The sequence below is a fragment of the Chiloscyllium punctatum genome, chromosome 3 (assembly GCF_047496795.1).
Source record: "Chiloscyllium punctatum isolate Juve2018m chromosome 3, sChiPun1.3, whole genome shotgun sequence".
NCBI classification, from domain to species: domain Eukaryota; kingdom Metazoa; phylum Chordata; class Chondrichthyes; order Orectolobiformes; family Hemiscylliidae; genus Chiloscyllium; species Chiloscyllium punctatum.
In genome coordinates this window covers 71,766,753-71,838,841 of record NC_092741.1, presented here as the reverse complement: position 1 = coordinate 71,838,841, position 72,089 = coordinate 71,766,753, and the positions used below count along the sequence as shown (strand labels likewise).

The following is a 72,089-nucleotide window of genomic DNA, read 5'->3' as shown; positions in this document are numbered from 1 at the left end:
CGAATCCCCCACTAGCAACATCATAGAGGTAACCATTGACCAGAATCTGAACTGGATTAACCATATAATACTTCAGCTACAAGAACAAATCAGAGACTAGGAATTCTACGAAGAGTACCCCACCTCCTTCTCTCCATAATCCTGTTTACCATCTATAAAGCACAAGACAGGAATGTGATTAAATATTCCCATTTATCTGTATGAGTAAAGCTCCAACAATACTTAAGATGCTTGAAACTATCACAAACAAAGCAGCCCACCTGACTGACACTGTACTACCCTCTTCACCATTAATGCACAGTGGCAGCAGTGTGTACCAATGTACATAACTCACTGAGGCTCCTTCAACAGCATGTTTCAAACATACAGCTCCCACCACCTCAAACGACAAGGACAATGGATGCATTAGAACACCACCACTTGCTAGTTATCCTCCAAACCATGTCCTGACCTGGATCTATAGTGCCATTCCTTCACTTTCACTGGGTCAAAATCCTGGAAATCCCTTAACAGCATTTCAACAACTGTAATGGTTAAATAATGTAACTCACCATTACATTCTCCAGGCAATTAGAGATGGATATTAAAGTTTAAAATGTCCATATTCCATGAACAATAAAGGACAGTTAAAGTAGATTCTGTTTCACATTTTTAAAAAGTTCTTGCATTGTAAAAATTGAAAGGGCTGAGTTCAACTCCTCAGTTGGTGCCTTGTTTCCTCTGTAGTGGTGAAATAACAGATTTCTGGAGTTTTCTGTGAATCATTGCTGTTCTGTGTAGGTTTTCAATACTACTTTCTTAATTTGAGAGAGAGAGAGTGAGATAGAGAGAGGATTGCTTCCAGTATCCTTGCTGTTATCAGTCATTATTGCTTTTTCTGTTTTTATTATCTAAAACAAACTGCTGAAGTATAATTCATCCAAATATTCCAAGTCTGGCTTTATTGTCTTTTCTATTCTGGATTCTCCATCAATAGCTTTACACGCTGGAGATGAAAGATTATCATGCAAGTGTGTGTAAACAAGAGAATCAAATTTATTGATGACTCACAAGGTTTCAAGGCTTCTTGATTAAAATGATAATTGTGAGGAAACAGTCTTGTATCCTCCATGTGCATTGGCTTTCCATGTGGTGAGGTGAATGTAGCAGCCACTTAAAGTCAACAGTTTCCTTTTAAAAACTATCTTTAGTCTATGGAAGTCCCAGCTATTCAAGAAAAATAATGAAAGTTGAATATGAATGGTGTATTTTTGGCTAAGGTTGTAACAGAATGCATTAGGAAAGATTGACTCAATGATGGTTCAGGCTCTGATAATTAATTTGGTCCCAGTGCTCATTAAACATGCTGCATACCATTTTCAAGGCAGTTATTTCAATTAGCCACTTGTCCTAACATCAGGCAGTTGAACAGAAGTAAACAGATCATTCGTAAGGAATGTGATTGTCACATAAAACCAAGCTTAGCTATCACCATTGATCAGAAATTGATTCACTATCATCGCATTTGTAAAGGACTTTTGACTCTGATCAAGAGACCTCTGGAACAGTTCGTCAAAACTGACACTTTTGTCAATATTTATGCTAGAAAATTTGTAATAATTTCACCTAAATAAATTCCAGTGCAGAGCTAATCTAATCTAATATAGCCTTATGATAGTCACCAAAAGAAATTAGGGAATAGTTAGTCACCAGTTTCTTGCTAAGACTTCCTCTGACAAAACATAGAACACTCAGCGCAATACAGACCTTTTGGCACTCAGTGTTGCGCTAACCTGTGAAATTAATCTGATTCCCATCTAACTACACTGTTCCATTATTATCCATATGTCTATCCAATGCCTATTTAAATGCCCTTAACATCGACAAGTCTACAACTGCTGCAGGCAGGCTGTTCCATGCCCCTACTATCAATGAGTAAAGAAACTACCCTGATATCTGTCCTAAATGTATCACCCCTCAATTTAAAACTATGTCCCCTCATGTTAGCCTTCACCATCTGAGGAAAAAGGCTCTCACCTCCACCCTATCCATCTGTTAAGCCCCACTCTCTGCAACTGGATCCTTAGTTTCCTGACCCATAGGCCACAATCAGTGAAGTTTAGGGACAATATTTCATCCTCACTAACATTCAACTCTGGAGCACCCCAGGAGTGCATACTCAGCCCCCTACTGTACTCACTGTACACCCATGACTGCATCGCCAAATACCTGACTAATGCCACTTACAGGTTCACTGATGACACCACCATAGTCAGTCGAATCTCAGATGGCGACGAAACAGACTAAAGATGGGAGGTGGAAGATCTGGAAAATTAGTTCTCTATCTAGCTCTCAATGCCGGCAAAACTAAGGAACTCATTATTGACTTTCGATGGGATATTACTCATGCCCCCTACACATTAACAGCACAGAGGTGAAACGAGTGCAGAGTGTCAAGCTCCTGGGAGTGGTTATCAACAACAAGCTTTCTTGGACTCTTCATGTGGAAGCACTGGTTACAAAGGCCCAACAATGTCTCTTCTTCCTCAGGCAGCTGAGGAAATCTGGCATGACAGCGAATATTGTTGCCAACTTTTATAGGTGCGCCATTGAGAGCATTCTGTCTGGATGTATGGCAACTGTACCATTCAAGATCAGAGACAGTTACAGAGTGGTGAACTCGGTCCAGACAATCACAAAGGCCAATCTCCCATCTATAGAATCCATTTACCAGGCCCGCTGTCAAGGAAAGGCTGCCAGCTTTCTCAAAGATCCATCCCACCCTGGAAATGCTTTTCTACAACCTCTACCATTGGGGAGAAGGTACAGAAGCCTGAACACATGCATCAGCTGGCTTTGAAACAGTTTCTACTCTACTGTTGTTCGAATACTGAATGGACTCACAAACTCTTAGCATTCACCGGTACCTGTGTTTTTGTTTTGGCACTGTTTACCTATTATTTACTTATCTATGCTATTTAACTAGATGATCTGCCTGTATTGCTCGCAAGACAAAGCTTTTCACTGTGCCTCAGTACATGTGAACAATAAATTTAATTCAATTCAATTAAGTCACCTCTCAACCTTCTTCTCGCCAACAAAAACAGACTCAATTTCCTCAGCCTTTCCTCGTGAGACCTTCCTTCTATACCAGGCAACACCCCAGTAAATTTCCTCTGAGCCCTTCCCAAAGCTTTCACAGCCTTCCTGTAATGTGGTGACCAGAGTTCTATGCAATACTCCAGGTGCGGCCTTACCAGTGTCTTATACAGCTGAAGCTGAAACTCAATCCCCCTCATAAATGGCAACACACCCTATGCCTTCTTAACAATCCTATCAATGTGGGTGGCAACTTTCAGGGATTTATGTACCTGGACACCAAGATCTCTCTGCTCATCTGTACTGCAAAATATTTTACCCTTACCCCAGTACTCTGTGTTCCTGTTACTTCTTCAAAAAGTGAACTACCTCACACTTTTGTGCATTAAACTCCATTTGCTACTTCTCAGCTTCGCTCTGCATCTTATCTACGTCCCTCTGTAACCCACAACATCCTTTGGCACTATCCACAACTCTGCGTGCCTTAGTGTCACCCGCAAATTTACTAACCCATCCTTCTATGCCCACATCCAGATCATTTACAAAAATGACAAACAGTAGTGGCCCCAAGACAGATCCTTGAGGTATAACACTGGCATCTGAACTCCAGGATGAACATTTTCCATCAACCACCACCCTCTGTCTTCTTTCAGCTTGCCAATTTCTGATCCAAACCACTAAACCACCTTCAATCCTGAAACTCCATATTTTGTGCAATAGCCTACTGTGTGGAACCTTATCATATGCCTTACTGAAGTCCATACACACCACATCAACCGCATTACCTTCATCCACCTGTTTTGTCACCTTCTCAAAGAACTCAATAACTTTAGTTAGGCATGACCTACCCTTCACGAAAGCATGTTGACTATCTCTCATCAAATTATTCCTTTCCAGATGATTATAAATCCAATCTCTTATAACCTTTTCCAATACCTTACCCACAACCGAAGGCTCACTGACCTGTAAATACCAACAATGTCCTACTCCCCCTCTTAAACAAGGGAACAACATTTGCTATCGTCCAGTCTTCTGGCACTACTCCTGTTGACAATGATGAAATAAAGATCAGAGCCAAAGGCTCTGCAATCTCCCTGGCTTCCCAGAGAATCTGAGGATAAATTCCATCCAGCCCAGGTGTCTTATCTATTTTCAGTTCTTCCAAAATTGCTGAAACCTCCTCTTTGTTAACAACAATCCCATCTAATTAGTAGCCTGTATCTCCGTATTCTTACTAACATTGCCCTTTTCCAATGTGAATACTGATGAAAAGTATTCATAAAGACTTCCCCTAAGTCCTCAGATTCCACATACAACTTCCCACTACTACCTTAGATTGGCCTTAATCTTACTTTAGTCATTTTTTAATATTCCTGATATACATATGGAAGGCTTTTCCTTGATCCTATCTGCCAAAAATTCTCATGTCCCCTCCTGGCCCTTCTTAGCCCTCTCTTTAGACCTTTTCTGGCTAACTTATAACTCTCAAGCACCCGAACTGAGCCTTCACACTTCAACCTCGCATAAGCCTTCTTTTCTCTTGACAAGAGCTTCAACTTCTTTAGTAAACCATGGCTCCCTCTCTTGACAGCTATCACCCTGCCTGATAGGTATATATTTATGAAGGACCAGCAGTAACTGTTCCTTGATTAAGCTCCACATTTCAAGTGCGCCCAACCCCTGCAGTTTCCTTCCCCATTCTTTGCATCCTAAATCTTGCCTAATCGCATTATAATTACCTTTCCCCCAGTTATACCTCTTTCCCTGCAGTATATACCTACCCCGGCCAATTGCTAAATGTAATTGAATTATGGTCAGTATCACCAAAGTGCTCACTTACCTCCGAATCTAACAGCTGGCCATGTTCATTCCCCAGTACCAAATCCAATATGGCATCGCCCCTTGTTGGCCTGTCTACATACTGTGTCAGAAAACTCTCCTGCACACATTGAACAAAAACTGACCCATCTAAACTACTTAAACGATAGTATTCCCAGTCAATTTTGGGGAAGTTAAAGTCCCCCGTAACAACTACCCTGTTACTCTCGCTCCTATCGAGAATCATCTTTGCTATCCTTTCCTCTACATCCCTGGAACAATTCGGAGACCTAGAGAAAACTCCCAACAGGGTGACCTCTCCTTTCCTGTTTCTAACCTCAGCTGAAACTATCTCAGTGGATGAGTCCTCAAACATTATCTCAGCTGCTGTAATATTACCTTTAATTAACAACGTCAGACCACCCCATTTTACTATCTTCTCTGTTCTTATTGAAACATCTAAATCCCGCAATCTGAAACAACTATTTCTGTCCATGTTTCTGAAATGGCCACAACATCAAAATCTGAGGTGCCAACCCATGCTGCAAGTTCACTCACCTTCTTCCGGATGCTCTTGGCATTGAAGTACACACATTACAACTGCTGTCCTCTTATGACCTTGTAAACCTATCCCTGACCTCACTACTCTCAACCTCCTGTACAATGGATTGACAATTCAGGTTCCCATCCCCCTACTGCATTAGTTTAAATCCCCCGAAGAGCATTAGCAATTCCCCCACCCCGAGGATATAGGTATCCCTCTGGTTCAGGTGAAGACCATCCTGTTTGTAGAGTCCCACCTTCCCCAGAAAGAGCTCCAATTATTCTCCCTCCTGCACCATTCGTGCAGCCATGTGTTCAGCTCCACGCTCTCCCTGTTCCTCGTTTCACTAGCATGTGGTACAGGAAACAAACCAGAGATAACAACTCTGTTTGTTCTAGCTCTAAGCTTCCACCCCAGCTCCCTGAATTTCTGCCTTAGATCCCCACCTTTCTTCCTACCTATGTCACTGGTGCCTATGTGGACCACAACTTGGGGCTGCTCCCCCTCCCCCTCAAGGATCCCAAAAACATGATCAGAGACATCATGAACCCTGGCACCTGGGAGGCAACACATCAACCGTGAGTCTCTCTCGTCCCCACAGAACCTCCTATCTGTCCTCCTAACTATGGAGTCCCCAATGACTAAAGCTCTGCTCCTCTCCCCATTCCCGTCCCATCATCAGGGTCAGATTCTGCGCCAGAGACCTGGGCCCCTGGTAAGTCATCCCCCCCCAACAGTATCCAAAATGGTATACTTGTTGTTGAGGGGAACCACCACAGGAGATCCCTGTACTATTTGCTGGTTCCGTTTCCTACCCCTGACAGTAACCCATCTACCTTCTTCACGTGGCTGTAGAGTAACTACCTTCCTATAACTCCTGTCAATAACCCCCTCTGTCTCCTGAATGATCCAAAGTTCATCCAGCCTCAGCTCCAGTTCTCTCACATGGTTCTCAAGGAGCTGGAGTTATAGAGTCATAGAGTCATGGGGATGCACACCACGAAAACAGACCCTTCGGTGCAACCCGTCCATGCCGACCAGATGTCCCAACCCAATCTAGTCCCACCTACCAGCACCGGGCCCATATCCCTCCAAACCCTTCCTATTCATATACCCATTCAGATGCCTTTTAAATGTTGCAATTGTACCAGCCTCCACCACTTCCTCTGGCAGCTCATTCCATACACATACCACCCTCTGCATGAAAAAGATGCCCCTTAAATCTCTTTTATACCTTTCCCCTCTCATCCTAAACCTATTCCCTCTAGTTCTGGACTCAACCACCCCAGGGAAGAGACTTTGTCTTTTTATCCAATCCATGCCCCTCATGATTTTGTAAACCTCTATAAGGTCACCCCTCAACCTCCAATGCTCCAGGGAAAACAGCCTATTCAACTTCTCCCTATAGCTCAAATCCTCCAACCCTGGCAACATCCTTGTAAATCTTTTCTGAACCCTTTCAAGTCTCACAACATCTTTCCGATGAGAAGGAAACCAGAATTGCACACAGTATTCCAACAGTGGCCAACCAGTGTCCTGTACAGCTGCAATGTGATCTCCCAACTCCTGTACTCAATACCCTGACCAATAAAGGAAAGCATACCAAACGCCTTCTTCACTATCCTATCTACCTGCGACTCCACTTTCAAGGAGCTATGAACCTGCACTCCAAGGTCTCTTTGTTCAGCAACACTCCCTAGGACCTTACCATTAAGTGTATAAGTCCTGCTACAATTTGCTTTCCCAAAATGCAACACTTCGCATTAATCTAAATTAAACTTCATCTGCCACTTCTCAGCCCATTGGCCCATCTGGTCAAGATCCTGTTGTAATCTGAGGTCACCTTCCTTACTGTCCACTACACCTCCAATTTTGGTGTCATCTGCAAACTTACTAACTGTACCTCTTATGCTCACATCCAGATCATTTATATAAATGATGAAAAGTAGTGGACCCAGCACCGATCCTTGTGGTACTCCACTGGTCACAGGCCTCCATTCTGAAAAACAAGTCTCCACCACCACCCTCTGTCTTCTACCTTTGAGTCAGTTCTCTATCAAAATGGCTAGTTCTCCCTGTATTCTATGAGATCTAACCTTGCTAACCACTCTCCCATGGGGAACCTTGTCGAATGCCTTACTGAAGTCCATATAAATCACGTCCACCATTCTGCCCTCACCAAGCCTCTTTGTTACTTCTTCAAAAAATTCAATCAAGTACGTGAGCCATGATTTTCCATGTAAAAAGCCATTTTGACTGTTCCTAAGTAGTCCTTGCCTTTCCAAATACATGTGCATCCTGTCCCTCGGGACTCCCTCCAACAACTTGCCCACCACCGACGTCAGGCTCACTGGTCTATAGTGCTCCTTACCACCTTTCTTGAATAGTGGCACCACATTAGCCAATGTCCAGTCTTCTGGCATCTCACCTATGGCTATCAATGACACAAATATCTCAGTAAGAGGCCCAGCAATCACTTCCCTAACTTCCCACAGATCAGGTCCTGGGGATTTATCCACTTTTATGCATTTTGATATATCCAGCACTTTCTACAAATGAAGTCAGCAGGTACACTAGAGGTGACCCTTACCTCCCACATTCTACAGGAGGAACATTCAACTGCCCTAACCTCCAATCCCACTATTCTAAATTCCCAAATAGACCACTGAAAAAAATCAAACATGAAAGAAAACATTGTCACCTTACCAACTGATGCACAGAACTTTTTTTTTTGGTTAGAGGAGACTCTACTCGAGTAGTGTTTCAGGTAAAGCAGCCACCCAAATATGTAACCTTGTGACCTCTCTGACTGCCTCCAGGAACTAGCTCGAGCTAGAAGTAAGTAATCTATACCATATACTCATGTATCCCAACATGCTCCATTGCTCCCTGGTGACCTTGTGACCTCTCCATTTGCCTCCAGGGACTGAACAACACCCAAGCTAAAAGTAAATAATTTATCCCATATTCTCACATATCCCGACAGGCTCTGCTGCTCCCTGGTGACCTCGTGAACTTATCTGGAGGAGGATGGGGTGGGGAGGAAGAGGAAATGTAAACTGAAAAGCAGTGTCAGTTGTTGGATGAGAAAGGGAGAAGGGGGCAGGAAGAGCGAAGAGAAGTCTCAACAGGAAACCATATCCAACAATAATTTTCCTACATTCATATGAACTAAGGCAATGTATTAACAGACTCGACTTTGCTACAGTAGGTCTCATGTCAATAGATAGTACAAGAAGCAGGGACACATATTTAAGTTTTGGACAAGAGATGAAGAGGCAATGTGGGAAACTTTTTTTTAATGCAGCAAGTAGTAATGACCTGGAAACTCACTGCCTTTGAGAGTGGTGGAAGGAGAGGTGATGAATGATTTAAAAAAGAAATTGAATAGTAACTTAAGGGACATAAACTAGCTAGAGGGAGAGAGTAGATAATGGGTTTGATTAGATCACTTTCCAGAGACCCGACATGGACGTGATAGGTCAAACATTCTTCTGTAATGAGTTTACACAGTGCAATTGCACAGGGTTACAATTGCCTATGGCAGTCTAAGTCACAACACTGGATAGATTTTATGTTACTGGAAACCTTTTGCCTAGTATAAGTAGCATCTCACCATCCTCTGTGCACTTTTGCATAACAGAGATCTGTGGCTCAATCCACTCTGCGGGGTAATTTTATATTTTTTGTGTTTTGCCAAAGAAGATTAAAAGTAAGACTTTTGGAATTTTTTTTAATTTGATTTATTTATTATCCTGCGTATTTTGTTACAAAATAAGAGAAAAGTGTTGTAAAGTTTCACCACTCTTAAAACACAGAAAAATACATCAAAACATAAAATACAAAAACAGAAAACTAAAGAAATAAAGTTCAACTTTATTCAGCTAATGATTAACACGTAGGCTCCTGTTTTAGTGCCTACAGTCATGGTTAAATAATGGTGATCAACAATCCTCAAAACCTTAGGTCAAATCCAGATATTTTAACCTGTGAGATTTGCTGACACTAACCTAGCACTAAATAACTCCCTTAATATATTAATTTATTTCTTAAACAAGGCTGCGTAATCAAAATTTACAATGGATATATTGCGACTGTACAGGACATTGGTCAAGGCACTTTTGGAATACTGAATGCAATTCTGGTCTCTCTGCTATAGGAAGGATGTCGTGAAATTTGAAATGGTCCAGAAAAGATTTACAAGAATGTTGCTGGGGTTGGAGGGTTTGAGCTGTATGGAGAGACTGAATAGGCTGGGGCTATTTTCCCAGAGAGTCGAAGGCTAAACAATGACCCTATAGAGGTTTATAAAATCATGAGGGCATGGATAGGATGAATAAACGCGGTCTTTTCCCCGGGGAAAGTGAGTCCAAAACTAGATGGCATAGATTTAAGGTGAGAGAGGAAAGATTTAAAAGAGGCCTAAGGGACAACTTTTTCATACAGAGAGTGGTGCAGGTATGGAATGAGCTGCCAGAGGAAGTGGTGGAGGCTGGTACATTTACAACATTTAAAAGGCATCTGGATGGGTATATGAATAGGAAAGATTTAGGGGGAGATGGGCCAAATACTAGCAAATGGGACGAGGTTAATTTAGGATATCTGGTCGCCATGGACGAGTCAGACCGAAGGATGTGTTTTCTTGCTGTACAGCTCTATGACTGTATGACTGGGCATATATCGGAGTTGATTTTTGAAAGACTGAGTATGCAAGTCTCCTTGAGAGGAAACTGCTGAGATTGTAGTTGCACTGGACTGTCTTGTGCCTTTCCTCCTTCTATACTTTCCTTTTTCATACAAAAGTTAATTATTGGTCAAGAAAAAGAGATCTTCGTAAAATCTCTACACTGCAGTAAGAGGCAATTCAGTCAACTGAGTCTACATTAACCCCCAGAAGAGCATCCCATCCAGATCCAGGCCCTCCTATACTATCCCCAAAATGCTCCATTTACCATGACTAATCTATCTGGCCTGCATATGTCTGGACACTGCAAACAGTTTACAATGGCCAATCCATGTAACCTGCACTATTTGGGCTGTGGGAGGAAACCAGAGCACCCAAAGGAAACCCACGCAGACACAGGGAGAACATGCAAACTCCTCACAGGCTGGAATCAAACCCAGGTCCCTGGCACTGTGAAGTAGCAGTGCTGCTAGCCACTATGCCGGCCATTGTCACTGAAGCTTTTCATCATGACAAAGGCAAGAACCCCAGATTTCAAACAATCACAGCAACGTATACTACAGAGGAAATGTGTATTGATTTGTTGGTGGACGACTTTGAGTGGCCAAGTCTTTGTCATGATAAATCAATGGGGATCCATCAATTCTCTGAGCTCCCTAGTATTTTAAAGTGATGAAGACCAATACTTTTGTTACAGAGAATGGTTCCCTGCGTGTGAATGTATGTTGTTTATAGCAAGCAGAAATGAGCCATGCTGTGAGTTTGATTTATTAGTTTAAATTAGTTGCCAGTACAGCTGAAAGGACACTCAGAATTATTCACTGTGGGTTGCCAATTCCTGGAATCAAATCTAACAATTGATTTTTTTGGGGGGGTGGGGGGAGGCCTTGCAGACAACTAAAGGAACATGCTGCTTCATTTGATCAGCTAAACATTAGGATGCGTAGTCTGGATACCTGTCATAATATTGACAATAAAATTCAATGGCATATGGGACCATCTATTTTACTGACTTAGCCTTCGCCAAGGGTGTGCTTATGGGATGTTACTACATTGGAACAGTTAATAAGCATTTTATCATGTTGCTAAGTATGTCAATAGAATTACAGTTAAGCCAATTGTTTTTTTTTAATATTTATTTTGTCTGTATTTTAGCTAAAATGTGTTTTGCTTCACACCTGATAGTTTGACCAATTAAGTTGCATCCAAAACAAAATGCCTGGCACTTGTCTGTAAAATAAGGAAAGTTTAGGGTCTAGACCATCCCTTTGACATGTTTTGAAGGGATTTAATATGGTCTACAACTCTAGAAGATTTTAGACCAATATATTAAAATTGGTCTAAAATCAAAGTAAAATCAATTAAAGTTCTTAGTAATATCTTTGATTTTCATCTTTCATTTCCCTTTTACCTGTTTTGGACTTAATTCTTGCAAATAATGATATAAAATGGCACAAATTTAATAAATATAAAGAAAGAAAGCATTCCCAGTATAATTGTATCCTAATTAATATAACAATAATTGAATAATCCAAAAAGTAAACAATGATTATAATGTTAGCCATGTAGGTCCCAGCTGCAGGCACTATGCAGCTCAGAATACCAGCCCTCAGCTCCAAATGGGAAAGAATTGAACTAGAGAATCTGGATCCATCATTGGCCTCAATCTGCATCACCAATGACTGCAATTTCAGCAAAGGACATGACACGGGAAGTTGATAGCTACTGAATGGCACAGGCCTGACAGAGGAAAGTCCAACAGGGAGTAAATGTCTCCCTGCAGGTTCTCCTCCAGGGAGCTCAGGATCAGTATGAGATCTTGTTACCAATCAATAGAAGTAACTGAGACTCTCACCTGACCAAGGAACCTTGGGCAAAGGTAGCAGCAGAGGTAAAGAGTGATGGGGTCCAGAAGTACAATAGGTTCCAATGATGAAATTGGGTGAATGACCACCTTCATGCTGCCAGGGGGAGTTTCACTGAATGATGGTTATAATGTGATTGCCCATTGAGCTACACATGATCAAACATGATATGTAGGGGGATTGTTTGCCTGAGTAAATTATTTGCCCAGCAGTATCAACCTCATGAGAAACAGTTGCCTCCCAGTTAAAGACATCCATTACTTCAAGTCAGAGTCCACTGAGAGATGCTGAGAGACCATTTGATCATTGTCCAGACACTCACTCTTCTGCCTACAGGAGGAAAGAGCTCACAATACCAAGAAAGGACAAAGATGGACAGAGAAAGCTGGAAGCTTCTGAGGTGATGGTTTCTGACCTGGCTGGATAGCAGGACATCCAGGTCATCACTGATGGAGAGACTGGAGTGATGTAAATTCAGAGTGAGGTGCCTAGAACATAGGGAAATTTGATAAAGCATTGCTTGCATGATCTCTCCATTTCTCCAGTACTTCATAAAATTAGTTTCAACATCATCAACATTGCTTCCAGTTCTAGGAATCTGTGGATTATATCAATATCCACATTTTCTGCAAGGTCTGAGTTGCCATCCTTAACACAAAGGATTAAACTAAGTCTGCCTGTTTCACTCGCTAAGTTAAATTTTAAAGATCTTTTTAAAAGATTTGAAGAGAACAAAGGAACTGTAGTATCTTCGTGAACAGTCCTGTATTAACTAATTATTAATGAAGTGTTTATAATTGGAAATTTAATTATCAAAATATGAGGGCTAGTTAGCTCACTTGGCTGGATAGCTGGTTGTAATGCAGAGCAATGCCAACACCATGGAGCTCAATTTCTGCATTGGCTGAGTTTCCATGAAGAACTCAACTTCTGCCCTCTTCTGGGACACGGTGATCTTAGGTTAAACCACCACCAGTTGTTCCTATCTGGTAAGGGAGCAGACCAATGGGCCTATGGCAACTTTTACCTCTTATCCAAATAAATACTGAGATTATAGTAATGCAAAAGACAGAGAGAATGAAGAGTTCCTTGAGTATTGAGGAAACTTTTCTACATCTGTTTGATACTAACTCAGGAATAAAGAAGCTGCTAGATCTGGATCTTGAGAATAAGTTCAGTCAATTGGATCAAGCTGCAAAATATTTATGGGTACAATTAATGAGCTTAAAACTGGCACAGATTGTCTATCCACCGTTTCTTCGCGACAGTGAGTAGGACTATTCAAGAATGCATCCCAGAATACTGAAAGAAGTGGGAATGGCAATTACAGAGCGACAGACCATCATCTTTCAGTTTCCTTTCAGTTCAGATCATGGCAAAGATATCCTTCCTTAGTCAAGAAGAGCGAAACTGCACACCCAAGACCATGTGCAGCTACACCAAGACAACCTTGCTCCTGTATTCAAACTTTCTTGCAATGATGACAAATGCAGCATTTTCCCTCGAGTTGCTGGCTGAACCTGAGTGCTTTGTGTAGTGATTAGTGTACAAGGGTACTCTGGTCTCTTTGCATATCAGCATTTCCTGATCTATCACTATCCGAGTAATGTTCTGCCATACTGTTTTATTCACTAAAGTTGATGATATCATACATATCCATGTTATACTGCATCTGCTATACACTTGCCCGCTCATTCAACTTGCTTAAATCATCTTGAAGCTTCTTTATATCGTCCTAACCACTCTCATCACACCTAGTTTTGTATCATCAGCAAACTTGGAAATACTACATAGAACATAGAACAGTACAGCACAGAACAGGCCTTTCAGCCCATGATGTTGTTGCCCTGGGAAATAGTCTCTGGCTATCGACTTTAACTATGCCTCGCATTATCTTGTATACCTCAATTTGGTCCCTTCTCCTCCTCCTTTTCTCCAATGAAAAAAGTCCGAGTTCAGTCAACCTCTCTTCATAAGATAAGCCCTCCAGTCCAGGCAGCATCCTGGTAAACCTCCTCATAACCCTCTCCAAAGCATCCACATCTTTCCTATAATAGGGCGACCAGAACTGGACTCAGTATTCCAAGTGCAGTCTAACCAAAGTTTTATAGAGCTGCAACAAGATCTCACGACTCTTAAACTCAATCCCTCTGATAATGAAAGCCAAAACACCATATGCGTTCTTAACAGCCCTGTCCACTTGGGTGGCCATTTCAAGGGATCTATTAACCTGCACACCAAAATCCCTCTGTTCCTCCACACAGCCAAGAATCCTATCCTTAATCCTGTACTCAGCTTTCAAATTCGATCTTCCAAAATGCATCACCTCGCATTTATCCAGGTTGAACTCCAAGTACATGCATTTGGGAAAGAGCAGAAATGATTTACAATAATGGCTCAGGAGCAGAGAAAGATTAGAAAATGAGGAACCACTGTGCTTGGAGGAGTGAACATGCAGAGGAAATTTGGTGTAGGTATTCAAAATCATGAGGGAACTAGACAGAGTAGATAGTGGGTAACTGTTACCGTTGGTGGAAGGATTCAGAACCATAAGATAGAGAATTAACCTGATTAGATGCAAAAGTTGCAATGGCAACACAAGAAACTTTTACATACAGTGTTTAGGATCTGGATGTATTGCCCCAGGAATCTAATCAAGGAAAGGTCAATTAAGGCTTTAAAAGGAAGTAATTTTTTTTTAAAAAAGGGAAAAAAATATTGCAGGGCTATGGGGAAATGGCTGCAACTGAAATGGGGTGAATGGTTCATTTCTATGCTGCAACCATTCCGTGATTCTAATATGACCAGCGAACAAATTAATTAGCTTTTATCTCTGTCTCATTGCTGTTTTAACTTCATAGCTTTGTTTCAAATTACTGCACTTCAAAGAATGAATTAGTTGCATGTTTAATGTTTTAAGACTTGTTTAATAAGGTGCTTTATGAATGCAAATCTGTCTTTTTGCACTTTTTTGCTGCTAGCTGACAAATACTCTGTCACAGCACATCAGGTTTATTCCCCCTTATGCTTGGGCAGTTAACTCTGGAGACTTGCAAAGAAAAGTTCACAAACTCACCAAAAGTTGCACTGTCTCATTTTGTCAGTAAAATAACAAATCAGCATTTAAATGAAACACAATAAATAATTCCTTCACAGAAATAAAAGAAATTTGAAACTTTCTGAAAATTATAATGCAAGCTTTCTCGTTCATTATATTTTTTACATTTACAACCCATTCTCGAAATAAAATGCAGCCCATAATTTAAATAATTCACAGGAATGTGTTCATATAGCTATGCTAATTTGTTGGAACTACTTGCATCTCTGAAATATTTAGTATTATTTCACCAACATATTTTCCATAAGTTTTTCAGAGTGAAATATGTCTCTGGTGACCCTTAATATTAAGGAAGAGGGGAAAAAACATTCACAGAGGGCCTGGTATCTTTGTTTATGTCAAATCATAGAGTCATAGACATGTACAGCACGGACGCAGACCCTTCGGTCCAACTTGTCTATGCTGACCAGATATCCCAACCCAATCTAGTCCCACTTGCCAACACCTGGTCCGTATCCCTCCAAACCCTTCATTTTCATGTACCCATCCAGATGTCTTTTAAATGTTGCAATTGTACAATCCTCCCCAACTTCCTCTGGCAGCTCATTCTATACACGTACCACCCTCTGCGTGAAAAGGTTGGCCCTTACGTCTCTTTTATACCTTTCTCCTCTCACCCCAAACCTATGCCCTCTAGTTCAGGACTCCCCCATCCCAGAGAAAGGACCTTGTCTATTTATCCTACCCATGCCCCTCATGATTTTATAAACCTCCATAAGTCCACCCCTCAGCCTCTGCAGCTCCAGAGAAAACAGTCCCAACCTTTCCATATAGCTCAAATCCTCCAACCCTGGCAACATCCTTGTAAATTGTTTCTGAACCTTTTCAAGTTTCACAATGTCCTTCAGATAGGAAGGAGATCAGGATTGCACGCAATATTCCAAAAGTAGCCTAACCAATGTCCTGTACAGCTGCAACATGACCTCCCAATTCCTGTACTCAATACTTTGACCAATAAAGGAAAGCATACCCAACGCCTTCTTCATTATCCTATTTACCTGTGACTCCACTTTCAAGGAGCTATGAACCTGCACTCTAAGGTCTCTTTGTTCAACAACACTCCCTAGGACCTTACCATAAGTCCTGCCCTGATTTGCTTTCCCAAAATGCAGCACCTCACATTTATCTGAATTAAACTCCATCTGCCACTCCTCAGCCCATTGGCCCATCTGATCAAGGTCCCATTGTAATCTGAGATAACCTTCTTTGCTGTCCACTATTCCTCCAATTTTGGTGTCATGTGCAAACTTACTAACTCTACCTGTTATGGTTACATCCAAATCATTTATATAAATGGCAAAAAGTAGAGGACCCAACACCGATCCTTGTGGCACTCCACTGGTCACAGGCCTCCAGTCTGAAAAACAACCCTCCATCACCACCCTCTGTTTTCTACCGTCGAGCCAGTTCTGTATCAAAATGGCTAGTTCTTCCTGTATTCCATGAGATCTAACCTTGATAACCAGTCTCCCATGGGGAACCTTGTCGAATACCTCACTGAAGCCAATAAAGACCATGTCCACTGCTTTGCCTTCATCTTTTTGTTACTTCTTCAAAAAATTCAATCAAGCTCGTGAGACATGATTTCTCATGCACAAAGCCAAGTTGACTATCCCTAATCAGTCCTTGCCTTTGCAAATACATGCCCATCCTGTCACTCAGGATTCCCTCCAACAACTTACCAACCACCGATCTCAGACTCATTGGTCTATAGTTCCGTGGCTTGTCCTTACCACCTTTCTTAAATAGTGGCACCACGTTAGCCAACCTCCAGTCTTCTCGCAGCTCACCTGTGACTATCGATGATACAAGCAAGAGGCCCAGCAATCACTTCTCTGGCTTCCCACAGAGTTTGAGGGTATACTTGATCAGGTCCTGGGGATTGATCCACCTTTACCGTTTCAAGACATCCAGCACTTCCTCCTCTGTAATATGGACATTTTTCAAGATGTCATCATCTATTTCTCTACATTCTGTATCTTCCATGTCCTTCTCCATAGTAAACACTGATGCAAAGTTCTCGTTTAGTGTGGCTCCATACAAAGGCCATCTTGCTATCTTTGAGGGGCCCTAGTCTCTCCCTAGTTACCATTTTGTCCTTAATGTATTTGTAAAAACCCTTTGGATTCACTTTAACTCTATTTGCCAAAGCTTTTTTGCTTTCTTGATTTCCCTCTTAAGTATACTCCTACTGCCTTTGTATTTTCCAAGGATTCACTCGATCTATCCTGTCCATCCTCTGACATATGCTTGCTCCTTTTTCTTAACCAAACCCTCAATCTTCCTAGTCATCAAGCATTCCCTACACCTACCAGCGTTTCCTTTCACACAACAGGAATATACTGTCTCTGGACTCTCATTATCTCATTTCTGAATGGCTTCCCATTTTCCAGCTGTCCCTTTACCTGTGAAAATCTGCCCGCAGTCAGCTTTTGAAAGTTCTTGCCCAATATCGTCAAAATTAACCTTCCTCCAATTTAGAAATTCAACTTTTAGACCCGGTCTATCTCTTTCCATCACTATTTTAAAATTAATAGAATTATGGTCACCGGCCCCAAAGTGCATCCCCACTGACACCTCACTGTTACCTTCTCTCGTAGATACATCCACATACTAAATCAGAATATCGTCTTGCTCACACTTAACAAATTCCTCTCCATCTAAACCCTGAACACTATGGCAGTCCCAGTATATGTTTAGAAAGTTAAACTCCCCTACCATAGCCATCCTATTATTCTTACAGATAACTGAAATCTTACAAATTTGTTTCTAAATTTCCCGCTGACTATTAGGGGGTCTATAATACAATCCGAATAAGGTGATCGTCCCTTTCTTAGTTCTTACCCAAATCCCCTTCTTACCCAAATAAATTCCCTGGATGTATTTCCAAGAATATCCTCCCTCAGTCCAGCTGTAATGCTATCCCTTATCAAAATCACTACCCCCCACCCCTTGCCTCCTTTTCTGTCCTTCCTGTAGCATTTGTATCCTGGAACATTAAGCTGACAGTCCTGTTCATCCCTGAGCCACGTTTCTGTAATTGCTATGATATCCCAGTCCCATGTTCCTAACCTTGCCCTGAGTTCATCTGCCTTCCCTGTTAGGCCCCTTGCATTGAAATAAATGCAATCGCCAGTGCAAACCATGACGTCACTTCTGCTTCCACCGACCATGCAGCCTCCGCGATCGCCACCAAGACAACCACTTCCACGATCGCCAGGAAGACCGTCGCCAACAGATTCACGGCCTCCGCAGGGTCCACAGCCACCGGGAACAACACTGTTTCTGCTGTCGCCGCAGCCACTTCCGCCCCCGGAGTTGCCATCACCGCATCTACTTCCGCCGCCAGTGACGTCACTCACCTGCACAACGACCGCGCTGCATGTGTCTCCGCCCCCGGGCCGATCTCTGGCCCTGCGCCCAATCACCGCTCCCATGCCTAACCCTGCCCACATGCCTAACCCCGCCCCCACACCCAACTCCGCCCACATGCTCAACTCCGCCCCCCCCATGCCTAACTCCACCCACATGCCTAACTCCGTCCCCACACCTAACCCTGCCCCCACTCCCAGCTCCAGCCCCATACCAGGTCCTAGCTCCCAGCCCTGCCGTATTTTCACCATCCCTCCAGACCTCCCCCTCTCTGAGGATGAAAGATCAGGCCTCAGCAGAGGCCTCACCTTCATCCCCCTACACTCCCGGATTAATGAGTTAAACACGCGGCGAGACATTGAGCATTTCTTCCGCCACCTTCGCCTCTGCGCCTACTTCAACCAGGATTCTCACCCACCCTCTGACGACCCTTTCTCCTGCCTCCAACACACCCCATCCACCTGGACACCAAGTGCTGGCCTCTTACCCGCCCTCAATCTCTTCATAGGCAACTGCCGCCGCGACATTGACCGCCTCAACCTGTCCACCCCTCTCACTCACTCTAACCTCTAACCCTTGCAACGTGCAGCCCTCCACTCCAACCCCAACCTCACTATTAAACTGGCAGACAAGGGAGGCACGGTGGTAGTTTGGCGCACCGATCTTTACATTGCTAAGGCTAAACGCCAGCTCGCCGACACCTCCTCCTACTGCCCCCTTGACCATGACCCCACCTCCCACCACCAAACCTTCAACTCCCAGACCATCCAGAACCTCATCACCTCAGGGGAATCTCCCATCCACCGCCTTCAACCTCATAGTCCCACAACCCCGCACCGCCCGTTTCTACCTCCTGCCCAAAATCCACAAACCTGTCTGCCCCGGCCGACCCATTGTCTCAGCCTGCTCCTGCCCCACCGAACTCATCTCTGCATATCTCGACACGGTTCTGTCCTCCTTAGTCCAAGAACTCCCCACCTACGTTCGGGACACCACCCACGCCCCCCACCTCCTCCATGATTTTCGCTTCCCCAGTCCCCAACGCCTTATCTTCACCATGGACGTCAGTCCCTGTACACCTCCATCCCCCATCACGAAGGCCTCAAAGCCCTCCGCTTCTTCCTTTCCCGCCGCACCAACCAGTACCCTTCCACTGACACCCTCCTTCGACTGACTGACCTGGTCCTCACTCTGAACAACTTATTTTTCCAATCCTCCCACTTCCTCCAAACCAAAGGAGTAGCCATGGGCACATGCATGGGCTCCAGCTATGCCTGCCTCTTCGACGGATATGTGGAACAGTCCATCTTCCGCAGCTACACTGGCACCACCCCCAACCTTTTCCTCTGCTACATTTATGACTTTATCGGCGCTACCTCGTGCTCCCACAAGGAGGTTGAACAGTTCATCCACTTTACTAACACCTTCCACCCCAACCTCAAATTTACCTGGACTGTCTCAGACTCCTCTCTCCCCTTCCTAGATCTCTCCATTTCTATCTCGGGCGACCGACTCAACACAGACATTTACTATAAATCGACTGACTCCCACAGCTACCTAGATTACATCTCCTCCCACCCTGCCTCCTGTAAAAATGCCATCCCATATTCCCAATTCCTTCGCCTCCGCCGTATCTGCTCCCAGGAGCACCAATTCCAGTACCGAACAACCCAGATGGTCTCCTTCTTCAAAGACCACAATTTCCCTTCAGATATGGTTGATGATGCTCTCCACCGCATCTCCTCCACTTCCTGCACCTCCACCCTTGAACCCCGTCCCTTCAATCGCCACCAGGACAGAACCCCACTGGGCCTCACCTGCCACCCCACCAACCTCCAGATGCTTCGTCATTTCCGCCACCTCCAGACAGACCCCACCACCAAGGATATCTTTCCCTCCCCTGCCCTATCAGCATTCCGGAAAGACCACTCCCTCCGGGACTCCCTCGTCAGGTCTACACCCTCCACCAACCCAACCTCCACTCCCAGCACCTTCCCCTGCAACCGCAAGAAATGCAATACTTGCGCCCACACCTCCCCCCTCACTTCTCTCCAAGGCCCCAAGGGATCCTTCCATATCCGTCACAAATTCACCTGCACCTCCACACGCATCATTTACTGCATCCGCTGCACCCGATGTGGCCTCCTCTACATTGGGGAGACAGGCCGCCTACTTGCGGAATGTTTCAGAGAACACCTCTGGGACACCCGCACCAACCAACCCAACGGCCCCGTGGCAGAACACTTTAACTTCCCCTCCCACTCCGCTAAGGACATGTAGGTCCTTGGCCTCCTCCATCGCCAGACCATGGCAACACGATGGCTGGAGGAAGAGCACCTCATCTTCCGCCTAGGAACCCTCCAACCACAAGGGATGAATGCAGATTTCTCCAGCTTCCTCATTTCCTCTCCCCCCATCTTAACTCAGTCCCAAACCTCGGACTCAGCACCGCCTTCTTGACCTGCAATCTTCTTCCCGACCTCTCCGCCCCTACCCCCTCTCTGGCCTATCACCCTCACCTTAACCTCCTTCCACCTATCACATTCACAACGCCCCTCCCCCAAGTCCCTCCTCCCTACCTTTTATTTAAGCCTGCTTGGCACACCCTCCTCATTCCTGAAGAAGGGCTTATGCCCTAAACGTCGATTCTCCTGCTCCTTGGATGCTGCCTGACCTGCTGCGCTTTTCCAGCAACACATTTTTCAGCTTTGAAATAAATGCAGTTTAATATATTAGCCCTACCTTGTCTCTGCCTGCCCTGACTGTTTGACTCGCTGCTTTTCTCAACTGTACCAGTCTCAGATTGATATCTTTCCTCACCACCTCCGTTGGTTCCCCCCCCCCGCCTTACTAGTTTAAATCCTCCCAAGCAGCTCGAGCAAATTTCCCTGCCAGTATATTAGTCCCCTTCCAATTCAGGTGCTATCCGTCCTTCTTGTACAGGTCACTTCTACCCCAGAAGAGATTCCAATGATCCAAAAATGTGAATCCTTCTCCCATACACCAGCCCCTCAGCCATTCATTCATCTGCTCTATCTCCCTATTCCTGCCCTCACTAGCTTGTAGCACCAGGAGTAATCCAGATGTTAATACTCTCGAGGACCTCCTTTTTAAATTCCTAACTCTCTATATTCGCTCTTTAGAATCTTATCCTTTTCCCTTCCTATGTTACTGATTCCAATGTGTACAATGACCTCCTGCTGATCCCTCTCCCCCTTGAGAACATTCTGCACCCTCTCTGAGACATCCTTGATCCTGGCACCAGGGAGGTAATACACCATTTTGATTTTTCACTGCTAGCCACAGAAACATCTGTCTGGGCCTTGGACTAGAGAGTCCCCTAACACAACCAATCTCTTGGAACCCAGCATGCCCCTCATTGCATTAGAATCAGTCTCGATACCAGAAACTTGGCTGTTCATGCTACATTCCCCTGAGAATCCATCGCCTCCTACATTTTCCAAAGCAGCATACTTGTTTGAAATGGGGATAGCCACAGAAGATTCCTGCAGTACCTGCCTACCTCTCTTACCTTTCCTGGAGTTAACCCATACCTGTGACTGTATCTGTAACTTTTTTCCCTTCCTATAACTGCCATCCATCACACCCCCTTGCTCTCGTAAATTCCTCGATGCTTCTGTCTCTCCAACCAATCCATTCAATTTGATAGGATTCACAACGAACAACGTTTATTGCAGATATAATCCTCAGTAACACGTGATCTCTCCCTAAACTCCCACATCTAACAAGAAGAGCATATCACTCTACTAAGGGCCATTTTTGCTCCTTCCAGTCTACAGACCCAGAAAATGGCATTGTCTTATTCCTCTACAAAACACTGCTCCAGGCTAATTTAATACTTATAGCTTATATTTTTAAAATTAATCAAGAAACTTATCTCAATGAAACATATAATCAAGAAAGAACCTACTCTACTCACTATTGTAGATTTACAGCAAGGCTATACTTAAAACTATTCACTTATCTGTTTCTGTGCTCTGACCTCTCTCAAACAGGTTTCTCCAAGATCACTTGTGAATTTCGCTGTTTGTTAAGCTTTCCTTGATGCACTCCACTGTCCAGCGATACATGAATTCAAACGGCAAAGGCAGTAACTGCGCAGGTTAACCGCTATATCAGTTAGCAGTGTGGGTTTCTCTCTCTCTCTCTCTCTCTCCTGCACTGACTTGTCCATGTGCTGTCTATTGTCTGTCCCTGTCCTTTTTAAAAGTGCCTTATCTTTTTTTTCCATTCTTGATTAAATAATACCAGTATTGATATTATATAAAACATTACATCCATATTGATTTAAGACAATCATTTTGTGTGTACATTTCTTTCTGTTTGCCAATATTACCAACTGTTTATAAACAAAATATTGCAAATTTATTGAAATGTCTCAGCAAAATTTAACACTTCACGAAGTGCACTACAGTCAGCTGAGTGTGTGAATTAAAAGTGAGAAATATGCAATGCTAACAGAGTGGGGACACAGCAAGAGGTTTAATTATAGTTTCTCATGTAAGAAATATCATTGCAAACTCAAAAATAGTGTTAAAGGTAATGGGTTCATTGTAAGGTACACGCAGTTTTTCATTTCATTTGTATTTTAGTAGCAATGGGAGGTGGGAAAGAACCAAATCAAACACTTTAATTCTGATCCAGTGCTAATGAAAGGACATGCTTCTGAAACATTGAACAGAATCTTCCCAGCCCCTGAATAATGTGGGCCATGGCAAAAAAGTTGACAAAATCTTGTGAGACGTCCAGTGAGTACCTTCTTGTCATTGAGAACAGAAAGTCCCATTTTCCAAGTAAGTGTTGAATGGTGAGACAAAATTCTCAACAGTGAGTGGCGAGACCAATTTTGCATGGATTAACAGTCATTACCATCCTCATTATTACATATTCTCATTGCATTAATATGCAGTTTCACATTCTCCCACCCACCAGATATAAATTAGTTGCCGTAAAATCCCAAAATGAAATTTGGAATGGTTACCTCTTAACCCCAGCTTCTCTGGATCTCCATCTTGAACATCAGGTGCACACCATGGGCAGTGACTGCTGGCACCTCAGGAACACAGACATTGATATCTGACACACACCCACCTCACCACACTCTCATGGCACAGTATTCACTTACAGTATGGTTCTGCCTTCCATGCTGCACTTTGAATGTTAGAGCAACTCTCATTGCAATGCTGCTATGAGGACATTTTGTGCAGATGGATGGGTACCCATTTGATGTTTGGACCAGGCTGTATCTCAAGAAACTTAATTTACTCTCTCTTAGTGCTCGCTTACTTTGTACCAACTTAGATCTCGCAACATTCCAGCCTTGCCTTGCATTTTTGTGTTTTGTCCCCTCGAGTGGTCCTGAGGAAGAGGACAGCTCTCCTCTGCACCACTCCATCCACCTCCAGGTTTGCAAAGCAGAGTGTCAACTTCACCATATCTTACATGTCCAGGGTAAATATTATGAACCGTGCAACTGAACTCCAAACTGCCGACGTTTTACTGGGTGCACATTGATCTTTTAAATAAGGCCCAGTGCAAGGAATCCTGGGATATTCCAGCAGTGGAGAGTATTTCTGGGAATGATGAATGGGAAAATCAGTCTATCATCAGTCCCCATAATGTAATGAGGCAGGTTTGGGATGATAGTAGGCGAAAATATGCTAGGCCTTGCTCAGAGAAACCATCCATGAAACTCTGAAAATGACATTTGGCTGATTTCTGGTAAGAATCAGCCTAATTACTCTATTTTCTCTCTCCAGATGCTGTCAGAACTACCTACTATTTACAGTACTTTCTTTTATTTCATGTTTCCAGCAATAGCAGTTTTTTTTATTTTGTAGTTTCTCAAGCTGTACAGGAAAGAGAGTATACTGTGCTGGCAATGATAAAAGGTGATTTGTTTGGAGGGATATTCATTTGAGAGGTTAACATGTAAATGGGCCAAATATTCTGATCATACCATCTTAGAATCCCTACAGTGTGGAAGTAGGCCATTCGGCCCAATGAGTCTACAGCAATCCTCCAAAGAGCATCCCACCCAGACCCATCCCCCCAACCCAGTAAGCCTGCATTTCCTATAGGTAACACACCTAGTCTTCACATTTCTGGATACAACAGGCAATTTAGCATAGCCATCAACCTAACCTGCACATCTTTGGACCGTTGGAAAAAACTGGAGCACCTGGAGAAAACCCACACTGACAAGGGGAGAATATGCAAACTCCACACTGACAGTCACCCGAGGCTTAATTCGAACTGGGTGCTGGGCACTGTGAGGCAGCGACGCCAATCACTGAGCCACCGTGCTGATGTTGTCAAGTGTCCACAAGCTCAGGTTCAACTGAAGCATTCAAGAGAGCATTGAATGATTATTTGGATAGAAATGATGTGCAGGGAAACTGGAAAATGCAGTAAATTGGCACCAGGCAATAGAACCAGTGCAGGGACAAATGGGCTGAATGGCCTGCTTCTGCACTATAACAATTCTGTGATTTTGTGATATCAAATCATATTAAAACTGTGGAATACTATTGGTTACAGGCTTCCAGTCCAGAAAACAACCCTCCACCATCACTCTGTCTCCTTCCATTAAGCCAATTGTATAAATAAGAAGCAGCTTAACATATTGACAAATTTATTCTGGTGAATTTACTTCCTCGCACTTGGCCAGTCATCATTGTCAAGAAACCTAAGCTGTTCCTATGCAAAGGTGGCCATTGGGTCCATGGTGTATGCACCAGCTCTCAGCCTTTTGCCTCGGTGCCACACTCATTGTTGTCACTTCGTTTCCACTTAAATAATTATTATAACAGCCCATAAGGGGGTTTTACAATTGAAAACATAATCTTAAACTAAACCTCCAATGCTCTCTTGAGTGTGTCAATTGAATCTGCCTCTACTTTATTTCCAGACAGTGCATTTGTACACTGGCTACACTATTCTGGATATTGTTGTGTGTGCTGCTGATGTGGGTTTTTAAATCCTTGCATTTTTCACCAGCTCAACCATATGCATTGAAACTGTCTACATGCCTCTCACATGAGATTAATGCAAGTGAAGTATAACCCTTCTGAGGTGTTGGCCTTGAGATCCAAGTCCCTACATTGCCTGCATAAATAGTTTCTCTGTATGCCGATTTAAGGCTTTATTCTCGTTCATGCTTATTCTCTGAATTTTATTGACTAATTCCTTATAAAATGGCATTCTTGTTATTGTACTTAGAATCATAGAGTGATAAGAGTCATACAGCATGGAAACAGACCCTTCAGTCAAAACAGTCCATGCTGACCATAATCCCAAACTAAACTAGCCCCACCTGCCTGCGTTTGGCCCACATCCTTCCAAACATTTGTGATTCATGTACTAATCTAAACATGTTTTAAACATTGAACTGTAACCACATCTACCACTTTCTCTTGAAGTTCATTCCACAAACCGCCCGTCATGTCTTTTTGAAATCTTTCTCTTCTCGCCTTAAAAATATACTCTCCAGTCTTGAAATCCCCCACCCTAGGGAAAAGTCACTTGATCTATACTCCTCATTATTTTATAAAGCTCTATAAGCTCAATTCTCAACCTCCTATGCTCCAGTGAAAAATGTCTCAGAGTATCCAGGTTGTGCAGAAAGTTGGTGAGGCCTGTTCTGGAGTAATGTGTCCAGTTCTGGTCTCCATGTTATATGAAAGATATTATTAAACTGGGGAGGTTTCAGAAGAGATTTACCGGGATGTTGCCAGGAATGGAGGATTTATGTTATAATGAGATGCTGGACAGGCTGGGACTTTTTTCACTGGAGTGTAGGAGGTTGAGTGGTTGGACTAAAGGGTCTGTTCCTGTACCGTACAACTATGACTCTATACCACCAAACTTGGTGTCATCTGCAAACTTACCAATGATGCTTTCTATATTCTCATCTAAATCATTTATATAAATGAGAAACAAAAGTGGACCCAGTATCAATCCCTGTGGAACACTGTTGGTTACAGGCCTCCAGTCCAGAATACAACACCCCACCATCACTCTGTCTCCTGCCATTAAGCCAATTGTATAAATAGGAAGCAGCTTAAAATATTGGCAAATTTGTTCTGGTGAATTCCTTTCCTCGCACTTGGCCAGTCATCATTGTCACGAAATCTAAGCTGTGCCTATGCCAAAGGTGGCCATTGGGTCTATGGTGCCCACACCAGCCTTTTGCCTCGGTGCCACACTCATTGTTGCCACTTTGTTTCCACTTAAATAATCATCTAATGCCTCTTGAATACCTCTATTGACCTCAGTTACCTTTCTGAATAACTTGAAATTAACTCTAAATGCAGCAATTATGTCAAACAAACCCAATGTGAAAAAGGTCCCTAAAAACTGCACTTGAAATAAAAAAGATAAAGGCCCAAAGAAAATTACTAATACAAATTAAAATAAGATTTTATGATTAACAATGTACTCCTGCGCCTGTGGTACCCATCAATTGTGAATGGTTTTAAGTGTATCCGTGGATATTGCATGCTCACTCTCCAATCAATATCTTTGTAATATTCTGATTAAACCAAACAACTAAAATTATAATAAATAAACAAGTGACAACCACTTAAAGAGACACCAACACTGAGGCCCATGTAATGCATAACTTTCCTAGTAAAAAAGAAATAGGTATAAAGCATCTACACCATCACAAATCTTTCACAATCAAAGGTCACTGCCTATTTTTTCATTGAGCTGAGCTTATCTTGCTAATGACTTAATTTCTAGAGTTTGAATGCAAACACAGAATAAAAACATAGAAGATTGGTTGGCTAACAGGAAATGGAAAATACACATATATAGTTTATTTTTATGGTTACCAAGCTGTAATAAATGATATGTCACAAGGATCAATGCTTCATTCTATACATTTTATAAAGTGGTTTACATGAAGGGATTGAAGTTGGTTGCTAAATTTGCTGATAAAGCAGAGATGGTTGAAAAAGTGAACTGTGAACAGGGCATAGGCTTTGAAGGGATGTGGATTTTGTGAGTGGACAAAGATTTGGTAAATGCAGTATAATGTGGGAAATGTGAAATTGTCCATTTTGGCAGTAAAAATGAAAAGTAAGCATATTGTTTACGTGGGACTGAGATTACAGAGCTTTAAGATGTCGAGAGAGATTTGAATTTCCTATTGCATCAATTGTAAGGGATTGGTATGAAGATATAGCAAGCAATTAGAGGAATTAACTAAATGTAATAATTTATTGTGAAGGGAATTAAATACAAAAGTAGGGAAATTATAAAAAATATTTGAAAGACAACACCTGGAATACTATGTAGAGTACGGGACACCTTATTTAAGGAAATGTGTAAATGTGTTGGAAGCAGTTCAGAGACATTTTATGAGATTGATACCTGGAATGGTCAGGTTGTCTTATCAGTAAACATTGGGCAGACTAGACTTGTATGTGTTGCAGTTTAGAAGAGAAAGGGGTGACTTAGTTCAAATATATGAGCTCCTGAGGGGTTTTGACACTGAATGTCTTCTAAGCCCAGTGGATTCAATACATGGGTAAATTAGCTAGCACAAGATATCATAACATCAGGAAATCATAAGATATAGAAGTAGAATTAGGCCATTCAGCCCATCGAGTCTGACTTGCCATTTGATCGCGGCTGATATGTTTCTCAATCCTATTTTCCTGCTTTCTCCCCATAATCCTTGATCTCCTTACCAATCAAGAACCTATCTATCTCTGCCTTAAAGACACTCAATCACTTGTCCTCCACAGACGTCCGAGGCAAAGAGTGCAACAGCTTAGCCCCCCTCTGGCTGAAGAAACTCCTCTTCACCTAAACTCTAAAGGGTTGTCCCTTCATTCACTCGGGGCCAAGTCTCTCCTATGAGTGGAAACATTTTCTTCATGTCCACTCTCTCAGTATTCTGTAAGTTTTAATGTGATTTCCCCCTCCTCCTCCTAAACTCTGTTGACTGTAGAGCCAGAGTCCTCAATGACAAGCTCTTCATTCCTGGGCTCATTCTTGTGAATGACCGCTGGATCCACTTCAAGGCCATAACATCCTGCCTTAGATACAAAGCCCAAAACTGCTCTCAATATTCCAAACGTGGTCTGACCAGAAACAAATATATAGGTACAAATATGTTCAGAGATGGAATTTTTTGGCTTTTTTGGATAACTATGTTGGTCCGTGTAATCAAAATGGCTTGTGCACCAAGATTGTAATTCATATGAACATTTGATTTAGAATCAGGAGTAGACCATTCAGTCCATTGAGCTTGTTCTGCCATTCAATAAGGCTATAGTTGATATCTTTACTCCAAGATAATACCTTCCCTGATAATCTTGCTTATAAAGTATCTATCTACCTCTGCCTTAAAAAAAATCAAAAACTCTATTTCTACTGCCTTTTAAAGGAAGAGAGTTCCAAAGACTTATGACTCTCTGCATTTAAAAAACAACTCCTCATCTCTGACTTAACATTTTTAAATCTGTGACCCTCTAGTTTTAGATTCTTCCACAAGAGGAAACATCTTCTCCACATCCATGCATTTAGGGCTGAGCAGCAGGATGTCAGCAATGGTCCCTCTGGAAAATTATAGTTTGATGTCTAATGTGATCTATACTGTACTTAAAGAGATAGAAATGTTATGGTGTAGAAGAAATAATCAATTCGGCCCATTGTGAATGTACTAATTCTATTCCTTATTGCCATTGCCTTTTCCCCATATCCCTACACACAATGACTATCCAAATAATTATCCAAAGCCCTCTTAACTGCCTCAATTAAATTTTCCTCCACCACATGTTTAGGCAGTGCATTGCATACCTTAACTACTTACATAGAACATCACATAGAACATTACAGCGCAGTACAGGCCCTTCGGCCCTCGATGTTGCGCCAACCTGTGAAACTAGTCTGAAGACCATCTAACCTACACTATTCCATTCTCATTCATATGCCTATCCAATGACCATTTAAATGCCCTTAAAGTTGGCGAGTATACTACCATTGCAGGCAGTGCATTCCATGCCCCTACTACTCTGTGTGTACTCTTGTTACTGTGTGAAAGAAAGTTTTTCTTATATTTCTTGCTTCATTTACACATCACTTTAAATCTATGCCCTCTCTTTGATTTTTTTTTTCCTTTGATGAGCAGGAACATCTTCTCCCTGCCCACTCTGTCCAATCCACTCCTGGTTTTGAAAACCTCTATCAAATTAATCTCCGCTTTCTTCTCTCGAAGGAGAACAGTCATAATTTCTTCAATCCAACTGCATAACTGAAGTTAATCATTCCTGAAGCCATTCTGTTAAATCACATCTGCAATCTTCAATGGATTTGTATTTTTCCCACAATGTGGTGCCAGCTCAGATGTCTTGTGAAGCCAATGCTTGTACAAGTTCAATTTCACCTCTTTGCTCTCACATGCTCTGCCCCGATTAGTAAAGCCAAGAACACTGATTGCCATCCTGCCGCCTTCAATAACCTGTGCACACATATCTGCTTCTGCAATTTCTGACCAAAGTGCATTGCCTCACACTTCTCTGCATTGACCCTCATCTGCTCCCTATCCACCCATTCCACCAAACTTGTTCTTTTGGACTTCCATGTTCTCATGGTTCACCATTAACAATTCTTCCGATGTTAATATCATCTGCAAACTTTTAAATTGTCTCCTGTACACAAAGATCCAAAACATTAATATACATCAGGAAAAGCAGGATCCCACTATTATTCCCTGGGAAACTCCACTTCCACCCTTCCTCCAGCCTGAAAAATATTCATCGATTATTATCTCTACGGGTTTAGTGACTTTAGAGGGCTAATATGAAGAGGAATGGATGGCTTGCATAAGCTTACAGATCACTTCTATTATTGCAAAGGTCTGCTCCTCACACTTTGTACTCAGCCTCACATTCCTGATCTTTGATCACCTGGTGTGGAGAACAGTGGTAAGTCAGAGAACTTTCCCATGGGCCTACTCCTTGTGCCTGGCCAAGCTGGCCATTAACACGTCCAGGCAGCAGGCCATGGAGAGAATTATTATATCTAATGTCTGTTTGTGTTCCACTGGTATACAGCACAAAAGTGTCCAATGAGAATGCAGAATGTGACTATCATATTTTAAGCTTTCCGTGACCAGTGGCACTACAGTGGCTTGAGTGTATCAGAAGCCCCAGAATCAGATTTTAATTTCACCTTTTTAATGTCTTTTAATTTCAGCTACCATGCCTCTTTAAGGGGTTATCGCTTGTTATATTAGTAATAATATTTAAAACAAATTTTTCAGATGCTACAATCCATTTTAACTTTAAGTTTTTAAAGTACAACTATTTACTTACATGAAGCAGTGTTTGCAAAGGCATACAGACCAAAGTATCAAAATGCAATTCAGATATAATTAGACTAAAGTTCACCAGATTTATTTTGAATTACATGAATGTATACTCAGAATTGACACTGATAGATTTTCAAACATCAGCTCTGGAAGCAAACAAGGAAAATTATAATATTCCTAATAGATTCATAAATTAACTTATTTGCATGTACAGCATTAATTATATTGTGATTTTGCCTTTAGTTTTATATTTGTAATTACATTTTAAATCTCTACTAATTGATCTCACAGAGTTAATACAAATTATTCAAATTAGACCATTTGCATTTGACACTTGATTTATTAACATAACCAGAGATAAAATACATTCAGGAGCTTTTTCGTACTTAACAAGGACATTTTTCTGCAAATGATATTCGTTGATGAAATTTGCATGAATCATTTAGTTTTTACATGTGGACATTAACATGCAAATTGTTTAAACAGATGTTCAAGAAAGATTTAAAATCAATTCTGGGTTTTTATTCACACTATGAAAATGTGTGCATGATTTGTTTGACTCTTGCTACACAAACACCAAATAAAAATCATCTCCTACTTTACTGCATTCTACTGAGTTCAAATATAGCTCCATATATTTCTCCCTCTGCTTTACTAATATATTGAAGTAGATTACCTGATTTTGATAACTTATCTCTGCCATGAAATTTAAAGTTCAATCATTAATGTTTGATTGGTAATATTTTTGTTGAGCATGAAATTGTTTCTTTTGTCATTGAAACTTATTCATACAAAACTGCAGATATTCATTGACAATAGAATATAACTTAATTATACATTAGAGAGAAACAATATAAACCAAGCAATACTGATTTGGAAGATGAGAAAACACTTGTTCTGTTCAACTGAATAACTGTTCTCCTTCTGGGAGCAAAAAATCTTCCCTTCTGAATTGAACCATTGGGAATGGAAGATGAAGGTGACATCTTCCCAATAGAAACAAGGAAGGTCTGGTCCAAACTATTTGATGAGTTAGCAAGATGCTTTGAATATTTTGAGTATAACATCACTCCTGCTCCAAAAAAGAAATTGTTATGAAAAGACTTTAGGATCTTGTTACAACCTTGCTATTGTTTCAACAAGCTGTTCATCACCGAGCATAAATAGCAGCGTAAGAAATTAAGAAAGAAGGAGAAAACACATGGAATACTAGGCAGCAGCTGTGTGACTGTTAGAGACATGTGCAGAGGAGCAAGTAGCATGAGGTGGGAAAAATAAATTGAATAGTCTTTCAACAAAAAACAGTAAAATTAGAGCATATTATATATATTAGAAGATTTTTATTCATTCAGGAGATGTGGGCATCACTGGCTATGACATTTATTGCCCATCCCTAGTTGCACTTGAGAAGGTGGTGGTAAGCTGTCTTCTGGAATTGCTTCTATCTACCTGCTATTGATACCCCCAAAATGCCCTTGAGGAGGGAATTGCAGAATTTTGACACCATAACACTGAAAGAATAGTTATACATTTCCAAGTCAGAAATATAAGTGACTTCAAGGTGGTGGTGTTTCTATGTATCTGACAGCCTTGTCCTTCTAGATGGTAGTGCTTATTGTGTTAGAAGGTGGTTTGGTGAATTTCTGCAGTCCATTTTGTAAATGATACACTGTTGCTACTGGATGTCAATGTTAGAGGGTTTGCATGTATTAGATGTGGTGCCAAACAAGCAGTCTGCTTTGGCCTGGACAATGTAAAGGTTCTCGAGAATTCTGAGAGGTACTCTAATCCAGGCAAGTGGGGTGTTTTCCAAGACAGACCTGACTTATGCCTTGTGATGATAGGCTGGCTTTGAGGAGTCCGGAGGTGAGTTACTGGCTGCAGGATTCCTGATCTCTGACCTATTCTTGGAACCACAATATTAATATAGTTCAGTTTCTGGTCAATGGTTGTTTCCAAGCTGTAAATAGTTACAGATTCAGGAATGATAATAGTATTTAACATACAGGGATATGGTTAGATTCTCTCCTGTTGTATATCGCTGAATAAGAGGTATCGTAGTAGTTAGACTGAATAGCTAATAAAACATGTTATGTAGAACCTCAAGCCTCAACACAATTCTTGACCTTGCCTTCTTCTCATCCTGAAGAAGGGTTACAACCAAATCGCTGACTTCTCCACCTCCTGATGCTGTCTCCTAGCCTTCTGCCTGTCTACCCTCTTCTTGACCAGTCTGTCTTCAACACAAACTCATCGATGTGTGCGTTAAACAAGATAACAAAAGAGAAACCACCGATTCATCCTTTATGTAAAGTTATCAATAGAAATTAGAAGGAAAAAAGCTTGAGGGCTCAAAATGTCAGGGGTAAATGTAGAGAAATGTATCTGGTTGGGTTACTCTTCAGAGGGTGGTGTGGACATGTTGGGCCGAAAGGCCTGTTTCCACACTAGAGGTCATCTACTCTAATGGGATCAAAACTGAGGCACGGCGCCACCTTCAGCATACACAGGGGATTGACTGATTTACAGGGACAGACAGCATACGCGCTTCTGATCAGTGTTCCGCGCGCATGACGTTAACGCGGGGGAATGATCGAGTGTTTTCCGCTTGTGACGACAGTTCCGGCTGGAGTTTGAGCCTCGGTCGCGAGATTGTCCTGGTAACGAGAGAAGTGAGTGGCGCGAGCGGGAGGAGGTGAGGGCAGAGGGGGAGCAAGGATTCACTCTGTAACCCTCACTCCCCTCCCCACGCTTGACTCCCCCCCACCCCCGACATCCTCCGCCCCCTCCCACAACCACCTCGACTCCCCCGAACCTCGACACCCATCCCCTGGACCCCTTTGCCCCCACCCCCTCCCCTGGACCCCCTTGCCCCCCCCCTCCCCTGGACCCCTTTGCTCCCCCCCTCCCCTGGACCCCCTTGCCCCCCCCTCCCCTGGACCCCCTTGCCCCCCCCCTCCCCGGACCCCCTCGCCCCCCCCCCTCCCCTGGACCCCCTCGCCCCCCCCTCCCCTGGACCCCCTCGCCCCCCCCTCCCCTGGACCCCCTCGCCCCCCCCCCTCCCCTGGACCCCCTCGCTCCCCTGGACCCCCTCGCCCCCCCCTCTCCCGGACCCCCTCACACCCCCCCTCCTCTGGACCCCCTCGCCCCCCCCCCCCTCTCCCGGACCCCCTCGCCCCCCCCCTCCCCTGGACCCCCTCGCCCCCCCCCTCTCCCGGACCCCCTCGCCCCCCCCCTCCCCTGGACCCCCTCGCCCCCCCCACTCCCCTGGACCCCCTCGCCCCCCCCTCTCCCGGACCCCCTCGCCCCCCCCCTCCCCTGGACCCCCTCGCCCCCCCCCCCTCCCCTGGACCCCCTCGCCCCCCCCCCCTCCCCTGGACCCCCTCGCTCCCCTGGACCCCCTCGCCCCCCCCTCTCCCGGACCCCCTCACACCCCCCCTCCTCTGGACCCCCTCGCCCCCCCCCCTCTCCCGGACCCCCTCGCCCCCCACCTCCCCTGGACCCCCTCACACCCCCCTCCCCTGGACCCCCTCGCCCCCCCCCCTCCCCTGGACCCCCTCACCCCCCTCCCCTGGACCCCCTCGCCCCCCCCACCCCCCCCTCCGGACCCCCTCCCCACCCCCCCCCCTCTCCGGACCCCCGGACCCCCTCACCCCCCCCACCCTCACCTGGACCCCTTTCCTCCCCCCCCCCCCCCCCTCACCTGGACCCGTCGCCTCCCCTGGACTCCTTGCCCCCCCCTCCCCTGGACCCCTTGCCCCCCCCCCCCTCCCCTGGACCCCTTGCCCCCCCCCTCCCCTGGACCCCTTGCCCCCCCCCCTCCCCTGGACCCCTTGCCCCCCCCCCTCCCCTGGACCCCTTGCCCCCCCCCCTCCCCTGGACCCCTTGCCCCCCCCCTCCCCTGGACCCCTTGCCCCCCCTCCACCTCCCCCCTCCCCTGGACCCCTCACCCCCCCCCCCTCACCTGGACCCCTTGCCCCCCCTCCACCTCCCCTCTCCACCTCCCCCCTCCACCTCCCCCCCCCCCCTCCCCCCCCCCCCTCCACCTCCCCCCTCCCCCCTGCACCTCCCCCCTCCCGCCTCCACCTCCCCCCTCCCGCCTCCACCTCCCCCCTCCCGCCTCCACCTCCCCCCTCCCCCGGACCCCTCGCCCCCCCCCCTACCCCTCACCTGGACCACTTGCCTCCCCTGGACCCCTTGCACACCCCCCCCCCCCCCCCAATCCCTTGGACCCTCCCACCCCCTCTCTCCCACCGGACCTCCTGCCCCCTCTCTCCCCTGGACTCCTTTGCACCCCTCCCCTGGAACCCCACCCCTCAACCCCCCTCTGCACCCTTCCCCTGCACCCCTGCCCGCCGCCCCCCCCCCCCCCAAACTGCATCCCCCCTTCCTTGATTTCCGTGTAAAAAAATTTGCTTCGACTTTTTAAAAATCTCTCTCATCTTAAAAATGCGTCCCCCAGTCTTGAAATCTCCTATCCTACGGAAATAACAACTACCATTAACTCTGTCTGTACCTCTCATTATTTTATGAAGTTCTCTCTGATCACCTCTCATTCTCCTACACTCCATTGAAAATAGTCCCAGCCTATCCAGCCTTTCTTTATAATGCAAACCTTCCATACCTTGCAACATCCTGGTAAATCTCTTCTGAACCCTCTCCAAATTGATAGTATCCTTCCTATTACTGGGTGACCAGTACTGGTCACCGTTTCAAGAAGAAGCCTCATCAGTCTCTTGTACAACCTTAACATGACTTCCTAGCTCCTGTACTCAGAGGATTGAGGAATAAAGGCAAGCATCTAAGCTCCTTTTTAACCACCATGCCTATATGAGACGCAAGCTTCAAAGAATTATGTACCTACACATCTGGGTCCCTCTGTTCTATAACACTACCCAAGGCCCTACCTTTAATTGTATAAGCACTAACCTTGTTTGTTTGTACCCAAATGCATTACCCCACATTTATCCAAATTGAGCTCCATCTGCCGTTTTACAGCCCATTGACCCATTTGATCAAGATTCCTTCGCAATTTTAGAAAATCTTCTTAACTGTCCACTATGCCATCAATTTTGGTGTCTTCCGCAAACTTGCTTACCATGCCATCTATATTCTTATCCAAATCATTTATATAAATGACAAACAAATGAGGACCCAGAACCGATCCCTGTGGAACACTACTAGCCACGGCCTCCAGTCTGAAAAGCAACCCACCACTATTACTCTGTCTCCTGCTGTTAAGCCAATTATGTGTCCAATTGACAAGCTCACCCTGAATCCCATAGCTGGAATCCCATAAAATGACCTAACTTTACGAGTTAGTCTACCATGCGGAACCTTGTCAAAGGCTTTACTAAAACAAAACAAACAACATCTGCTGCTCTGTCACCATAATCTTTTTGGTAACTTCCTCAAAAACAGGTTTTTGAGACATGACTTTCCTCGCGCAGACCCATGTTGACTATCCTTAAACAATTTTTGCCTCTAAATGTCCATAAATCCTATCTTTTATATTGACCTACAACAATTTACCGACAACTGAAGTCAAGACTCTCAGGCCTATAGTTCCCCAGTTTCTCCTTGCAACCCTTCTTAAACAAAGATACAATATTAGCCACGCTCCAGTAATCAGGCACTTCGCCTGTAGTTATAGATGATGCAAATATTTCTGCAAGCAGTCTATAATTTCCTCTTTTACTTCCCACAATGATCTGGGATACATTAGATCGCATCCTGGAGATTTATGCACCTTTATGTTCTCTAAGACTTCCTCAACCTCCCATTACTCTTCTGTAATGTGAACTGTTTTTAAAACATCAAACTTTATTTCTCTGCATTCTCTGGACTCCATTTCTTTGTTCACAGTGAAAACAGGCATGAAATATTCATTTAGTATCTATCCCATCTCCTGGGTGTTCTTATGTATTGGAAATTTGCAGCATTCTTAGAAGGTCTGTTATTACTCAGCATTTCCTCTTGAGCAGTACCACAGAGCTACTTTGCTGTGACTTCTTAATTCATTTTAATCTTTGGGCTATGACCTATTTCTTTATCTTTACATTTGTTTATCAAAACTAAACTGGAAAGATTATCATTAACTTTGTTTTATTTTCAGCTTGCCTGCTTCACTCAATACCACGTAGAACGATATCTTTCTGTTTTCAAATTTTGTTTCAATCCTACTTACTCTTCCTGTAGTTGACTACTTTAAGTTGTTATTTTTACTGTCCTCTGTTTTTGGTACTCATAACTGGCTATATTTAAAAATGTAATAACACTTTATTTTCCTGTAGATTAGATGTGCAGTTATTGTCTAATTGAAAGATGTTTGTTCCTTAGGTAATGCTGGGAGTAGAAGTGAAAATAAGTCTGTTTTTCTTTATTCCAGGCCATAATTCCAAATACATTAAACAAATTTGCCAAAAAAGACAGCTATAATCTCCCTTCAAAAAGTGGAATATCAAGACATGTCCGACATAGAAGCTGCATCTAATGTAATGAAGGAATTTTGAAGATGTAACTGATAGCTACAATTACAGTTCAACTGAGAATTGTAAAAAAAAATCAATAATTAGGACGTCATCTAAGACAAAACAATGAGGAAAGTATTGTGCAGAATCTTTTGAAGTTCTATCTTTCTGAAAGCAGATAACTGCCATTGAATAGGGAGCATCAATAAATCTTTTTAGAGATGGAGAAATGGTAAGATGATTAGTAATATCGCCTTTGAACATCAAGAATCTGGTTCTCTTCTAATTGTCTCTGGGAACCATATGCCCATGTACAAAAACAAGGCCTAATAATGTTGGACTGAGATTTTCAGAGAGATGTTGCATTTGTGTTAGTTTATTAGTTCAAATTTCTTCCTTAAACTCTACTCGTCGATACAGTCAGTTTCTTTTAGAGTATGTCATCATGGCTAGATTTCGCAGAAGAATGTGGATCACATTGCTGCTTTTTCTTTTATTTGTTTTTGGTATCATGATGGGCTTGAAGACCCTAAAACCTGAAGGAGCTGGCTTTGGAGATGGCATAGGACTGGAATTATTGCCACAACTTCATCATCGAGCTGCTGTTGGTGAACGTAGAGCAGATCTTCCCAATATTGAAAAGTCGTCAGAAAGTAGAACTCTTCCTCCTCCTCCTCATCTCAAAACGAGTGAACATTTTGGTATGATGAAAAGAGCACCCGTATCCGATACAAGTCTTGACCATTTTCCTCCAGTGAATTATGATTTACACACATTTTATTATTCATGGTATGGAAATCAACAGTTTGATGGTAAATACATCCACTGGAATCACCCATTGGTTCCCCACTGGGACCCTAAAATAGCAAGCAGTTATCCTAAAGGAAGGCATATTCCTCCAGAAGACATTGGTGCTAGTTTCTATCCTGAGCTAGGAGCTTATAGTTCGAGGGATCCTGCAATTATCAACGCGCACATGATACAACTCCGAGATGCTGCAATAGGTAACGTTATTATTTCATTAAAATTAGCTTTGTTGTGTGTAATCTAATATTCCTTTCTCTTTCCCTCCTTTTGTGCCTCTCCTGTCACAATGAATATATTTGAATAAATTCATTTCTATATGTAAGCAGTAAAGATTAAGATCTGTTATTCTCAACAGTGCAACCATAAATAATTGTAGAGTATTGATCCAAAACATTCATAAAAACAGTCTGAGGGGCCAAACTGTGAGAATAAAATTGCTAGTTGTACAGGTGGGAAGATACTGCAAGTGTAAAAACTACCAAAGTTTGCTCTCTCACATAAAAATTGATCCACTTAATTTAACATCCCCAACACTGGAAGGTCTGATAGTTATCCAATTTTGATGAAAGGTTATCAACCTAAAATATTAATTCTGTTTCTCTCTAACCAGATGTTGCTTAGCCTGCTGAGTGTTTTAGCACTTTTCTGCTTTTTATTTCAGGTTTTATGTATTTTCAGTATTCTGCTTTTGCTTTTTATTATGCTCTGGTGAAGTGCCTTGGGCTGTTGCATTATAGTGTACCTGTAAATTTCAAGCAAAGAGTTTCCATTTAATCATAGGAGAGGCATGATTAATACTAACAAACAGATTTTGACAGTGCTGACAGATACCAAGTGGCCTTTCTTTACGTCTGCATCAGAATGGTGGTGCTGCAATAGCTATATAGGTGTAAGTTTTTAATGGGTCACTGGATAGTGACAGCAGATAGGAACCCCCCCATCTACTTTTTCCTTCTTATAGCCCAGGACCAACGAGAACTTGATAAGCACGCTCAGTACAGATCGGGAATTATTAAACCTGAGTCTGTTTGGTTTGAATGAATTTCTTTTTTAAACAAAGATTCTCCTTCCATTTTCCTGTTCCCTCTTCTTCTAACGTCCTTCTTAATCCATGAGTACTCAGCTGACAGTAGTATGCTAACTTTTGCCAGGCAAAGGTCATTTAATATACAGATTAATGATTAAACCTGGCATCTTTCTGTTTGTGTGGTTTGGCAACTTTTTGGACAAATTTAGTGCAACACCCAGGATCATTATTTAGCCTAATTACTTGTGGAAACATGAAAACATAATAATGTTTGACCAATTGATTTCGCTGAGCAGTGAATCCTAAACCACCTGTGAATGAATTTGTTTTCTTGAGTCGGTCAAGTTTGCCGCAGTTCATTTTCTGGCATTGTTTTGAACACCAATCTGCTGACTGTAATGTTAATTAAAATATTTTGTTCAGGAAAAGCTTAAATTACTTTGAATTAATCCATTAAACTAAAAGCAACATAAGATAAAACAAGTTTCAAGAAATGTGGTCCAGAGAAAACAGCCAATTACAAACCAGTGAGTCTCTCATCATTGGTAGAGAAGCTATTGGAGAAAGATCTGAAGGTGAGGCAGGGTTTCATCAGGGGAAGTCAGCATAGTTTTGTCAGAAGGTGGTCATGTTTAATAAATTTGATTGAAGTTTTGAAGGAGGTTACCAAATGTGTAGATGAGGGAAGTGCAGTGGATATAGTTTATCTGAATTTCTGCAAAACCTTTGATAAGATTCTACATGGAAAACTGATAGAGAAGGTAAAAGTACATGTGATCCAGGCTAACTTGGCAAGTTGGATCTACAATTGGCTTAGTGGTAGAAGCAGAGGGTGCTGGTAGAGGTTTGTTTGTATGACTGAAAGCCGGAGTCCAGTGATGTACCACAAGAATCTGTGCTGGCTCCTTTATTGTTCATGATATATGTACAAACAATATTAGAGAATGAGACTGAGGGGAAAAGGGATGATACGTTTTTGGGTGACGTGAAGGTTGGCAAGGTGATTGACAGAGGAAGAAAATCTTGGGTCACAAGAGGATATCGATGATTGGCCAGATGGGCAGATCATTGGCAAATAGAGTTTAATCCTGAGAGTGTGGGGGGGTTGCAGTAGGGAGGAAGTAACAAGATGAGGGGAGTACTCTATGAATGGCAGGACACTGAGAACTCAGAGGAATCTTGGGGACTTGTTCACAGATCTCTGAATAGGAAATAAGGAATCTCTGAAGCAGAACAAGTTAATCGGGTGGTTATGGTATACAAGATCAGTTGTGTAATAGGTTATAAAAGTAGAAGGTTATGTTGGAGCCATGCAAAACTTTGATTCAGCTGAAGAACTGTATGCAGTCTTAATTACTGTACTATAGGAAGGATATGTTTGCATTGGAAGGGCTCCAGAGGAAATTCACAGGATGTTGTCTGGGATGGAGCATTTTAACTATGAGGAGAAACTGGGAAAGTTGTTTTCTTTCGAACATAGAAGGCTGAAAGGGAACTTGATGAGGTACAGTTAGTCCCCGATTTGTAAATGCTCAGTTATGGGTGAGATCTCATAAATGAGGTATTAGTATTTATTTTAAAGATCCAACAAGTGAACATTTCCTCTGATGTACAAAAGGTTATTTTATATTGTCCTGTTTTGTGTTCCCACTTGCATATTAATTGACTTATGAGCATACTCAAGGACAGAACCTGTTCACCACCCAGGAACTGCCTGTATAAGATGTTTCCCTTTGTGCAAGGGTCAGTGACAAGGGGGTGTAATTTTAAGGCAGGAGGTTGAGGGGATTTAAGGAAAACGTTTTCACCCAGAAGGTTTTGGGAATCTGGAATCCTCAATCATGGAGGATAGTTCAGGCAGAAAACTCTCAAGCTTTAAAAAGTACATGGATGAGTACTCAATGTAAAAATGTCCAAGGCTATGGACCAAGTGCTGAAAAGTGGAAATAATGTAGATTTGGACTAGTTTTGTAATGTGCAAAAGGGACTCTTCTGTACTCTACAATTCTATGATAGAAAGTTTAAATTTGAATTGGGAACTTTTAATTTCATGTTTGCCATCAGCCTCAGTACGATGGATTGTTCCAGATGTGATGGATTCTTGAGTATCAAGATCTATGAAATTATTCAATGTTAGTGACAACCTTGAATGAAAAAATACCCAATTTTCTCATTTATGATCATACTGCAAAGTTCAAGATTGGTAATGTCAGCAAAACTAATCAAATTCTTGATTTGTTTCAAAGAAACCTAATTTGAAATAATTTTATTTCTATCTTCGAAGAAACAGATCCAGTGCAGAACGTTCAGAGCAAGATAACCAAGTTCTATAGTGAACTTGGAGGGCTGAACTTTTTTCTGTTCAAGAAAAAGTGGTTGAGCAAATAGATTTCAGACTTGGATATTTTAAATGATAAGACATAGTTAATGTAAAGATCCGGAATTGCTTGATTGTATTTAATGGAATAACTTAAATGTATATCTATTGAATCTAGTGGATTGAGCCGTATATGCTATCATTTATTATGTACTAACGTCACAGAATGTGTTTGGCAATGTTCCTATTGTAACTATTAGGACTGTGCTGTTAAAACATATCTATTCACTCTAATTGCAGGTGTGTTAGCCTTGTCCTGGTATCCACCTGGCTTGTCTGATGAGAATGGTGAACCCACAGAAGATCTAGTACCAGTCATATTGGAAGCTGCAGATAAATATCAATTAAAGGTACTTTTAAAATCTGTTTTTTCAAGTAAAATTTCTAATAGGAATAAACTACTTTTGCTGAACTTTCTGGATCCATAGTCATGCAAAGGTAACAAGCTGAAGTGTAGGTTCAGGATGATGTAACCTAGTGTTCAGCTGGTCAGTGCTAGCCCTGCAAAAGCTGTAGGCATGTACTTGCAGATAGAGGACTGGGTGAAGGTGTACCATTTATATTTGCATTAGTTGCATTTATCATCTCATACAAGATGTAAGCTGCAGTGCGAACAGCTACTGCCAACATTGTGTAAAGTTTTTTTGTTTAGTTGTTAATAAAGGGCTGCAGACATGAAAAATTACCATTGTAGCAAATTCAGTTGAAAACTATGCAAGCTATTCTTCCCTTGAGATGAATCCTGAATGGTATATCAATGCAAAATTTGTGTTTTCTAGAGCAGTAATCCCTATGGATTCCTTGACTGATCCTGTCATTGTGATTGGTAGTTGTTGTGTGCCTTGACCTATTCTGCTTCATATCATTGTATTTAAGAGGAAAGGAAGCTTTATCTTGAATCTCTGTACGGTGATATAGCACTGAAATCTCTGTATGTGCTTGTTGCTGCCCCTGGTGGCAATGTTCACAGTAAACACAGCCTTTATAAAGATATTTGTTGCTCGCAGCATCATAACAAACTTAAGTAGTTTCCAGGCAGTCAAACTTTTCTGCAATAAAATACATATTTCTAGTTTTCTGATAGAGTTAAAATGATTACATATCCAGCAAAAACTTGCACTTGTGATCAGTAAGCAGTTTAGAGGCATGTGGAAAATAGTTGCAGAAGGAAAAGGACTAGGAAAAATAGTTTCTTGGATACTGAAAGTGATTGAGTGTAAAAGAGAAACTTCTGTGCTTTTTCTCACTTGGATATTTAACAGTGGACCCAACAAGTGCAATTCCATGAAGTAATTCAATGGGCTGGGGTTATTGGGGGAGAATGGTTAGTTAATTTTTTTTGATGGTACGGTCGGTTCTGCTATAGCGCGTGTTTCTTCAGTGCAAATTGGTTTTAATGAGATTGAAGAATTTAGACCGTTATTTGTAGAATGCAAACTTTCCTTACCTGTACTGGCTGTAATGAAATTCCTGCCCCATTAGTATACATGGTGTGGCTAATACGCAATTTTCTTCTCAAGTGAAATTGCATTAGAATGGAACTATTGCATTATATCAAAACTGACTGTAGTTGAAAAGGTGAGGAGTCTTAAAGCATCATAGCAATTAACATGTTGTGACTTTAGTTGCTGTTTAAGGATATAGGGTTGTAGGTGAAGAGGTTGGTGGGGATTATGTGAAAATCAGATTGGAGGAATGCAAACAGGAGAATAGGAAAGATTGGGCCGCAGAACTGGGAATATTTTTGGTTAAAGGACATTGGGCTGGCAAGGGACATTGTATTGGTAATTATTTGGACAACTGCATTTTTGTTTGAAGTTGTCCTTTTGCTGCTGTTTGCCCATGGATCTGCACAATTGAATTTCAAATATATATTCACTTCATTTTTGAAAGTTACTATTGAAGCTGTGTCTATACTAAATTGTAATAACTAGTTGTGGTAAAATCAGGAAAGAATCTCATTCTGAATCCAGGTAGTCTAACTATGTCAGTTAAATGGGGTTAACTTGGTTCATATTTAAGAGATGGATTTAATTTCATTATCAATCTAGCCCAGCGGAACACATTGCTAAGAAAAAGCAGTTAATTTTCTTCTTTTTACATTGAAAGTACTTCAATTATTGTTAGCCATCCAGGTTTTTAATCCAGCACCTATTTTCTTATGAATGCAATTTTATAGTTCCTGTAAACAGGCTATATTTCTTCAGAGGTAAAAACAATGACTGCAGATGCTGGAAACCAGATTCTGGATTAGTGATGTGCTCTTCCAGCACCACTAATCCAGAATATATTTCTTCAGAGCTAAAGCCTTGTTGTGTTGCTATCTGTGTATCTGCAGAGAGCAAAATGCTTAGGCAAAATTCAGTACAAAACAACCATCAATTTTTCAATGATTGTTAGGTAATGCTTTTCATTTATTTTCATATATTTTTGATAAGATATGTTCTGTTTTAATTGTGTATAATCATGGTGAATGGAAACAACTGTATCCTACTATTAGTAATATTTCTGGTCAATAATAAATTATGTTCCCTTGGGTGGACTTGGGAAATCTCAGTTGCTATTGTATTTCCTTTATGTATTGTGTTAATTGGTGAAGTGTGAACATCACCGGTTGGGCCAGTATTTATTGCTAATCCCTAATTGCACTTCAGAATGTGGTGGTATGCTGCCTTCTCGGAACTATAGAATGCCAGGATTTTAATAGAATGAATGGTTGAAATACCAGCTGGAATGAATTGTTTATTATTTTCAAAACAGCAGCCTCTCTCTCTGTGTAAAAGGTACAAAGATACTACCAGCAATTTGTCAGGAATCGTCACCCTTGGAAGTCTGTATATTACTTTTATAAGACTAGGTTAAAAGTCACACAACACCAGGTTTAATTGGAAGCACTAGCTTTCGGAGCGCTGCTCCTTCAGTTGGTTGTGGAGTATAAGATCATAAGACACAGAATTTACAGCAAAACTTTGCAGTGTCATGTAGCTGAAATTATATTTTGAAAAAGACCTGGATTGTTTGTTAAACCTCTCATCTTTTCAAATGAATATGCTGGTTTCAATTCTTTCATATGTAAATTGTGGAACTTTTTTAAAGTTACATTCTCAAGTGAACTTTAACAATTCTGTCATGTCGGCCCAGATAATACATTGAAGGTGTGAGGTTCCCTGTATGAAACTGTCTGTGCCACAATGTTCAAGCTGATTCTAATCTAAACAACAGAGTTACAGAATCTTACATGGATTCATGTAGTTTTTGAGTAAGATAAAATATAATTCTGCAAGTACAGGTTCACCCCACAAACGTGTGTGTGTGTCTGTGTGTGTGTGTGTGCACACGCGCATGTGGGGAGTTATGAGTGTCTGTGAGAAGTGTGTACGTGAATGAGTGTAAAGGGGTATACACTGTGGGAGGTTGCGTGTGGGTGTGAAAGTGTATTTATGAGCGTAAGAGAGAGAGCTTATGTATGAGGGAGGGTCTGTATGTGTCTGTGTGTGTGTCTATAGGGGTGTATGTGTGGGAGTGTGTGTGTGTAGTGCACTGGGGGTCATCTGTAGTGTGACATGGACCCAAGGTCCCAGTTGAGGCTATCCCCATGGGTCGCAAACTTGGCTATCAGCCTCTGCCTGGCCACTTTGCATTGTTGTCTGTCCCGAAGTACTGTCCTTCAAGGCGGTACTTCGGGACAGACAACAATGCAAAGGGACCAGGCAGAGGCTGATAACCAAGTTCGGTACCCATGGGGATGGCCTCAACCTGGACCTTGGGTTCATGTCACACTGCAGGTGATCCCACTGCACTGCGCACACGCACACACAGATGCACACATGCAGACCCTCTCTCATACGCTCACACGCACCCTCTCCCAGGCTTATACCCCTTTTCACTCTCACTCTCTCTCACACACACACACACACACACACACACTCTCACAGGCACTCATAGCCCCCCCCCCAATGTAAGATTCTGAAAATCTGTATTTTAGATTAGAATCAGTCTGAACATTGTGGCATAGACAGTCTCACACAGGGCATCTCACACCTTAAATGCACTATCTGGGCTGACATGACACGAATTGTTAAAGTTCGCTTGAGAATGTAACTTTAAAAATGTTCTACGATTTACATAAGAAAGAATTGAAACCAACATGGTCATTCTAAAAGATGACAGACATAACAAACAATCCAGGTCGTTTTCAATATATAATTTCAGTTACATCACACTGTAAACCTGTGCTATAAATTCTGTGTCTTATGATCCTATACTCCACAACCACTTGGTGAAGGAGCAGCTTATTGAAAGCTCATGCTTCCAAATAAACTTGTTGGACTATAACCTGGTGTTGTGTGATTTTTAACTTTTGACACCCCAGCCCAACATCAGCATCTTCAAATAATTTTTTAAGACAAACACTGTCTGATATTCTTGGATTGCAAATTCTATCTATTTGAGAGTAACAACATGTGGATAATAGAACTGAATCTGCTTGCTTCATTCTACCATTCCAACCTTAGTTAAGCTTTGAAAACAGTTTATAAAGAAACTGCAACAGGTTCTTCAGTTATACATTTTTGGAACGACTCTTGAGAAATCTAGTTTGAAAATGAAAGAAGAAATGCACATGCAACATGAGGTATTTTTATTGTAATTATTTGAAGTTAAATGGCATACCAATGACTTTTGTTAGATATTAGTTCTCCAGTATTATTTTGATATTATGGTTTGTCATTTACACAAGTCATTTCTCAATCAGTTGACTTTGAGAATAAAGGCTGGTATCTGGTTCCATCTAGTGTGAGATGGCAAAATAACATGGTAGTAAAATGGGCAGCTTGAAGCAAGCTAAATTTCTATAACATTTAATCAAGATTCAGTTCCTGGAGGATATACTAATTGTCGTTTTGAACCTATTTGAAAGCATAAAAAATTAGATAATCAAACAACATTGCAGGTAATTTGTTTTTAAATAAAAAGGTTTATTTACTGTTAAGATGTATTTAATCTATAAAGATTTCCGAGTTGAATTTGAACTAGATTAGCATGACTTTGGTTCTTCAATGTTTTTTTAATACACAGTCAAATTTATTCACAAATTTTGTTCAATTATTGATATAACAAGTCCATTTTTGTTTTGTGCTTTGCTATTATCTATTCACTGAAATCATATTCTTCAAAGTGTAAATAACTTAGTGACCAGTTATGTGTGCTGGAGCCTCTGAAGGTCAAATGAAGCCAATGATCTCAGACCATTTATAGACATGCCATTCACTGTAAATGTTTAAGATTTTAAAAAGGTTTACCCGCAAAGTTGCCTGAAGTATGAACCAATTATTGCATTGCAGTCCATTAGCACATCTGAGAACCATGGCTGTAATCTCCACTTTCAAGAAAAATGTGCCAGACAAGTTCAGTGTTGTGGCAGTATTAGGAAGACAGTACAGCATTAATGAGCTGCACAAGAAATATTTTCAGAAGTGAAGAACACCTTTCTTACTCATGATACCAGCAAAGCCTTTTCATTTGAAGAAATTTATGTGGGAACTCGACGCCGTTGATTCATTTGGGGATAATTGTGCCTTTCATGCTTTTATTAGAGGTAGATTCTCATCCAAATTAAGGCCATTATTCCTTTGGGACCCAAACCTTTACCAACAAAGACAACAATGCTGTTCATATACTCTGCAGCATTTTGAACAGTGTTCAACTCTTGTCTTTTTGTGATATTTGTGGGTAGAAGATTGCTGCTGTTCCTCTTGATATAGCTTTCTCAAAAGTAAAATTTTCCTTGGACTGATAAATGTAATAAAAAGAAATCCCAACAAAATTCTGTTTTTAATTACATTTTGATTTCCAAGCTCCATTGTTAGAGTTTTCCACTCGTCTGAAGATTTCATTCATGAAATTATCTGCAGACTCTCTTGGATTATGAATTGTTCCTTTAAAATTCTTAAAAGAGCAAAATTTATTTGTTGTCAGTCTAAAGTAATCATCAAAAACTTGCAGAACTTCAAAACACCATCAGCTCTAAGTCCTATTGGATACAGTACTTTGTTTAGTTGTTTAGCTTGTAATTTAGTATTTCTATTTAAAGCACTTTTATATCTGTTTTCTCCAAGACGTCCAATGGATCTTTTCACTTACTAGCCAAGCGTGCCATAGGCCAGTTTCTCTCAATAAAACTCTCAAGTGCAGTGAGCAGGTCAAATCTCGGGTAATAAATTTGTACAGACCAATTGATGATTGAAACAGGGGACAGATTGAGATCAAAGGGATTCTGTTAATGATTCTAAATTTTTATTGTGGAACTTAATTGAAATATCTGAATATTGCAAATACATTTGGGGGAAGTTAGATTAATCTTATTGTGAAAAAAAGAAAGCTCAAGTTGATAGGGTTAAGTTTAGTGGAAAGGCAAGAGACTTATATGGAATATAATAGGTTGGGTTGGGATATCTGGTCGGCATGGACGTGTTGGACCAAAGTGTCTGTTTTCATGCTGTACATCTCTATGACTCTATAACAAGCATAGACTGATTGGCTTTATTCTGTGTCTTAGACACAGATCATGCTAATAACTTGGTGTTATTTGATTAGTCTTCTGAGAAGTCCAAAAGTATGAATTACTTGAACAATACAGATGGGAAATCTGGGGAGAAAAAAGTGATGGGGAAAGATTTCTGTTGGAATTCAGGGTGGGTAGAGGGAGATCATAGGGAAGGAGCAGATGATAGTTGTGCTTCAGGTAAGCAGAGATGCTGGTGTGACAGAACTGAAATTCATTCTTGTGTGGGGTTGGTACATATGGTGGTACAGAGAGGTAGGTACTCCAGCAAAGCAGCACTCCTGCAATTTCAGATAAGTCATTAATTCTAAGCACATCTAACTCTTTTCTGATTAAAGACATTGGTGTTCTCTCAATTGTATATGCCAATTTCATACCTCATGCAACATCTAATCATTATCACTTGGCTATTTGCTGGACTTTATTGTAAGCAAATTTGCTGCCATGTTTCCTACAATAGTTAAAAATCACACAACACCAGGCTATAGTCCAACAGGTTTAATTGGAAGCACACTAGCTTTCAGAGCAACGCTCCTTCATCAGGTGATTGTGGAGGGCTCGATCGTAACACAGAATTTATAGCAAAAATTTGCAGTGTGATGTAACTGAAATTATACATTGAAAAATTGATTGTTAAGCCTTTCATCTGTTAGAATACAGTGATAGTTTCACTTCTTTCATCTGTAAATCACAAAACCCTTTTCTTTAAAGTTGCATTCTCGGGTTAGCTGTTAACAATGGTGATAGCTAGACAATATGTTGAAGGTGTAGGCCCCCTGTGTTCTCTGTCTATGACCTGATGTTTAGATTGATTCTAATCTAAAAAGTGAGATAACAGAGGATGCCCGGAGGCATGGTACATTGGGGAAACCGAGCAAAGGCTACAGCAACGGATGAATGGGCACCGCACAACAATCAACAAACAGGAGGATTCCCTCCCAGTTGGGGAACACTTCAGTGGTCCAGGACACTCAGCCTTGGACCTTCGAGTGACCATCCTCCAAGGTGGACTTTGGGACAGGCAGCAGAGGAAAGTGGCCGAGCAGAGGCTGACAGCTAAGTTCGGTACCCATAGGGAGGGCCTCAACCGCGACCTTGGGTTCATGTCACATTACAGGTGACCACCATTGCACTACACACACACACACACACGCACACGCACACGCACTCACATACACACGGACACAGGTACACACAGACACCCACACACACCCTTATAGAGACACACACTCCCACACATGCACCCCCTCACGGACTTAAGACACTCTGCACTCACTACACACACACACACACACACACTTTCTCACACTCACAACCCCCACCCCAGACAGACAAAGGCCCACATGCACCACATGCACACATATATTTTGTGTGGTGAATTTGTACTTGCAGAGTTACATTGCACTTTGCTCAAAAATTGCATACATTCACGTAGAACTCTGAGCTCAGAAACTGCATGAATTTATGTAAAACTCGGTTACCTCACTTTTTAGATTAGAATCAATCTAAACATCAGGTCATAGATAGAGAACACAGGGGGCTAACACCTTCAACATATTGTTTAGCTATCACCATTGTTAATAGCTAACCCGGGAATGCAACGTTTTAAAAAAAAAGGGTTTTGTGATTTACAGATGAAAGAAGTGAAACTATCACTGTATTCTAACAGATGAAAGGCTTAACAGACAATCAATTTTTCAATGTATAATTTCAGTTACATCACACTGCAAATTTTTGCTATAAATTCTGTGTTACGATCGAGCCCTCCACAATCATCTGATGAAGGAGCGTCGCTCTGAAAGCTAGTGTGCTTCCAATTAAACCTGTTGGACTATAACCTGGTGTTGTGTGATTTTTAACTTTGTACACCCCAGTCCAACACCGGCATCTCCAAATCATTCCTACAATAGAGCAGCGACTACACTTTTGAAATGTACTGTTGGCTGTACAACTTTGGGATATTCAGTGACTGTCAGTGGAACAAAATGAATGCGTTTTATCTGACTGTTCTTCAGTTAACAAGCTTCGGGAAAAACATTGCATATTTTATTCATCATAACTTCACTGATAATAGATTTTGGATCAATATTTTTGTTTTTTCACCACTTTAGCTTCTTGACCTTAGTGTTGTAATTGAATTTTATCACTACTGTAACAGAAAGGCACTAGAAATCAGTCTTCCTTTATTGTTGATAAAGTAGTAAAAGAACTCCATTAAAACTTACCAAGCTTGCAATATGGGATTAAGTGATCCCTCAGTATATAATATCTAATGTACTTTGAGCTCCTTTATTTGGCCTTTGAAATGTCTTTGCATCCATTTTTGGGTTTTTTTTGCGTACTTACACATTTTAGTCATCAGCATTCATTGATCACTGTTCATGAGGCTGCCAAGAGTATTCATTGTTTTTCATAATGAAATAACATCAAAACCAAAAAGCTGCAAGACAAGTTGGAAACCATTCTAACCCAAGGGGAGTATTTAAAGTTTCACTTTAAAATTGAGCACTGCTGTATTGTGATGTAGTTGTGTAATTATTCTAAAATAAAAAGTGTCTAGACCTCTGATAATTGTAATCTTTTTATTTTCAAAGGTCACCTTCCACATTGAGCCATATGAAGGGAGAGAAAACACTTTATATAGTAATTTGAAGTACATCATTGACAAGTGAGTTTTTTCGGATCAGTATTCACAAACTGTTCATGTTGATCACAGCAATTTTTCACAGAGCTTGTCAAGCCCTGAAAGATTTATACAATGAATATGATTTTCAGAGCACAAAACAAGCCTGACAATATTGTAAGTCAAATAGGAAGGCAAGGTTTTCCATTTTAATTTATATAGAAGATACCTTAACATTGATTTATTATACAACACAATACAATAAAGTACAGGAACAAACCTTTAGGCCTACCAAGCTTGCATCAATTCTTGATCCTTATTTAGACCCACTACTTTTGCCCATACGCGATTTAAAACTCTATTGTTTGCCTTCCATTTACATTCTATCAAGTTATACTTTAAACATTGCTAGCATGCTTGCTTCCACTATCCAATGACAGTGTGATCCAGATACCCACCACCCTCTGTGTGAAAACTGTTCCCCTTATTTCTCCCCTACGGTTTACCTCTCTCACTTTGAATTCCAGTATTATGTGTTGGAGTGTGAGAAATATTGAGGCAAAAAGTAGTCAATTTCAAATACCAAACTATCCAATCCTCCATTCATCACAATGCTTTGGAACCATTCAGTCATTATCTCACATCCATGATTATTTTTTCTGTTTTGCCTGGCTCCCTTTGGAAACTACAGATCCAAGACATGTTGAAGGCTTGCATTATTGGAGTACAGTTGCTTAGCTATCCATCAGATCAGCTTGAACCACTGCCCCTCCATCTTCTGATCTGGCTGGAATGTATATGATACTACCTGGCTCCTCTCTCCTCCCTCCTGTACAATAGTTCAACATCATACAGAGTAAAGATATGTTATGACTCATTTTTCTCTATAAAGTGGCACCTTAAACCTGTCTGCCCTACCTTTTCCATATTCATCTCCCAACAAGATTTTGGAAAACATCCACAGACTTTGTCATAACAATTTCCTACTTCCCACCAAATCAAACCTCCCCTTCAGTCTCTCCTGTTGCCCTTTTAGAAGCCATCTTATTCATGTGACTCAGTCTCTGAGTCCATTCCCATTTATCTATTACTATTTACTAATTAGCAGACTCTTATGAAAGTACAAAGGAAAGGGAAACAGTGAAAAGATGATCTATTAAGCCTGCCATGATCTTTAAAACTGTACCACCCCATATATATTGCTTCTCCTACAGTTACAGTCACAGTCAGGATTCCCTCTATTTTTTACCCTTCTGTGCGAAACACCAAGGTTTATGCGCAGCAGCAATGTCCATTACCAGAACTCAGTGTTGCGATCTTTTGAGGGAAATGAATTAATATAAAAAAAAGTAGGTCGATTTAGGCAAAGTTGTAGAAAATTCCCCTCTTGATTCTTGCAAGCAATTTTGTATTGAGGTCTTGTCACTGATTTGAACTTAGGTTGAAGTACTAGTGTGCAAACAGCTAAACTTTTAGTTTCTGCAATGAAGACTAACCAAAGCACTTAATTTGGTTTTCTTGTAGTTCTAAAACTGTAAAATTGTGATCTGCAATATGGTATCCAAATTTTCATGGTCATCATTTGATTTGACATATTCTGTGCTTGAGCTTAATTTCATAGTTTCTTTGAAGATTAAAAATATTGTAAAGGTTCATAAATTGTACCAATCAGAACACTAATTATTTGGCTTATCAACCTATAACATAGCTAGAGTGGTTTCCTCTAATTCAATATTCTCTCTTTGACCTGGTACTGTCAATACTTTTCTACCAGTTTTAATTGTATTTGTCTCAGTTGTCTGTTATGGTAATGCATGCTATAATATTAAGTCCTTAAAGTATTTCTTTTAACCTTCTCCTCTGACTTCCTCTTGAAAAATTTAAACTTCCTTGTTTTCTGGTATTTAACAAATGAAACATACTTTAAATATATTTTGAACAATGAGTGATTAGGATAAATCTTTACTTACCATTTGAATTGCTTTCTAATTGAGTAATATAACATTAAAATAACATAACTACCTGCATAATTATCGCTATGTTGATAGTCAAAGTAGCTAATGAGTATTTTAAAAGCATTTCAAAAGACTGTTGTTTAAAAGGATTATTTTCCCATAATTGTCGTGCGATATGCAATACTAATTATTTAGCTTCCACAGCCAGAAACTTGCCGAATTGATACAAGTTTGGCAATTGTTTTGGAAACAAAGTATTCTTAGAAAAAATACTCCTCTTGCAAAGTCGCTTGCAACAAATGTAAAATACAAGATTGTCTGTTTTTGTTCTTTTTAAATCACTTCAACAGTTACATTACTGTGGGTTCAGCCTGTCAGTCGTCTTTACTGAATCTGGAAGATTAACATTGGTGAGCGGTTTAACTGCAACAGGTGTTCAATGGCAGCATAAAACTGCTCTGATATTCTATTCAAATGTGCAGATTTTCATTACAGTTTGCCTTTTTTCTAATTCCAAGCATATCCTTATTTGTCCCCTTTCTCACCCACTCCTGTTCCTAGAATTCTCGCTATTATTAGACAGCAGCTTGATTAGAGCAGCATTTTCAGAATAAACTCTGAATCAGTCTCTTGCCTCTGTTTCACTTGTAATTTGTTGGTGAACAATTTTTTAAATTGCTCATAAGAAGTGGGAGTCACTTGTTGCCCATTCCCCGTTTCCCTGGCGAAGGTGGTAATGAGCTGCCTTCTTGAACTGCTGCAATCCAACTGCTGTGGGTTCGCCCACAATGCCCTTAGGGAAAGATTTCCGGGATTTTGACCTAGTGACAGTGAAAGAACAGTAACGTATTTCCAAATCAGGATGGTGAATGGCTTGGAGGGGAAGCTATAGGTGATGGTGTTCCCATGCACCTACTACTCTTGTCCCTTTAAGTGGAAGTGGTCATGGGTTTTGAAGATGCTGTATCAGAATCTTTGTTAAATTTCTGCAGTGCATCTTGCAGAGATAACATGCTGCTGCTGCTGAGCACCAGTGATGGAGGGAATGGATGCTTGTAGATGTGGTGAAAATCAAGCAGGCTGCTCTGACCTGGATGGTGTCAAGCTTCTTGAATGTTTTTGGTGCTGCACCCATTCAGGCAAGTGAGGAGTGTTCCATCAGACTCCTGATTTGTGCCGTGTAGATGGCTTTGGAGAGTCAGGAGATGCGTTGCTTGAGACAGTATTCCTAGCCTCTGACCTGCTGTTGTAGCCACTGTATTCTAATGGCGAGTCCATTTGAGTTTCTGGTCAATGGTTACCTCCAGGATGTTGATAGTGGGTACTGATTACCAAGTGGTAGTGATTAGATATTCTCTAATTGGAGATGGTCATTGCCTGACATCTGTGTGGCATAAACCTTACTTGCCATTTGTCAGCCCAAGCCTGGATATTGTCCAGATCTTGTTGCATTTGAACATGGACTGCATCAGAATCTGAGGACTCAGAAGTAGTGCTGAACGTTGTGCAATCATTAGTGAACACCCAACATCTGAATTTATGATGTAGGGAAAGTCTTTGATGAAGCATTTGAAAATGGTTGGGCCTAGAACACTACTCTGAGGAACTTGCACAAAGATGTCATGGATCTGAGATGACTAATTTCCAGCAACCATAATCATCCTACAGTGTGCCAGGTATGACTCTAACCAGCAGAGAGTTTTCCCCTTGATTCCAGTTGATTTCAGTTTTGCTAGGACTCCTTGATGCCACTCTGGGTCTGCTGCAACCTTGATGTCAAGGGCTGGCACTCCCATCTCATCTCTGGAATTCAGTGCCATTGTCCAAGTTTGTACCAAGGCTGTAATGAGGTCACAAACTGAATGGTCCTAGCAGAACCTAAACTGAGCATCAGTGAGCAGGTTGATTGCGCCTTCCATCACTTTCCTGATGATTGAGTATAGATGGATGGGAAGATAATTGGCCAGGTTGGACTTGTCCTCATTTTTATGAGCAGGTTATACCTGGGCTATTTTTCACATTGTTGGGTAGATACCAGTGTTCCAGTTGCATTTCAACAGTTTAGCCAGGATCTGGAGTCAGGTGTAGGCCAGGTCAGGTGAGGATGGCAGATTTTCTGCTCTGGAGGATATTAATGAGCCAGATGGGTTTTTCTTCAACAGTCAACAATGGTTGCATTGTCATCAGAAGATTCTTAATTATAGATTTTTTTTATTGAATTCAAATTCCACCATCTGCCAAGGCAGAATTTAAACTCAGGTCCCCAAAACCTTACCTGAGTTCCTGAATTAGAAGTATTGGTTGTTGCCTCCATTTTGCTATTTCTGTTTCTCTCCTGAAAACTCACTATTATTTCTTTTGAATAATGCACAGAAAAGGCCATTTGATCTATCATGCTGACTAGTCATTTGAAAGGCAGTCCAATTTGTCATATTCACCTATCTTTTGTCCCCACTTATCCTGTTCCATTTGAAAACCATTAAGAAATTCTGCTTCTACAACCCTTTTACTGTACATTCCTGATTAAAATCATTTGTTGCTTTTAAAAGAAAAGTATTGGTTTTCTTTTGGTCCTTCTGGCTCCTATTAAAATTGGACTGTAGTATTGCAAATATAAAGTATTACATTTTGGTAAAACAAGTAAGGGCAGGACTGAAATAATTAATAGTAGGCCCTGGGTAATTTTGTAGAACAGAGAGCCCTAGGGGTTCAGGTACGTAATTCTTTGAAACGTGTAGACAGGATAGTTGAGAGAACACATTTTGCACGCTTGCCTTCATTGCTCAGACCTTTTGAGTATAGGAGTTGGGGCATCATGTTGAGATTGTACCTGATGCTGATAAGTCCTCATTCCTGATGAAAGGCTTTTGCCCAAAATGTCGATTTTTCCTGCTCCTCAGTTGCTGCCTGACCTGCTGTGCTTTTCCAGCACCACACTCTCGACTCTAACCTCCAGCACCTGCAGTCCTCACTTTCGCCAGGATGCTGATAAGTCCCCTTCTGGAGTACTGTGTAAATTCTGGTCATCCTGCTATAGGAAGAATATTATTAATTTGGAAAGGGTTCAGAAAGGATTTACAATAATGTTGCTGGGAATGAAAAGTTTGAGTACTAAAGATAAGCTGGAACCTTTTTCACTGAAGAATAGGAGGTTGAGGGATGACACTAAAATCAGGAAGGGCATAGATAAGATGAATACCAAGGATCTTTTACCTAAGGTAGGCAGTTTAAAACTAGGTGCATATTTTTCAGGTGAGTGGAGAAAGATTCAAAAAAGGACATGGGAGTAACATTTTTAACACAGGCTGGTTTGTATGTGGAATGAACTGCCCAAGGAAGTGATGGATACAGATAGTTAAAACCTTTATAAGACATTTGGATAAGTACATGTGTTACGACATGGCGTAAACTCTCCTGCTTAATTTAACACCAGCAACACAGAAAAGATTTATCCCGTGCAGTAATCTGTAAACATTGAGTGGCCAAGAACTATTTAAAGTAAAAATTAACAACTTTATTTCTTAAAGTATAACAGAGAATAATTAACTAACCACTATTTACAATTTCTTTCTCTAACCCATTTTTTACCTCCCCTTCTATAATACTAGTCCAATAAAACTCCCAATTAAAATTTACAAAACAACACTTCTTTTCTCAAAACCAGGCAGCTGTTGGTTCTGTTTGTCTTTAGATCTTCCTGTGTCGTCTTTTGTCCTTGTTAGGAATTTCTGTGTTACAGGTTACTGATCAAAAGGATACTTTTAAGAGAGAGCTATTTTCAAGCAGTCTGTTTACATGCTGGGCAGGGACAGTTTTCCCCTCAACTATTCAATTTTCCCCGAATTTATACTCCAGAGCATCCGATTGTGTCATTGGTTTTTAAGATTGTCAATATACTCAATTTAATCTTGATTGGAGTTTGATGTTTTGGGTATAATTTAAACTGATAGGCCAATTTCCATTTTGTTTTTGTCTCTAAGTAGCAAACTAATCAAGTGGTTCAACTCAGTGTTACATTGTTACCATCTTTGAGTACACCTGGTGCTCGGATTCAGTAGTTCTGCTGTTTTTAACTCTTGAAAGATATATCCACATCTTCATCACACCTCCCCCCTTAAGATAAAATCATAATGAAAAGATGGCTTCATTTTTTTAAACACATGCAGATAAGCTTCATATAAGTTCACCTTAATGTCTTCCCATATACCTGTGTGTATATACACATAAAACATTGAATAAAGACAAACCTCATGTAAACTCTGTCATTTAAATCTGTGATAATACGTCTGCAATTGCATTCTTCTGACCCACAACATGTAAGATTTTTAAATTAGAAGTCTGTAGCATAAGACTCCAATGAAATAGTCTCATATTCTAATCTTTAAACATTCTAAGAATGTAAGCGGATTATGGTCAGTGTACACAATCATCTCCGACACATTGTTCGTGACAAACACATTAAAGTGCTGTAAAGTCAGTACCAACCTCAATAGTTCCTTTTGATTGTGGACTATTTCCTCCGGTGGATGTTGATCTTCTCCGAAAAGTAACCAACTGGCAGTTCAATCCCATCCTCATTTTCCTGAAGGAATACAGCTTCAATTCTAATGACACTAGCATCGATGGTGACTTTAAAAGGTTTGAAAAGTTTGGTTAGATAAAACTGGTTTGGTGATTAATATTGATTTCAAATGGTCGAATGCCTCCTGACATGGTTCTGTCCACCATTTGTGGACACCGTTTATGTTCTTCTTCAGCAAATTGGTTAACGGTGCTACTACACTGCTGAAGTTTGGAACAAACTTCCGATAGAATCCGCTGAGTCCTAGGAATCGAAGCAACTCTTTCTTCAAGGTTGGTCATGGAAATTCCTGGATAGCCTTCATCTTTGCATTCTGTGGGGTCAACCTTCCATGACTGATGTTATGTCCCAAGAACAACATCTCTGCTTTCGCGAATTCAGTTTTATTTAAGTTTATCACCAGTTTTGCTTCTCGTAGTCATTCAAAGAGCTTTGCCAACTGTACCATGTGATCTTTCCAGGACTTACTAAAGATCACAACATCATCCAAATAGACTGCGGTTTGTTAACCCAACCACAACTCTGTTCGTGAGTCTTTGGAATGTGGTGGGTGTGTCCTTCATTCCAAAGGGCATCACTTTAAACTGATATAGCCCATTTGGGGTTACAAATGCAGAAATTTATTTCGACGTCTCTGATAAAGGTACCTGCCAGTAACCATGCATGAAGTCCAACTTGGTGATGTAACTGGCTTGTCTGACTCTCTTGGTACAGTCCTCCAATCTAAGAATTGGATATGAGTCAGATTTTGTAACAGTGTTGACCTTCCGATAATTCATGCAGAATCGTTAAGTCCCATCCAGTTTGGGAACGAAAATGATCGGTGAATTCCACTCGCTGTGGCTTGGTTCGATGATGTCCTCCTCGGGCATGGCCTCCACCTCCATCTGGACCTGTCTGGCATTTGAGAGGATTAAGCCGATAGGGGTGCTGTTTTATCAGAGCAGTATTCCCAACATCTGCTTTGTACACAATAGCATTAGTCTCAGAGAGATTTTATCTGCCACCTGCTTCATTCTATACTGTGCCCTCTTTAGGTGCTGTTTAGCTAACTCACCTGCTTGATCTAATCTCTCCCTCACCTCCAATACATAATCTAATAGTGAGATCTCTGACTTTGGTCCGGTCAATTTTTCTTTAATTAATTTCAAAGGGCCCCTCACTTCATGACCGAATATTAACTCAAAGGGAGTAAACTGAATCGTTTGGAGCATCTCTATTGGCAAACAATACGAATGGAATACCTTTATCCCAGTCATTCAGGTAGTACTGATAGTGTGCTCTCAACATGATCTTCAAGGTCTGATGCCACTTTCTAAAGCTCCCTGGGTTTCAGGATGTCAACACACTGGATTTAAAGTGCTGTATACCTAAGCTACCCATAACTTCCTTGAACAGCCTAGCACTAAAATTTGACCCTTGGTCCAACTGAATCTCTTTGGGTAGCCCATACCGTGTGAAAGCTACTAACCCCTCTACCACCTTTTTTGCCTTGAAACTCCGTAATGGAATTGCCTCCGGAAACCTGGTATCCATTATGGTTAACTAGTAGTGGTTCCCACTTTTAGTTTTCAGGAGGGGACTACACAATCAATTATAACCCATGTGAAAGGTTCTTCAAATGTAGCAATTGGCAACAAAAGTGCTGGCTTTTTTACAGCCTTTGGCTTACCTACCATTTAGCATGTATGACACCTACGGCAAAAGTTAACCACATCCTTGTGCATTCCAGGCCAAGAAAAATGTTTTGTACCTTAACCTGAGTCTTTCATATCCCTAGGTGACCTCCTACAGGTAGTTCATGTGCTACCCATAACACTTCCTGTCTGCTACCGACAACACAATCTGGTGCACTTTGGCCATTTCTCCTCTGCACTAACCTGCCGTGGTGCCCATTTCTGTCTGAGGATTCTGTCTTTCAGAAAATAACCCTGAGGAAGGTTCTCTGCCTCTTTTTCAGAGTACGCATCCACATATCTAGCTCTTATCATCTTGTCTTGCTGTTGCAAGTCTCTTAGCTTTTCAGAAGTGAGCACTTCTGTCTAATCCTATGCCAGTTTAGGTTTTTCCTGCACCATTACATCAAACAGGGCATCTGCTAATTGAACCTTGGCTCTTTCGGCTTTCTCTTTCCTTTTTGCTTCATGTTGTGACTTATGATTAGATTCCCTACAGTGTGGAAACAAGCTCTTCGGGCCATCAAGTCCACACCGACCCTCCGAAGAGTGACCCTCCCCCCCCCCCCCCCAACGACTAATGCGCCTAACACTATGGGCAATTTAGCATGGCCAATTCACCTGACCTGCACACCTTTGGATTGTGGGAGGAAACCGGAGCACCTGGAGGAAACCCACGCAGATATGGGGCGAATGTGCAAACTCCACACGGACAGTCGCCCAAGGCTGGAATCTAACCTGGGACCCTGATCGTCTGAGGCAGCAGTGCTAATCACGGCACCACCGTGCTGCCCCCAATGGGATCTGGTTACTACACAGTCTGGGAAAATACCAGGATATTTGTGTTTTAACTCCTAAGTTTCTTGGTCTTCCTTGGGCTTCTCCACAACAAGGAGTGTCATTCCCACCTTGGATCCTGCCAATTCATTTCCAAGAACAAACTGAATTCCTAGAACTGACACTCAATCACTCCCACTGTAACTTCAGCAGTCTGAAGTGATCTTACATAGGGGAATGCTAAATTTCTGTCTATCTGTCCCATAAATTATCACACTGTCAGGTAACAGATCAGAAAGAGAGCATATTTGCTCGCCCCTTACTATCAGCGACTGGTTAGATCCTGTATCTCTTAAAATTATAACTACTTGCCCCTCTCCCCCTGTTATTTCTGAGGTGATTTCTTTGTAGAGAATACTCCACACCCAGCCCCTGCCTAGGCTGTGCACTCTCCTGCAGCTTCTTGGCTCTTCTTGGGGTCTCCTTTACTACCTTCACTAATGCCAATGGCTTAGCTTCTTCTACCACATCTTGTCCCACAGCACCTTTCTTTAACGACCAGCACTATGACTTTACATGTTCCACTTTATCACCGTGCTGAGGCCTTTCACCTCCTCTCTACCCTCTTGGGCTTCTTCTTTATCCTGTGGTAAAATCTTACCAGCTCTCTACTGTTGGTTTAGTAGTGTAGGATCTCCCCTTCTCCCAACTTCTATTCCTCACAGGACAAATTTCTGGCCAGAAGCTTGTCTTATGCACCAACATGTACTCATCTGCTAATTCTGCTGCTCTTCTCATTTCCTGAGTTTTCTGTTCCTCCACGTAAATTCTTACCATCCCTGGAAGTGAGATTTTAAACTCCTCCAGCAGAATAATCACTCTTGGAGCCTCAAATGTCCTATCTGTTTTCAAAGCACACACCCATTGATCAAATTGACTATGTTTAATTCTTCCGAACTCAACATAAGTCTGACCTAGTTCCTTCTTTGCATTTCTGAACCACTGCCTATATGCTTCTGGAACAATTCATAAGCACTTAAAATTATCTGTTTAACTTCTTCTTACCTCATCTGACAATGCGGCGAATATCTCACTAGCTCTGCCTACCAATTTAGTCTGAACTAGCATTACCCGTAAATCCTCGGGCCACTTCATCTGCCTAGCCAATTTTTCAAATGAAATAAAGAAAGCTTCAACATCTTTATCATCAAAATGTGGCAGAGCTTTGACATATAAATATATATCCTATATACTTTTATTTTACTCTCCATCCTGTTTTTGCTGATTAGGTCACAACTTCTCAAATTCCAATCTCTCTCTCTCTCTCTCTCTCTTTCTCTGTTTGCTCAACCAAGAACTTTCTCTCTTTCTCTTTCTTTTTCTCTTTCCCTTTGTTTATCTTTTAACTCACTTTTCCTCAATTGTAGTGAAAGTTTTTCTACCTCTACTGAACTTGTCTGTTTCTCTGATACACCTTAGTGTTTGAGTAATTCCCTTACAATTTCAGCTTTACTCTTGTCCTCAGTTAAACCCAAATCTAATGTCTTTGCTAATTCTAAAAGTATGGTCTTTTTCTTTCCTTCTAAACTTTCTTGGCAAATTTGAGAAACGTCTTCAAATCCAAGAACCTCTTTAGCAATTTTAAGAGTCATTATTCTCACTTCTAATTTTATCAACCACAAGTTACCAAAATTAAGCAAATTGTCTCACCTATGTTTTATTTAAAGATCCAGGACACTAACCTGCAAGTGTTTAAATCTCCTAGAATTTTTGTACCCCCAAATCTATTCAAATCTGTATAAACCATTTCAGATCACAGACCCAAGTCCCCAAACTGTTACAACGCAGGGTAAACTCTCCTGCTTAATTTAAAACTAGCACCACAGGAACGTTTTATCCAGTGCAGTAATCTGTAAAAACCGAATGACCAAGAAGTATTTAAAGTAAAGATTAACAACTTTATTTCTTAAAATAAAAAGAAAATAATTAACCATCAACTATTTCAAAGGTTTTTTTCCTAACCTATCTTTTACCTTCCCTTCTATAATAGTCCAATAAAACTCCCAATTAAAATTTACAAAACAACACTTCTTATTTCAAAATCAGACAGCTGTAGGTTCTTGGCTTCGGATCTTCCTGTGTCATCTCTTCTGCTTGTTGTAGCACAGTGGCTCAGTGATTAGCATTGCTGCCTCACAGCACCAGAGTCCCAGGTTCCATTCCAGCATTGAGCGATTCTGTGTGGAGTTTGCACATTCTCCCCGTGTCTGCGTGGGTTTCCTCCCACAGTCCAAAAATGTGCAGGTTAGGTGAATTGGCCATGCTAAATTGCCCATAGCGCTAGGTGCATTCATCAGAGGGAAATGTGTCTGGGTGGATTACTCTTTGTGGGTGGCATGGTGGCACAGTGGTTCGCACTGCTGCCTCACAGCGCCAGAGACCCAGATTCAATTCCCGCCTCAGGCGACTATCTGTGTAGAGTTTGCACATTCTCCCCGTCTCAGCGTGGGTTTCCTCCAGGTGCTCCAGCTTCCTCCCACAGTCCAAAAATGTGCAGGTTAGGTGAATTGGCCATGCTAAATTGCCTGTAGTGTTCGATGTAGGGGAATGGGTCTGGGTGGGTTGTTCTTCGAAGAGTCGGTGTGGACTTGTTGGGCCGAAGGGCCTGTTTCCACACTAAGTAATCTAATCTAATCTAGGAATTTCTGTATTATGGGTTACTGATTGATATGGTACTTTTAAGAGAGTTATTTTCAAGCAGTCAGTTTACATGCTGGGCCATGGTAGTTCTCCCCTCAATTGTTCAATTTTCCCTGGTCTTATTCTCCATGGCGTCAGATTGCGTCATTGGTTTTTAAGATTGAATTGAGTATATTGACAATCTTAATTGGAGTTTGATATGTTTTAGGTATAGTTTTAACTGGCTGAATTCAAATTTGTGTTTGTCTCCAAGCAACAAACGAATCAAGTGGTTCAAATCAGTGTTACATTGTTACCATTTTTGAGTACACTTGGTGCTGTAGTTCTGCTGCTTCTAATTCTCTTAAAGGTATACCCACATCTTCATAACGTGTAGGAAAGGCTTGGAGGTAAGTGAGAGTATTTTGGTTTTGGAACATGGTTAGCCTGGACTACTTGGACTGAAGGATCTCTTTGCGTGCTTTCTATGCTTTTCTTCTCATTCTTCGCAAATGTGTCATTTTCCATTTCTATGCATTAAGTTGTATCTGTGCCTGCCCAGTATATCTGTCACCCAGGTGTCTGTTACTGTTTACCTCACTGTGACTACATTTCAGTTTTGTGTTCTGGGCAATCTGTGATATTATGTCCTACATATCTGAGTCCAAGCCATTGGCATTTATGAAAAAAGAGTAGTACTTCCAACATAGACCACAGTGTGTATTTCCTCTCACCCTGTTTTGAAAGAGTAAGCAAGCATTACTTTGTTTACTGCCCTTACCCTATTTCACATCCACACTGCCACTGACTGTCCCGTTAATCCCATTGCTTTGTTTGCAGAATTGGAACTTGTTAATGAATGTTACAAGGTTAAACTCAGTCCTTATGTTACAAATGGACTGCATTTACTGGATCATAATGTTGGAATTGAATGATGTGTTTGTGATAAAGGCTTGTGAATAATACTTTTTTTCCTTTGTAGATATGGATCCCATCCTGCATTTTACAGGCACAAGACTAGTACAGGAAGATATCTTCCAATGTTCTACATTTATGACTCGTACTTAATAAGCCCAGGGTCTTGGGCCGATCTTCTCTCTGTATCTGGATCTCGCAGTCTTCGAAACACTCAATACGATGCACTATTCATTGCCCTAATTGTTGAAGAAAAGCATAAAAATGAAATTCTTCAGGCAGGTTTTGATGGAATGTACACTTATTTTGCAACAAATGGATTCTCCCACGGCTCTTCCCATCACAATTGGCAAGCAATAAAAGACTTTTGTGATAGTAATAACCTTATGTTTATTCCCAGTGTGGGACCAGGTTATATAGACACTAGCATAAGGGCTTGGAACAATCACAATACTAGAAACAGAGTCAATGGGAAGTATTATGAAACTGCTTTAAGTACTGCCCTCCTAGTGCGTCCAGAAATAATCACTATAACGTCCTTTAATGAATGGCATGAAGGAACTCAGATTGAAAAAGCTGTTCCCAAGAAGTCCAGTCAGTTTGTTTATCTGGACTATCTGCCTCACAAGCCAGACATCTACCTAGAGCTGACTCGTAAATGGGCAGAAAAGTTTCGCAGCGAGAAAGAACAATGGTTGATGTGACATTTTTGTCTTGAGAATGGGAGTAGAATGATTTTAAGGTCCAGCATCAAATATTACAAAGTAGAATTTTTTTTTGTTTTAGGGTAGGAAGCTCTGGAGAAAAGTTGGCTTTGGCTAATTTGGATCATCTTAAAGTCTTGTGAAATTGTTGACTCAAAGAAATGAATTGATATATTTGGTTAGAAGATATTGTACACTAAAAATGTGATATTTGTGAAACTTTACATGATTTTTTGTTAAAGGCAGTAACTAGGCTAAGTATTGTTTTAACAGAGCAGGTCCAAGTTACCATTCTTCATTTGTACCCCTGAATCAAATGTCTGCTGAGAGTTCAACCGTTTCGAGTATTATTCAGACTGCATTTCGAGTCATAGAAATGTAAGCATGGAAACAGACCCTTCGGTCCAACCCGTCCATGCCAACCAGATATCCCAACCCAATCTAGTCCCACCTGCCAGCACCCGGCCCATATCCCTCCAAGCCCTTCCTATTCATATACCCATCCAAATGCCTCTTAAATGTTGCAATTGTACCAGCCTCCACCACTTCCTCTGGCAGCTCATTCCATACACGTACCACCCCCTGTGTGAAAAAGTCGCCCCTTCGGTCTCTTTTATATCTTTCCCCTCTCACCATGAACCTGTGCCCTCTAGTTCTGAACTCTCCCCATCCCAGAGAAAGGACATGGTCTATTTATCCTATCCATGTTCCTCATGATTTTATAAACCTCCATAAGTCCACCCCTCAGCCTCTGAAGCTCCAGGGAAAACAGCCCTAGCCTGTTCAACCTTTCCGTATAGCTCAAATCCTCCAACCCTGGCAACATCCTTGTAACTCTTTTCTGAACCCTTTCAAGTTTCACGACACTTTTCTGATAAGAAGGAGACCAGAATTGCATGCCATATTCCAACTGTGGCCTAACCAATGCCCTGTACAGCCGCAACATGACCTCCCAACTCCTGTACTCAATACTCTGACCAATAAAAGAAAGCATACCCAATGCCTCCTTCACTATTCTATCTACCTGCGACTCCACTTTTAAGGAGCTATGAACCTGTACTCCTAGGTCTCTTTGTTTAGCAACACTCCCTAGGACCTACCATTAAGTGTATAAGTCCTGCTAAGATTTGCTTTCCCAAATGCAGCACCTCACATTTCTATTATGACTTATGCCTGTGTGCATGGTTGTCGTGATCATGACTGGTAATTTTGGATGGTTGATTTCCTTCAAACCTCAGAGGTGCTAAGAGGAATAGTTGTTCAAGAATTACAGCACAAACCAGGTATCTAAACTAGGACTCTACTGTGTGTCATGTATGGCTCAGTGTTGCCATGTAACAAAGTTACCAACTGAGCTTGCAGTAGCAGCTATTGATTAACTTTAATTGTAAATTCGTAACTTCGGTTGTTACGACACTTAACATATCTGAGCATTTGGAAGCTTTTTATTGCATAATTAAAATTAGAGCATGCCAGAATAGGTCTTCTGATAAGTTAAGTGATGCATCAGACTTGCATTGAACCTCTCCCCATCTTTTATATTTCAGTTATTCTTACCAATGAATGCTACAGAATGTTTAAATTGTTTTGGATTCACATCCAGTAATAGGTTTCTTGTGTTCTTCCAGCATCTACATTGCAAAGATGCTATTTGAGGAGATTCATAAGAAAATATCATGCTGAGGTTTGGGAAGGATGGACTTAGAGTTTAATTCTGGTTTTTCAACTAGTATTGAGGTCAGGAATAAGCACTAGGCGGTGCAGAATCTTACACTGCTACGAGCATGCTGGTTACCTGATTCCATCCCGGACAGATTTCTCATGACCGAGTCAGCTTCCAAGTTTGCAAAATGAATGGGATCAAGTTAGCTATCTCTCTCTCGCTCTCATGAGAAAAAGTGAAAACTGTAGATGCTGGAGATCGGAATTGAAGAGTATGGTGCTGGAAAAGCAGAGCAGGTGAAACAGCATCCGAGGAGCAGGCGATTCTACATTTTGGGCATTAGCCCTTCACCAGGAATGATGAATGAAGAGCTTATGCCCAAAATGTCGACTGTCCTGCTCCTTGGATGCTGCCTGACTTGCTGTGCTTTTCCAGCACCACACTCTCGACTGTCCTGCTCTCGTGTTCTGCCCAACAGCCAGAGCTTACCTGTTATCCTTAATTGGGCAGCAAGCTTGTCCTCAGACTGTGTGGCAAAATACAATCACACAAAGAAGGATTCTGATGTCTAGTTGAGCCTGAGGGCAAGGTTTATAAGCACAGAGGCGAAATCTTACCATTAATGTATTTGTGCATAAACCGTAAAATTGTGCACGTTTCTTGAGATCTTTTTTAAGTTTGAGAAATTATGCCCTATTTAATTGGTTTTATTTAAATTTCCTTCATTATGCTGAGCATACATAACTTCGTAGTTTGTCGATTTGGTAATTGTGTATTCCAGACTTGAATTTTTTCTTGCTTTTATGCCTTTTACTGCACCTGTGGATTTCTTTATTTGTTGATTTAATAGTGAATGGCTGTCAGATTTCAAAACCATATTAGAGAATGTTTTTGATTATTTAATGACTTGAATGTATAACAGCATCTCAGCATTTTCCATATTGCAATCTGAAGTGGGACAAGTTTATTTGCTCTTAAGTAACCCTTTTGAGGACGCAAAGTTCCACAGTGCCTGAGTGAGTTTCCCAAATGTGTTTCTTAAGGACCAGATATTTTCCAGTGCTGCTAGAGCATTTGTGCAGTTAGGTCTGTTGTTTTCTGATTTACTCCCCAAACTAAAGTAAAACTTTAGTCAGTAATAGGGTTCTGAAATAGTGAACAGAGAATTAGTGAGAAGCTTTTACACTGGTAGCAATCTCAATGCTTAAATTTTGAATATGCACTGGCCAGCATCGTTTTGTGATTTACTTGTTTAATTTGAAAAATATGTTGACTAGAGTGGAAATATAATTTTTTTTATGAGCACTAACATTGAAGATTTAGGTTTTTGAGTTTGAACAAACTGTATGATCTACCTTTGGAGAATATACCCAGCATTTTGATTTTTGTCGAGAAATACAAACATCTCTGATTTTAAATCATTATCTTTTCTTTGACTTTATTTCGCACTTAATTAATTTGCTATGATTTTAATTTGTAACTTTCCCTGGTGTAGATGGGCTTTACATTCTGTTGTTTATATTTTTCCTGGAGTTAAGGGGTCACTGAAGATATTCTCAACTTTCTCCTGTGGTATTATGTTAATTGCTACATAATAACAGGTGGCACTGCTGCCTCGCAAGGTTCAATTCCACCCTGTGGCAACTACCTGTGTGGAGTTTACATGTTCTGCCCATGTGTGTGTGGATTTCCTCCCCCAGTCCAAAGATGTACAGATTAGGATAGATTGGTCATGCTAAATGGCCCACACTGTTCAGGGATGTATAGGCTAGCTGGGTTAACCATTGGAAATGCAGGGTTACAGCGGTAGGGTAGGGGGTGGGTCCAAGTGGGATGCTCTTCAGAGGATCAGTGTGAACACGAGTGGGCTGGATGGCTTGCTTCCACACTCTAGGAATTCTATTATAATAATACAGGAAAAGTGAAATTCTGTAATTGTTAAAGTGATATACAAAGATTCTGGTCTTCAAGGGCAGTTATATTAGATCATAGTGTCAGTGAGGACCTTTTCATTGACGTTTCAGGCCAAGTATTACACAAAATTGCTACATTACAGAACCAACAAAGCAGAGGTCTATTTGAATAATCCGTTGACAGCATTATATTTCAAATGGTAGTTTGAAAAAAATGGTGATATCAATAAAAATGATTATGAATCTGCATTATATTCAAAAGCTTATTGGTTCACTCATGCTTTGCAGGGAAGAAATCTTGCCATCTTTACCAGTTTAGCCTATATGTGACTCCAATTCTCCCCACATATGTTTTGCTTACATGGCGGCAAAAAACCTCAGATCCAAAAGACCTGGAGATCATGTGTCATCTGCCTCAGATGTGTGTCAGATCACATCCAAGCAGGTTGATTAAAAATGACCACATGTGCATGATTGATTCATAACTACATACTGCAATGGTCCAGAAATAGGTTTTCTTAAACTGCTTGCTTTCAAAAAGGAGGTCCACTGACTCCTTCTCAGGGAAACTTGAAATGTGCAATAAATATTGACCTTGCCAGCCTTGGCTGTGTTTTGAGAATGAATTCAAAACATGTTTGGGCATATGCTAACGGGCCTATGCTAACCAGCATATGCTGACATTTGAGATGATCGTGAGGGTTGACGCCACCAGTGTGCTCATAAAACAGCATTATGTGTAGAAATTTCATTTCTATTTTTAATGTGATCCTTGAACAAATTTCTGATGTGTTTTGTGCATGTTTTATTTGCGGGTGAGAGATTGATTGGAGGGAAGAACTGTTTTGAAATTTTGCCTTCAAGCTGTTTCGCTAGTTCAGGGAAATGTTAAGTTTGTTGTACTAATCCCACCAGTTTCATGTCTGAAATCAGCTAGCTGAGTCCATACCAATATAGTTTGCATCTTAAGACTTTTGTCCTTCGGTCAGTACCAACCTATCCAATTATGTAACATTGATACGTTGGGGTGAGCTCTTTCTATACCTCGAGCAGTAACACTGAACCTTGATTGTCCTTCAGAATTTATGCAGTTGTACTGTTGAGTGTTAATATTCTTTGATTGTTTTTTGCCTTTCTCGATCAGTGTATATTTGTTTGAACCACTTACCTATCCTGATCAAAAAAAAAAGTGCATTATGTAGCCAGGTGGCACTGCACATCTGAATAGCAGTCATGGCTGCCTTCCGTGGAATATTTGTTTTGGTGAAAGCCATACCTGTTTGTAGCAAGGCACTGGGGTATGCAAGAGGTGAAGACCAAATCAGTAGGACTATATATCACTTCTTATTAAGTGATGTAAAGCCAAATTCTTTGATTCAAAAACTCTCTTCTAAGCTTTAGTTTATAAAATATAAGTTGAAATTTGTGAAGTTTTACTTTTGCAGTCTAAGTGCTAAAGCTCAGAGTGGAGAGCAATACTTGAAAGAAAATGGATACTTTCCACCAGTTAAATAAAAAGCAAAATATATTTATAATTGAAGTTGGCTTACAGTGCTGAATCTTCTATTGGTTTGGTAAAAGCAAAGGTTGCAATTTTTAATTGTCCTGACTTTTTGTGTAATTTTCATTTTAGAAGACAATGTTGCAAATGTTTATTTTGCATGAATTGTTTAATAGTTGTACTTTGTTACTGCAATATACTTAATTTTACATGATTTCCACTTGTTTCAGTTATTAAAATTTTTTAATTAGTCAAGTTGAGGCTTAGATCTATGTAGAGTGCAATATGTGGAAATACTAAATGTAACATTTCAATGTTATGGAATGAAGCAGAAAACAAATATTGCACTTAAGTTTTAGCATACCAAAGTAGTTTATAAAGTTTGTACCTCAGTACAACTAGCTAATTTCTGTCAATGTTATTTGAGTCTTTCTATTTATTTACATAGATAATAGGAACAGCATTATATTTGATTGGGAGTAACTGAAATGTTAGCCAGGTGTTTAAACTTGCCCTTTCCCATAAGCCTGAAAAGGAAGAGAATTCTAGAATCAGGTAAACATCAGTGGAGAATTACTTAAACCAAAGGGACCTCACTGTGGAAGCAAAGATGGTTTGGATAGTCCATTACATTTATAAAACAGACTAGACCTCAGTCTCAAATTTAAAGGACTAAAATTAAGTATGTTATTTTGTTTGCATATGATCAGCTACCTATTCAAAGGGAAACTAATTGACCAGTTTCAGCATAGACTGTACTGTTATAATGCATGAACCACAAAATGAAGAGAATAAAAATCCATACCACTGTATTTTGAATTGTCTGATTTTTTTTTCACCCAGTTGTTTAAGAACTTTTTTTTCTGTTACATAGTTCTGTAAAGTAGTAGACAATTCTTGATTAATTCACAAGAGAATTTCGATGCATTACACATTTTTTAACTTTGTTCCTGAAGTTTACAAAATTGTATACTGTTAGTAACATCTTTTTTTAAGGAGTTGATACACAGTGATGCAAAGACGTTGCTTAAATGTTCTCACTGAAAAGTTAAAACCATTTGGAACCTATTAAAATAGGACAGTTTTGAACTCTACTGTCACAGTGCATCGTGATGCCTTTTTTGGAAGTTCAGAAAATTATGGTTTTAAATGTATAGAATTATATATTCAATACTGCACACATCTTGTATTTTGCTCATACACTGAGGAACAAAGTCTTTAGAACACGCACGAGCAGGATTGAACCAATGGCATTAGGTGTTGATGTCAAAAGTATGGTCCATTGGATAAACTGTAAGAAAAGAGAACCATAATACTGATGAAACAGGGCTCTAGTAACATTTTCTACTATATCATTTTTGTTGTTCCTATGGAAAAACATGATAGGGAAGTTTACCTCTTTTGCTTTTTGATCCTCATGGAAAATTGACAAGAAATAACTGGAAGTTTGAATTTATTTTTTAAAGTTAATAGCTGAAAAACATCACAGCAAGATTCCACATCTTCAGATGTTATCTGTTACTCAAACCTAAATCTTTCATTGACCAAATAGTGTCTTTGCAGAAAATGTGACGATGTTCCTTTGACAAGATTATGGTGTCCTTGGCTTTTTTCCCCCAGAGAGGTCGTAAAAGACCCAGACTCCGAAAAGTCTGGGGTTGAAGGGTTTTAGGGCCAATTTGATTATAGCAAAACAGATACTGCCTCAGGCAAAGGCTTTAAAGTTTTAAAAAGAAACAATGACTGATGTAGCCAGATATCCCAGCTCAACCTTCCTCTGGTTTGGTTTGGTTTGGTTTGAGCAAAGTAGTGGTTTGAAGCTGCTGGACCTAAAAAAGCAGGTTCATGCTGGTCCTTTCTCTCTGGCTTCTCTCCTGTAAGACTGTTTGATTTTACCTTTTGTGCCAAGGGGTGTTTATGGGCATTGCTGCAAGTATTTGGAACAGCATCATTAAGTTGAGATAATCTGTTGGGTTTTTGGATAGAGTAAGTTATTCTGTATTCTGTTCCCTTATGTTTGTGTTCCGCTCAGTAATCTTGTAAATAAATTCTGTTTTGTTTAAAACCTAGTGGTTTGACCAGCAGCATCTTTCCTGGAATATCCACCTTATACCTGCTTAAAATTACTAGCAAAGTTAGGGTGTGGGCTACCTTCTTAAAATGTTTTGAGGTGGGGCTGGCCTGTTTCATAATAATAACTTGCATTTTAAATCTCAGAGGAGTCCCGTTTTGATTTCAGCATAAAAGGAGGCTATTCGATCTATTGTGTCCACACCCATTCTCCAACAAGCATTATGACTTGATGCCATTCACCTATACCCTTCGCATTGTTTCTATTCAAATAACCATTCCCTTCCTGAATGCCTCAATTGAATCTGGCTCCACCAGTTTTGCACATTGCATGGTTCAGGTCTGGGAAGTAATTTATGATAAAGCTTTTTCCTCTCATTACGTTTGCAAAACACTTGAAATTTCTGCTGTCTTATTTTCCTGTTCTTTTTAATATGGAAACTGTTTCTCTAGTCTTTTGATGATTTTGAAACTTCTACCTAACAGCTGTCCCAAGCGCACATTTTTTTTTTATTTTCTATGTCCTTTTTTTTTCACAGAACTGTGGAATTATTTGTCTTACCTTTTTGAGGGAATACACCAACTGTACCCCAACCAAATCCTCTTGGAAGGTAGTTGATTGTTCAGCCATGATTTTTTTTCCTATCAACTTTACATTCCAATCTATTAAGCCCAGTTCTGTTTTTACCCCATTGATGTTAGTACTCTCAGTTGTTATTCTGGATTGCTTATTTTCCTTTTCTGTTATTATCCTAAACCTTAGGATATAGAACATAGAACATAGAACATAGAACAATACAGCGCAGTACAGGCCCTTCGGCCCTCGATGTTGCGCCGATCAAAGCCCACCTAACCTACACTAACCCACTATCCTCCATATACCTATCCAATGCCCGCTTAAATACCCATAAAGAGGGAGAGTCCACTACTGCTACTGGCAGGGCATTCCATGATCTTACGACT

General features: G+C 41.1%; 1 protein-coding gene across 4 annotated transcripts; it reads left to right on the top strand.

Moving 5' to 3' along the window:
* The first annotated feature begins 33,396 nt into the window (after window positions 1–33,396).
* LOC140460488 (glycoprotein endo-alpha-1,2-mannosidase-like) lies at window positions 33,397–69,868 on the top strand. Of its 4 annotated transcripts, none has more exons than XM_072555060.1 (5): window positions 33,397–33,497; window positions 37,822–38,299; window positions 41,747–41,856; window positions 50,663–50,736; window positions 63,343–69,868. In XM_072555060.1, the coding sequence occupies exons 2-5, from the start codon at window positions 37,999–38,001 to the stop codon at window positions 63,977–63,979; spliced, it is 1,122 nt and encodes a 373-aa protein (XP_072411161.1). In that variant the 5' UTR covers window positions 33,397–33,497; window positions 37,822–37,998; the 3' UTR covers window positions 63,980–69,868. The 4 variants fall into 4 exon arrangements, with proteins under 4 accessions (XP_072411161.1, XP_072411150.1, XP_072411143.1 ...); XM_072555049.1 differs by having other exon boundaries at window positions 33,418–33,497; window positions 37,214–38,299; XM_072555042.1 differs by having other exon boundaries at window positions 33,440–33,520; window positions 37,214–38,299.
* Window positions 69,869–72,089: the final 2,221 nt, after the last annotated feature.

Coding starts and splice junctions, on each gene's coding strand:
- LOC140460488 (XM_072555049.1), top strand. CDS start 37,741: ATGGCTAGATTTCGCAGAAGAATGTGGATCACATTGCTGCTTTTTCTT. Junction 41,857..50,662: donor CAGATAAATATCAATTAAAG/GTACTTTTAAAA, acceptor TTATTTTCAAAG/GTCACCTTCCACATTGAGCC. Junction 50,737..63,342: donor TTGAAGTACATCATTGACAA/GTGAGTTTTTTC, acceptor TTTCCTTTGTAG/ATATGGATCCCATCCTGCAT.